Below are 69,100 nucleotides of genomic sequence, written 5' to 3' on the forward strand. Positions count from 1 at the left end.
GGTGGCTGTTTAGGGGTGGACCCCCAATCCTGGCTGGGCTGCTCCCAGCTTCTGGGGTGAAGGTTGCAGCTGTAGCCCCTCAACTTTAATATCTCCTACCCCCACCCTCTTCTGATGGCCCCGGTCATGGTTTGTGGAATGGCTCCTCCGCCCACCTGGTTGCCCAAACCAGACACCAAGCATCACACCTAATGTCTCTTGATCCCGCCTCTACCCTCTGTCGCCAGGTCTCTGGGGAGATGGAAAAGTAACGGGAATCCCAATAGAGTGTTAAGGCCAGTCTTCCTGCTTTGGCCCTTGCTCTGCAGTCTCTCCTAAACTCCTGGTATGTCCTCAAGTCAGATCATGCCAGCTCCCTGGTCCCCGGTCTCCTGTATCTTCCGGTCCTTCTCACAATAAAGCCAAGTCCTGATAAGGGGGCCCACGTGACCCAGCCTCCAGGGCCTCTGGGGCCTCACCCGCCTCTGGCCACCCTGGCCTCCCACCTCTCCTGGCACACCAGCCACGCTCCCAGCTCAGCCCTCTGCCCTTGCCCCATCCTCGGCCAGAGAGCCGTGTGGCTGGCTCCCCCGCCTCATTCAAGTCTTTCCTAAACATCTCTTCCTGATGCAACCTCCGCTGACCTCCCTTTGAAAATGTATCATCCCTCCTTCTTGTCATCCTCACTCCCCTTTTCTCTTATTTGTCTCCATGGCAACTACCATCTAACATACTATGTTTGGGACTGACTACATAATTTGCAGACTCAAGGACAAAGAAACACGAGGGCACCGTGTTAAAAAATTACTGAGATTTCTGATGGAGTTCCTTGGTGGCTCAGGGGGTTAAGGGTCTGGTGTTGTCACTGTTGTGGCTCAGGTCACTGCTCTGTCGTGGGTTTGATCGCTGGCTCAGGAACTTCTGTGTGCCATGGGTGTGGCCAAAAATTATTATTATTATTTTCTTTTTATGGCCCCACTTGTGGCATATGGAAGTTCTTGGGCTAGGGGTCGAATCAGAGCTGCAGCCGCTGGCCTATGCCACAGCCACAGCCATGTGGGATCTCAATCTACGCCATAGCTTATGGCAACGCCAGATCCTTAACCCACTGAGCGAGGCCAGGGATTGAACCTGCATCCTCATGGATACTAGTTTACTTCTTAGCCTGCTGAGCCACATTGGGAACTCCCCCAAATTATTGAGATTTCCAATATAGTGACAGCAGAGTGTTTAACCAAGCCTGGGGCCTTGGGTGACTGCTATGCAGTGGCCCCAACAATATTGTACCTATTTGTTTACTATCCTTTTCCCCCAAGTAGAGAGTAAACTCCATGAGGGGAGGGTCTTGGGCTTGCCTGCGGTGGTACTGCAGTGTCCAGGATGCAGTAGATGCTCAGTAGGTGTTTATTAAATGAATGAATGAAAAGTGTCATATTTGGGGTCAGCACAGGGCAGGGGCACCTCACCCCGCCTCCCTGAGAAGGCACCCTGGAGCTGGATCTGGAAAGGCCCGCGGGCAGGTGCCAGGTCACAAAGGGCCAGGCATTACCTTGTGTGGTTAGGGTTGGACGTGCCTCTGTTCCCATCTATCTCTTTGAAACTGGGCAGGTTGCTTAACCTCTCTGACCTCCAGTCTCCTCCTCCTCCTATTACAGGAATCAAATAGGGTAGAGTGTAGCAGAGAGATTACGGTATAGGGTGTGTATAGTAAAGGGTGCTTGGGAGTTCCCATTGTGGCTCAGTGGATTCAGAACCTGGCTCGTATGTTCGAGGATACAAGTTTGATCCCTGGCCTCGCTCAGTAGGTTGGGGATCTGGGGTTGCCCTGAGCTGCAGTGTAGATTGCAGACACGACTTGGATCTGGCAATGCTCCTTGCTGTGGCTGTGGCTGTGGCCGGCAGCTGCAGCTCAGATTTGACCCACAGCCTAGGAACTTCCACATGCTGAAGGCGCAGCTGTTAAAAAAAAAAAAAAAAAAGGTGTGTTTGGTGTCTGGGCTGGCAAGGGTATAGACGTCTGTGCAGGAGTGGTCTGGGGGGTGGGGAGCCAGTGGGTGGAGCAGGCTCAGTGCCAGTGTCACCAGCCTGGAGGGGCCCCTTCAGAGAGAGTGGCTCAGGGGCTGAAGGAACCCCGGTTTTTGAAACCTCTGCGGTTCTGGCCCTAACCAGTGTACCTCGAGGCTTGGGGAGCATGGTGGTTAGAGAGAGGCGTGTCCCCCCATCCTTCCCCCTCAGCACTCTGCTGCCCATCACAGCCCGCGTTAGGCCCGGCGGTCTGAAGATGCAGTAGGCTTTGGGCAGAGGACCGTGAGCTCTCCAGAGTGGCCTTCTCGTGGACGATGCTGGCCACGGAGGCAGGGAGCCTTGACCTGATCCTGTCTGTGGCAAAGCTGCAGCCCTGGGGGCCTTGGAAGTCACTGGGGCCGGGGGCAGGGGGACGGTGCACACAGGGCACATGGGAGGGCGGGCCCGTTTCCACCCTCAGCCTGGTCAGGCCTCTCAGCACAGTGCTTAGCGCTTGGTTTACACTCAAAAAAAGGGGTGTTAACACTATCTGTGCGGCCCGTGTGTTCTCAGGAGGACTCCGATGGGGACTGAGGCCCAGGGGAGGGAGGCTGAGCGGGTAATGATAAGGACAAGGACAGGAAGGGACTCTAGCAGCCAGAGAGGGGCCCTGCCTCCCTGCCTCCTCCACGGACTCTCCAGAGCTTGAGAGGGCCCACCTCCAGCTGGTCTCTGCGGGACCTCTCAGGTCCCTCCAGGCCCACAAGTCCAAGACCAATCCTTCAGCTGCCCTCTCAGACCTGTCCTCCCCCCCGAACCTGGCCATCGTCTGCCCTGGGCCAGAGATCCAGGAGCCCCGTTGCATTCTCCCTTCTCCATCACCAGGAGGATGGACCCGCGCTCCAGCCGTCCATCAGCCTCCCGCTCTGCTCTTCTTCCCTCCATGTGTGTGCCCACGCAGCCCCAGCCCTGCCCTTTCCTCTTCTCTCCTCCTGGCTCACCCCCTCCGACTCAGCCCCCGGGGCTCAAGAAGGTCCAGGAAGTGCGAATGGTTAGGGATCTCCGGGCACACAGGACTCCGCTTTCTGGCCTGGGGCCTGCCTGTCCCCAAATGGCCAGTGGGGGGCGCTCCTGCGCCACGGAACAGCTTCATTCCGGCTCCACGTGGGGGCGGGGAGCCCCTGGAGCCTTTGTCTGCGGCAGGGCTGCCCAGGCCGGTCTGGTTGGTTTGGGTGTGGACCGTGGGGGTGGAAGTGGGGGCAGGGACGAGGTGCGGGGGGGGGGGTGGGGTGGGTGCCTCCTGTGGTGGAGGGGCTGCTGGAGCTGGGTTTGCTTGGGGCTCAGAGTGTGTGTGTGTGTGTGTGTGTGTGTGTCCTGGGGGAGGGAGGGCGGTTTGCAGGACTGGGCATCGGTAGCCTCCTGTGTTGCTGTGGAGGTGCCCTGGCTGCTCCCCAGGCCCAGGGACCCTGATGTAGGGTTTCAGGGACTTAGGCCAAAGTCTGGCCTTGGCCCTGCCACCTCCAGGCCCTTCCCCAGGGGACGCCATCTCCCCACCCACTTGGGGCAGGTTCTCGGTTCTTTGGAGGGTGGGCCCTGAGGTCTAATTCCCAGTATGCCCCTGGGCACTTACCCTGTTGTAGCCTCAGTGTCCTGGTGACTAAAATGGGGACAATAACGCCAGTGTCACAAGACTGACTTGAGAATTCAAGCTCCAGGTGGGAAGCACGAACGCCCCCTCCCACTTCCCTCCAACACCCAGTGGCTTGAAGCCAGGTGGGGAGTGATAAGCCCAACAGGAAATCCCAGCCCCATCTCCTGTCTGCCACCCCGGGGGTCACCAGGGACAAGAGAGCTGTGGCCTCAGGAAGCTGGAGGTCAGGGGTGGCGAAGATCCACCGCAAGCTGCAGGATGGAGTTCCCGTTGTGGCTCGGCGACAATGAACCCGACTCATATCCATGAGGAATCGGGTTTGATCCCTGGCCTTGCTCAGTGGGTTAAGGACCTGGCGTTGCCATGAGCTGTGGTGTAGGTCACAGACGCGGCTTGGATCCAGTGTTTCTGTGGCTGTGGCGTAGGCCGGTAGCTACAGCTCCAATTGGACTCCTAGCCTGGGAACCTCCCTATGCCATGCGTAAGGCCCTCAAAAGACAACAAAACAAAACAAAACAATAATGACAACAAAAAACAGGAATAAAAACAAGGACAGGGGAGCTGGACAAGCCATCAGAGACAGAGCCCAGGGGCCTGGGCATCTTGGAAGGGGCTCCGCTTAGAGGACATGGGCACTGCTGCTGGGCTGGTGCTTGAGGGCCAGATTTGCTTCCATTCTGGAAGCGGGGCCCAGGTCAGGGGGCAGCTTCTCTGGAGAGATGCTCTGGCGTGGCCCGGGCAGGGGTGGGTGGAGAGAGGTGGGGGTCCAGTTGCAAGGCGGGGTGGGTTGGCCTTTTGTGGGAGTCCTCCCTGCGAGTGGCCATTCCTGCCCTGAGTTCCATAGGCAGCAGGGGAGCTTCGGGGAGACTCTGGGCAACCCGGACTCTTGGAACAGGGAGGGCTGGGTCCCTCTGCCCAGCCTGGAGGCTGGGGTGGAGGGACAGGGTCCAAGCCAGGGAGAGCAGCAGGAGAGTGATGGGGTGGGGACCAGGCTGGTGTCTGGAGGGATGGAGAGGAGGTGAGGCTCCTTCTCCCCTTGGATTGTGGGGATTCTGGGAATCAGTCTGGATAACCGCCAGAACTTCCAGGCCTTACCCGTCCCTGCATCCCCTGCATCTCCCTGGCTCCCAGGGCTTCTAGATGTCCCGTATGTTTATCCAGGCTTCTCAGGCCAGCCCTGGACTGGTTGAGGCCTTCAGTGGGACAAGGGAATTTTGTGTGTGTGTGTCTTTTTAGGGCTGCACCCGTGGCATATGGAGGTTCCCAGGCTAAGGGTTGAATCGGAGCTGCAGCTGCTGGCCTACACCATAGCCATAGCAATGCAGGATCCGAGCCATGTCTGCGTCCTACACCACAGCTCATGGCAACGCTGGAACCTTAACCCACTGGGAGGCCAGGGATCGAACTTGCATCCTTGTGGATCCTAGTCAGGTTCGTTCCTGCTGAGCCATGACGGGTATTCCGGGACAAAGGAACTTACGGCCTAACCCTACTGAGTAATATGTGATGAGTTCCGACCTATCAGGGTCTCCTTTGCTCACTATGGTGAGGGGTGTGGGGCCCCAGCTCCTGAGGGGCCCATCTAGGGCCGGGTCTTCTGAGAGGGAGCAGCAGACTGAGGAAAGGACCCATTTAATTTCGTCCTGCCTCTGTGGGTACAGAGCTGAGTGAGTGAGAGAAGCCTGTGTGGCAGTTTGGGGTGCTTGGGCCTGCCTGAGAGGGGTCCTGGGGAGCCTTGTGACAGAAACTGCAGCATGAAAGCCTCAGGCTAGAGCTGCAGCCGCAACCGCGGAGGCTGGGAGGACCGCAGAGGAGGAGGAGGGTGCTGAGCTGGCTTGTTCCCTTGCGTGGCAGGTCCTGGCTTGCTGGGAATGCAGCCGGGGCCTAGGGGAGGGAAGCGGGGGCTGACGCCAGCCAGGCAGCTCTGGGGCCTCTTCCCAGGCTGCAGAGGGAGGGCCTCACACTCAGCCTGCTGCTGGGGAGACCCGGGGGTAGGGGTGCTGGGAGGGGCAGCAGGGGAGATTGGCAGAGGTCCCAGGGGCCCGGGTTTGCCTCCTTCCTCTGAGGTACAGGTCTGGGGTAGAGGAGTGAGCTGGGGGCCTGTGCTGCTGTGGCTTCCTATGTTGGGTGGGCACAGTGGGCATCTGGACTGCTCTGGGCAGACCCCTACCCCTGCTGGGAAGACAGCCTGGGCAGGCCCAGTGTCTGGGTAACCTCCAGCCTCCATGCGAGTCCTGACATGGAGTCACTGGGTGCAGGGGCCCGTGATGCCAGCATGGTGCCTGCTGTTCTTACTGGGGGGGCATGTCCTGTCCCCAGCGTCTCGACTCCCAGCCTGGGCATGTGGGAGATGACCCACTACTCTGCTTGTTCCCCCCCTCCCCTTTATTCTTTTTTTTTTTTTTTGTCTTTTTGTCATTTCTTGGGCCACTCCCGCGGCATATGGAGGTTCCCAGGCTAGGGGTAGAATTGGAGCTTCAGCTGCCGGCCTAGGCAGAGCCACGGCAACGCCAGTTCTGAGCCGTATCTGTGACCTAGGCTGCAGCTTGTGGCAACGCCAGGTCCTTAGCCAAATGAGCAACTCTGGGGATCGAACCTGCATCCTCATGGATGCTAGTTGGGTTTGTAACCTGCTCAGGCACAACAGGAACTCCGGACCCACTACTCTGATAATCGGAGGCCTCTGATTACAGGACAGTGGACACACGGCAGGCACAATGGGGGCAGCTGGGGTAGAAGGGGGCTTGTGGGAAGCTTGGCACTTGGGGAGCTCAGAGCAGGGTTGGTGGCGAGAGCAAAGGCGGGGTATGGGGTGCTCATGGGATGTGGCATGGGGGTGAGGATTAGGGTTGGGCCTGGGAAGGCAGAGGTGGGAGGAAGTTTTTGGGTTTGGGGCAGGAGTTGTCCTGAAAGTGGAATTTTGGGCAAAAGTCTGAGAGCAGGTGCATGGCAGATCTGGGGGTTGGGAAGGGATGGCTTTAGGGCTGGGTTTTGAGGATGGGGTGAGGTTTGGGCTCAGGGAAGCACCCAGGTTTGGAGTGAAGTTGATTCAGGGTAGAGGCGGGCTAGGGTGCAGATTTGGGCCTGGGGTTGGGGTCAGCCCAGAGTTGGGGTCAGCCATGGCATCGGGGTGGGGGTGGGGCAGGGCCAGGTCAGCATCATGGGCAGTTTGGGGTTAGGTCGGGTCAGGGGTTGGGGGTTTCCATGTGAGGGTCACAGCCAGTTGAAGGTTTGGGGGACCTGGTTGTCTGCCCTGTGCTGTCCAGCTGGGCCTGACTCTCCCTTCTCATGGGCTGCTCTCAGCTAAGGCCTGGGTTAGAGACAAGTCCTCTGGGCCCTGGTGGTGGCAGGACCCCTCCACCCTCTGCACCCAGGCTGGGCCCAGGGAGGAGGTTTTCTGCAACTGATCTCCAGATGCTCCCAGGCCTGGGTATCAGCTGAAGCAGGGGCCCCAAGTCACCCGGGACTGGGCCTGGGCCTGGGGTGTGGGGCGTGGGTCTCCTCCAGGCTGTAGCGGCTGTCCCCCTCTCCCCCTGCTGGCTCCCTGCTCCTGCCTGGGCCCTTCCCTCACTCTGCACACTTGCCTGGGAACCTCCTAACCTTCTTTGTTTTTTAAATTTATTTTATTTTATTTTATTTTATTTTATTTTATTTTATTTTATTTTATTTTATTTTATTTTATTATTTTATTTTTGTCTTTTTGCCTTTTCTAGGGCTGCTTCTGCAGCATATAGAGGTTCCCAGGCTAGGGATCTAATCAGAGCTGTAGCTACAGGCCTACACCACAGCCATAGCAATGAGGGATCCAAGCCATGTCTGCAACCTACGCCACAGCTCACGGCAACACCGGATCCTTAGCCCACTGAGCGAGGCCAGGGATTGAATCTGCAACCTCGTGGTTCCTAGTCAGATTCATTAACCGCTGAGCCATGACAGGAACTCCCATAACCGCCTTCTTTGGGCCTCTGCTGGTCAGGCGATGGGGGGGGGGTCTCAGCTGGGTGAGCCCTGGCCCATCTGCCGACCACCCTGACTCCCAGGCTCAGGCAGGGTTACCACTGCTCCTCTGGCCTTAGCCAGAGCAGTAAGCAGAAGGCCTGGCTTTCTCATCTCGTCATAATTCCCCCACATTTCAGAGCCGGGCTTGGGTCCAGGGCTAGGGCTGTGTCCAGAGAATGTCGCCGGCCCAGACTGACCAGGGCCAAGGGCCCTCAGCGGGAGCCACTTCCCTCTCCTCCATGAGCCTCCCTTTTAGTCTCCCCACCCCCCAGAGTTGGCCTCCTGGGCCCCAAGCCTGTGGCTCTGCTGCCCCGGCTGGGTCGTCTAGGGGCCCAGAGGTGCGCTGGTGGTCCTGGTCTGAGTCAGAAAACTCTGAGCCTCCCTGGGCCCAGCTCCTGCCTCTTAGCCAGCTGCACCCAAGCACGCCCCTAACCCCAACCCTGACCTTCCTCCCTCCCTCGTTAGTGTGAGGGGGGCTGCAGACCCCTTGGGGTGGGTGGGACCGGCCTGAGAGGCTGGGGCACCTGGCTGGGTGTGTTTGTGGGTGACTCAGCCTGAATGCCGAGGCCCTGAGCTGGTGGCTTTGTTCTCCCACTGGCTGGGTAGGGTGCGTGCCACAGCTCTGAGTCACCAGGGTGTGGCCCAGCGGGCCTGTTGGCACACACACACACACACACACACACACACACACACACACAAACACAGCTGTGTGCAGACAGCACTGGGGTCAGGACATGGTGGGCTAGGGGCAGAGGAGCTGCCTGGCATGGGTCCTGTCCTCATTGGTGCCATGAGCCCCTCCCAAGGTGACCCCGGTAACCGGGGGCCCTGTGGCCCTGGAGCTCCCTCTGGTTAGGGCCTGGATGGGCCGGAATGGGGTTTGGCACCTACAGACACAGCTGGAGACCCTGCATCGCACGGACCCTCCCCAGCTGCCCAGTAAAGGCCATTTGCAGGCCATTATGTGCTCCTATCCAAAGTGTCAACCCGGGGGACCCTTAAAATACTCTGGGAGGAAGAGACTCTCACTCCCACTTTACAGAGAGGAAACCAGGACGGAGGTTAGGGAGGCTCAGAGTGGCCCAAAGCTGCACAGTGGCCACTCTGGCCTTAAGAGTGGCCAGCTAGCCTTAAGCCCTCATCAGGTGTTCACTGTGGCCTGTCCTGTGCCATGTGTGGGGTGTCAGGGATGGGGGCCTGGCCCTGAGCTCTGCTTTCATCTGGCACATCACTGGGACACCCTCGACAGCACCCCTTCCTTAAGAGTCAGGCAGGGGCCCCGCAGGGTCGGGGCGAGTGAGCAGTGCTGTTGCTTCTCCCTGCCACTGGGCCTGGGTCCTAGGCCCTTCCCCGCCTTCAAGGATGCAGCCAGACATGGCCCTGCTGGACTCCTGGGCAGGGCCCAGCCCGCTTTCTCTGCACCTGAGGGGCAGCTTCCTCCTTGAGGATCCAGGCTTCACTACCCGCAGGGAAGGACAGGACAGTTAACACCCAGCCTGCTCTGCCATAGCCAAGTCCCCCTGGCTGCCATGTGTATGTCTGCCTGTGAGTGGGAGGGGGCAGGAGAGCCAGACTGGCTGTCAATCAGGGATCAGGGGGCAATGGTGCAGGTTAAGGGCAGGTGGACCACCCTCTCCCACGGGGGCGGGGGCAGGGTGGGGATCCAGGGGTCCTGGTTCCCAGGCCGGGCTTGGGTCCTCTGCCATGCCTGCCTGTTGGTTGACTTGCTCTGACAGGCCAGGGGGCTGCCTTGGGCCCTGCTGCTCCCAGAGAGGGCCCCTCGGGTGCCCTTGGGTGGGTGAGCAGGGTGCAGCTCCAAGAGCAGGCCCCACCCCTCCCCCCCACTACCCCGCCCGGTTCTGTCAGAAGCTGTAGGAGAAGAGAAGGCACCTTATAAGGTAACAAGCGCCACCTGCCAGGTGGAGGAGGAGGGGCGGCCTTCCTGCCTCCAGGCCTCTCCGCCCTGCTCAGACACAAGCTGGCTTCTGTGGTGGCCTGGAGCCCAACAATGACCCCTAGCCCCAGGGAGCCCCTGACACCAGCCCCAGACCTGGGTAGGGGCACCTGGCGTGGGGGAGGCTGAAGAGGCAGCTGGTGCTCAGAGAGGCAGCCTGGCAGCGGCTGTGTGACCTTGGCTAAGTGACCGCCCCTTTCCTGGCCTCAGTTTCCTCTTCTGCACTTTTGAGGAGGGTAGACTAGGGGCCAGGAATTTCCCCAAGGATTTTTTTTTTTTTGTCTTTTTGGGGCCACACACACGGCACATGGAGGTTCCCAGGCTAGGGGTCCAATCAGAGCTGTTGCTGCCGGCCTACACCACAGCCACAGCAATGCCAGATCTGAGCCGCTTCTGCGACCCACACCACAGCTCACGGCAATGCCGGATCCTTAACCCACTGAGCAAGGCCAGGGATCAAACCCACAACCTCATGGTTCCTAGTCGGATTTGTTTCTGCTGTGCCAGGATGGGAACTCCCTTGCCAAGGATCTTAAGCCCCATGAAGGATCCTGTCACTTACAGACGCCTAACAGGCTCAGGTCACACCTGGCACAGCCCTGCCCCCCTTCCCCAGACCCGGGAACATTTTCTGGGCTCCTGGCGAGGGCTGCCCTCTCTGTTCCAAGGGAGCTGGGGTTCCACGCCAGTTTTTTTGGTCAGTTCTCCTGGCGGGGCAGCCTGGCTCAGCCGGAGGAAGCAGGTGCCCCCTCTCTAGACCTGTCTGTAACGCCTCCAGCTCTCAACTGCTTCCTCCTCAGAGAGGCTGAGCTTCGCTGGAAAAGCCTCCCCCTGGCCGTGCCCTCCGCAGACCCTGGCTGCAGTGTGTTTTGTAGCTGCCTCTGCCTGTCTCCTCTGTGTGCCCGAGGCACCGCCTTGAAGTTTCTTGCTCGAGGTGAAAGATGAAAGCCCGGACTCCACACCCCCAGGGCGGTTTTCAGGCATTATCTCATGGGCTCCTTGCAACAGCTCTTCTTCCAGGAGTAAACTTAATGGAGAGGTTTAACAGCATAGGGGGTGCAGAGCCGGGCTTGGAGGCAGCCCATGCTCTGGCCTTGAACCCCCTGCAGACACAGTGCAGGTCCTAGAACTATGGGAGCAGGGGGCATCCCTGGATATTAGCTAGTTCAGCCCCCCACCGTGGAGCTCAGGGAACTGAGGCCCAGAGCTGGGACTACAGCCCAGGACTCCCGACCCCAGCGCCCCTCCACTCCCATTTCCTGGGGGCAGGCTGTGTGCTCTCCCCGCTCCCCCTGCAACTGTCAGACTGGGCCTGGGACTGAGGGGTGCTGGGTTCTGCTTGGTGAGTGCCCTTGAGGGCTCAGCTGGGAGGGGACAGGGTGGGGGCCTGGTCCCAAGCTTGTGCTGGGAGTGGGCTGGTCTGTGCTCCTGCCCCAAAACAGAGGGCAGAGGGAGAGAGGCCCCGGGCAGGGCTTCTCCAGCAGTGCTGTACCGAGCTTTTCCAGGGAGCTGACGAAGCAGCTTCTGCTGTGTGAAGAAAACAGGGCCAAACATGTGAGAATGGCTGAGCTGTCACCTCCCATTCCCAGCTTCCCCAGCAGGGAGTGGTCCTGAGAGGCCTGCCCCAGCCCTCTCCCTTGATGCAGGAAGGACACTTTTTTTTTTTTTTTTTTTTAGGGCCACACCCGTGGCATATGGAAGTTCCCAGGCCAGGGGTCTAGGGGTTGAATTGGAGCTACAGCTGCCAGCCTACACCAAAGCCACAGCAATGCAGGATCTGAGCTGCATCTGCGACCTACAGCACAGCTCTCAGCAACGCCAGATCCTTAACCCAACAGCAAAGGCCAGGGATCGAACCTGAATCCTCATGGATTCTAGTCGGGTTTGTAACCCGCCGAGCCACAATGGGAACTCCAAGAAAGGACCCTTCTGAAGCTCGGGAGGTCAGGGAATCCCTCTGTCTCTTGCCAGTTTGTAATTTAGACAGTTCTGGCAGGAAGTTCTGCCTGGTGTCTGACTCTAGTTTCTCCTGCTGTGTGTTAAACCCCCTTCCCTCTTGCCTTGTTCATGGAGGATATCCCAGTGCCCAGGCTACACTAGGAGGTCAGGAGAAGAAGCTGCAGTGTCCCCTCTTCCCCTCCACCTGTGGGGTTTGGGGACCCTGAGGCACTGTTCTGAATTCCCATGGGGATGATGCCCTTCTTCTTGCTGCTCCCCAGCCGGCTGTCCACACCTTGCCCATGCAGGTTCTGTCCTCGCCTCTGCATCTGAGCTGGTTGCTAGCATCTTCTCTGTGTCCTGCAGTAGCCTGTGCTTCCGGTGCCTTGGGCTGTGCCTGACATCCATTGGTGCTCAATAAATGTTGGTCATGGGCTTGTTAAGGGCAGTTCTTCAAGTACATGCTGAGAGCCATGGTCAGCTGACTCTTTCTGACTTTCCAAATGGGAAACTCCACAGTAGATCCTGCAGGTCCAACCCACAGGGACCTTGGCTCAAGGTGCTGTAATGGGGGCATCTGAACTCGTGTGAACTTAGACTTTCTCTTCTGGCCTGTAGGCTGCTGCCCGGCCCTGGAGAGGGTTAGAGAGAGGAGGAGACGCTGGGCCCGTTCCCAGATCATCACCCCCTCCCGTCGCTGACCTGGAGGTCTCAGGAGGTTCTAGAAGCCAGGGAGGCCAGGGCATGGGAATCAGAGAGTTTGGTTCCTCCCAGGTCCTGGGCTCGAAGTGGGGCTGAGAGTGGGGTCACAATTGGTAAACAATGGCTCGTGCATTTAGTAAGCACTCATTGTATACAAAACCCCACACAGGCAGGTCTGACCTGGCCTTAGAAATGACCTCTTCCTGCAGCTCAGAAACCTGGGGCTGAGAGAGGGTCCTGTGCTTCCCTGGGTCACGCGGCAGTGCCTGATGCCTGGGACTAGAGCCTGAGTTCCTTCTTTAGCACCTGCGGCCCACAGAGCTGCCTGAGTACAGGGCACAGCGGCAGGGGAGGGGGCGCCAGCAGAGGGAAAGACAAGAGGTGCCTAGTGTTCTGAAGCACAGCTGCTAGTGGTGGCAGGGGGGACAGGAAATCCACAGAAGCCCAGACCTGGGAACGCAGAGTTACTGACAGGCACAGGTGTGTGTGTGTGTGTGTGTGTGTGTGTGTGTGTGTGTGTGTGTGAGAGACAGAGAGAGAGAGAGAGAGAGAGAGAGAGAGAGAGAGAGAGGCCCTGCAGAGTTTGTTCTGTACAGGTTTGTTAAAATGTACATTTATAAAGCAGGAAGAAGAGTGTTTGCCCAGAGTAATGGCTACATAAGCAGTTTACTGTTGATACTTTGAGGGGGTTGGAAAGTAGGCAGGCAAGAATTGGGTTCCCGGTGGGGAAGGCTGGGCTGGCTGGGTGGTGGGCAGGGGGAGAGGGGGCGTGGAGGGTAGCACATGATAGGTGGGCTTGGAGGGTGTGTGAGCAGCTGGGAGTCAGGGAGAGGAGGCTCCAGCTCTGCCCACCTCCTGGGCAAGTGGAGCTCAGGAACTGGAGGGCCCTGTGCCGCCTGGCTGCTGGGTGTGCAGAGGCTGTGGCTGGTGCCGTCTAGGGATTGCGGGATGTTGCCAGAGTGCCTGAGAGCCTTGGCAGGTCAGAGAGGGTAGAGGGCAAGGCCTCTCTAACAAGGCTCTGCCTTTGTCCCTCTGCAGGACCCTCAGCCCCAGGCACCTGCAGGCAGTGTTTGATGAGTGACTGATAGGGGTGGTGGGACCCCGGGAGGCGCCGCCTTCTCCCGGATCTGCATCCGCCCGCGGCGGCCGGCAGGGGGCGGTGCCCCACCGGCTTCGGGAGGCTTCTCCGCCCCTGCCCCGGGCGGGGCGCCCCGGAATGCGGCGGGGCTCAGATGTGGTGGCGCCGCCCGCGTCCCGTCCCGTCCGGTCCGGGCGGCCCCCGAGCGGCCTCCCTGCCCAGGCACGCCGACCCGCGGGCGGGCGGACACCAGGTGTCGGCGCTGCGGAAACAGAGGCTTCCGAGCCCCGCCCGGGGACCTGGCGCCACATCTGGCCCTGCCCCGGTCCGGGCGCCGTGGGGTTGGGCGCAGAAGGGCTGCGGGGGGGGGGGGGGGGGGACGACGGACAGAAGCCCCGAATTCCTGGGTTTGGGGCCCAGAGGACCCTCCACCGGCAGCCGCATGACACACCTGCCCTGGTGGTGGTGGTTGGAGCCCCAGGCCCCTAGCCCGCTCTCCAGGGACCTCCTCTCTGTCCTGCTGCAGGCAGCCGGAGCTGTGCTGGAGTCCCGGCTCTGGGCCTCGGTTTCCTCATCTGTAAGGCCGATGACCCTACCCCGCAGTCTATTGTGAGCACTGACCCAGAGAGAGGCTCGTAGACGGTGGCCCAGGACAATGCCAAAGACGTCCCGGCTCACCTCCCCTAGAAGACTGGCAGCTCCTCCAGGCAGGACTCCTCAGGAAAGGGTCTTATGGTCCCCCTGCCCCATCCCATCAAAGAGGGGGCAGGGAGGGACAAATCCCACTGCCATTTGGCAGATGAGTAGACTGAGGCTCAATTCCCCCAGGGAGTTACTGGCAGAAGCAGGACCCGAACCAGAGTCCTTAATTCCCAGTCCAGGGCTCTTTTTCCATTTTCTTACCTCCACAGTTTTGGGAGTAGGTTTACAACGGCAGAGCCATAGTGGTGGAGAGGGTGTGGTCTCAGGATATATTCAGGGTCCCCTTTTCCAAAGCCAGGCCTGTCTGTGGTCACATCAGGGACTCTCTCATTCTGGCCATGCTCTGAGCCCTGGAGTTCCAGAAGGGACTCTGGGCAGTGCCCCTGTCTCCGCACTGTTACTCCTGTCGGCTGTAAGGCTAGGTCCTGGCTAGAGGTCTCCTTGCAGCCTGCTCGCCTTCCAACAGAATATCAGCTGACTTGGGGCTTTGGTTCCCTGTTTTCTCTTTCTGCCCCTCCAATTAGTCCAGGACACCGAGCAGAGGTCCAAGTGGGAGGTTTGCTAGAGCTCCGGGCAACTCCAGAGAGAGCGGTGGGGGTCCTGGAGGCCCAGCTCCACTGGGGCTTAGAGCAAGGCCCTGTGTCTCTCTGGGCCTCAGTCTCTCCCTCTGTAAAATGAGGCAGTAGGCTTCACTCGTGGGGCTGGATGTCACCCCAGGTGCCTGTGTTACCCTCTGTACCTCCCCGCCCTGAGGTGTGAGGTGGCCCTGACCTATTTTGGAGGGACCTGGAAGGCAAAGGGCCTGGGTGGGCTGCATCAACTAGCTTTGGGCCAGTTTAGTTTCCAGAAAACAAAAGAAAGGGGCTCTCGCTGCCTGCAGTATGGCAGTATGTGTGTCACTGTCACTGTGGAGGTATGGCAGGTTCCTGCCAGGGGCTCCCTGCCCACCTGGGGAGAGGACTGGCAAGGCAGGAGTCCCAGTCAGGCCTTTGGGACCCGAGAGGTTGGAGGCTTGGTGACAGAAAGGCACGCTTTGAAGGGATGACCTGCCGCGTGGCCGTCCCCGATCCTGGGAAGGTCTTCAGAGGCAGCCTCTGAGCCCAGCTTGTTCTCTGCTCTGGACCCAGGACTAGGAGTTCCTCTCCCTACGAGCCCGGGGCCCTGGGGTGGCCCTGGGGGTGGCCTGGCAGGACAGGGCTTTGTGGGGGGACTTAGAGGGGAGAGGAACTCATGGGGACACCGGGCGGCTTGCTTTTTCCAGGAGGCCGTGGGGGGTGCGTGGGGGGCACCCCCCCTCCTTCCTGGAAGTATAGGCTCAGAAGCCTTGGGCTTGTGGGGAGCTCAAGTTGGGGAGGGGGTGTCAGGCAGGCTGGAGAGGGGGAGCTCAAGTTGGGGAGGGGGTGTCAGGCAGGCTGGAGAGCCCCAGGGAAGGCTTCCTGTGTCTCAGAGAGGCCCCTGCAGCACCCCAACTCACTGCAGACTATGGTGGCTTGGAGTGTGAGAGGCTCCCTAAGTCCTCCATTTTGTACCCCACATGTCTGTGGCCAGGAGGAGGAGGGAAGGCGGCAGGCATGCAGGCAGCCTGGCCAGGCCCTGTCCCAACAGGCTGGGGGGGAGGGCCAGGCTCCCGTGTGGGCCCACGTGCTCCTCAGCCTGGCTCGTAGCTAAGCAGCCCGCACAAACAGCAGGAACACACAGCAGCCCTGGTGCGTGGGCACGTGTGTGCCCGTGTGGGGGGCCTCCTTGTCCCAAACTCCAGCCAGGAACCCTTCTGATTATTTTCTAGTCACAGTCGTATGCAGGCCGAAGGATGGGGTCTGCCTGCTGCCACTGCTGAGCGCTTACTGTGTGCCAGCCTGATCCATTCATTAGTTCCTTTAATCCTTACAACCGGACAGGCACCCATTTTATAGACAGAGAAACTGAGGCTCTGAAAAGCTGCACATACGCAAGACCAAGAGTGAGACAAGAGCAAGAGAGTGGTAAGACCAAGGTCTGAACCAGGGCCTAGTTCGAACTGACTCTAGAGTCTTACCCCAGGCATGTGTAGACGTGTGCACATGAGTATCGACCGAGGGGCTGTGTGTGTGTGCATGTGTGTAGTTGCAGGCTTTGATGGCTGCCCTGTATTGGCCTGTGTCTGGCTAAGGATGCCAGCTTGTGGGTGTGGATACGTGTGCAAGCATGGAGGCACACATGCATGCAGTGCTCGCGTATGAGATCTGACTCCTGTCTGTACACACAGGCATATTTGTGCATGTGTGTTGGCATATGCACACACTCAAGAGCACGTGTGTGCAGAGCACACCTGTATTCGTGTGTGCACACGTGCACGTGCTATGTGCATGCATTCACGTTTGCACACAGCCGTGAGCTTGTGCCTATGAGGTCCTCTCCAAAGACTGACCTCGTCCTCCTGCTCACCTGCCTTGTGTCCATTTCTCACGCTCCTGACTCACTGCCAATGAGTCATGTGAGATGGGATGCAAGATGGCCTTGTTGATGTCACGGGCACGTCTGAGGATGTGGAAGGAAAGCCAGGGTTTTTTTGGCCTTTTTTGCCTCCATGGCATATGGAGGTTCCCAGGCCAGGGGTTGAATTGGAGCCCAAGTGCAGCAACGCGGTATCCTTAACCCACCGAGGAAGGCCAGGGATCGAACCTGCGTCCTCATGGATGCTAGTCAGATTTATTTCTGCTGAGCCACAATGGGAACCCCAGGAAAGCCATTTTGGGGAGGGATAAGATTGGCAGGGATGTGGGTTCAACAAGAGGAAGACACACGGGCGTCGGTGAGGTCTGTGCAGGGTCCCCATACGGTGTGTGCCAGGCTATTCCGCCTCAATCCAAGAGGGACTCCCCTGTGGTTCCTGGCTGTGGGAAAGAAGGGCTGAGGCCAAATCCCAGCCCCTCGGAACTGCCTATTGCACCGCCCCCTCGCGCTGAAGCCCTCGGGCTCCGGGGCCGTGGATGTGCAGGCGGAGCAGCGGTCGGCAGGGGGCGCTCGGGGCCCGCGGATGAAGATGCGCCACGGGCTGGCGAGGACGGGAACCGGCAGGCGGGGCTGAAAGACAGTTACAGACCCGCCTGGAGGAGGGGTGGAGGCGGGAGCGGGAGTAGATTGCACCTGGAGGGGTAGATTCCCAGAGGGACAGATACACCTCCTCCGTGGAGGGCCAGACTCCCACCAATGGACTCACAGACTATCAGAGCGATAAGCCCTGGGACACCCCGTTTTCCTCCAGAAACTTCTGGGCTGGTGTTTGAGGGCCCTGGGCAAGCCAGAGAGAGGCAGCAGAGACCCATTGGGCTGACAGGGCGTGCTGGGCCCCTGTGACAATGAGAAGGGGTGGGGGTCTTGGAGTCTGACAGGTGTGCCATCTGATTCCTGGTCCTCTTCGGGGTCAGCCTGGCAAGGCACTCGAGGTCTCCTGAAAAGGGGGCGATGTCTGCTAGGTGCCCAGCACGGGCCTTGACACATTCCTTGGCTGTTGAGCTTATTACAAATTGCTGGCACCTCTCTCACAGTAGGTCTGTGTATTTCTTCAACAGATATTTAATGAGCACCTGCTGAGTGCCAGGCCCTTGGTGAGGCCCTGTGGATACAGTGATGAGCATGTCACACAGGGTGGCACCTGCCTTAAGGAGCTTACACTCTAATGGGTGCACACGTCCTACGGCTTGTCCTTTGAGTCTCCTAAAAGGCAGTGATGGGTGAAGGAAGACTGGCAGAGAAGGCCCTTTCTCTCCTTTCTTTCTTTCTTTTTTTTTTTTTTGTCTTTTTGCCATTTCTAGGGCCGCACCCACGGCATGTGGAGGTTCCCAGGCTAGGGGTGTAATTGGGGCTGTAGCCGCCAAGCCTACGCTAGAGCCACAGCAATGCGGGATCCGAGCCGAGTCTGCGACCTACACCACAGGTCATGGCAACGCTGGATCCTTAACCCACTGAGCAAGGACAGGAATTGAACCCACATCCTCATGGATATTAGGTTCTTAACCTTCCGAGCCACAATGGGAACTCCTGTTCTCTGTCTATACGAGTTTGGTTTTCTTGGATTCCATATGTAAGTGGATTGTACAGTGTTTGTCTTTCTCTGTCTGATTTATTTCCCTCGCCATAATATCCTCAAGGTCATCCACATTGTTGCAAATGGCAGGATTTCCTTCTTTCTATGGCTGAGTAGTATATGTACCATAACTTCTTTATCCATGCATCCATAGATAGACACAAGTTTTTTCCATATCTTGACTACAATAAAGATGGGATTGCAGGAAGGAGTTCCCCTCATGGCACAGTGGTTAACAAATCTGACTAGGAACTGTGAGGTTGCGGGTTCGATCCCTGGCCTCGCTCAATGGGTTAAGGATCCGGTGTTGCCGTGAGTTGTGGTGTAGGTCGCAGACACGGCTCGGATCTGGTGTTGCTGTGGCTGTGGTGTAGGCTGGCAGCTACAGCTCCGATTAGACCCCTAGCCAGGGAACATCTATATGCAGCAGGAGAGGCCCTAGAAAAAGGCAAAAAGACACACACACACACAAAATGGGATTGCAAATATTGCTTTGAGATTGTGATTTTTCCTTCAGATAAATACTCCAGAAGTGGAATTGCTGGATTATATGGTAGTTCTATCTTTAATTTTTGGAGGAACTTCCATACTGTTTTCTGTGGCGGCTGCACCAATTTAGTACGGAACACAAGGGTTTCCTTTTTCCACATTCTCACCAGCACTTGTTATCTCTTGTCTTTCTGCTGATAGGCACTCAGACAGGTGTGAGATGATATCTCATTGCGGTTTTTCTTGACCACACCCATGGCATGCCAAAGTTCCCAGGCCAGGGATTGAACCTGAGCCATGGCAGTAGGCAGAGCCACGGCAGTGGTAACACCAGATCTTTAACCTGCTGAGCCACCAGGGAACTCCTCATCGTGGTCTTGGTTTGCATTTCCCTGAGATCAGTGATGTTGAGCCTTTTCAAGTGCCTCTTGGCCATCTGTATGTCTTTGGAAAAATGGCTGTTCAATCCTTCCGCTAATTTTTTTTGGATTATTATTACTTTTTTTTCTTCTTTTTAAGGCAGCAGGTGCAGCATATGGAAGTTCTCAGGCTAGGGGTCAAATTGCAGGTGCCGGCCGACACCACAGCCACAGCAACACGGGATCTGAGCCACGTCTGCAACCTACACCACAGCTCACGGCAATGTCAGATCCTTAACGCACTGAGCGATGCCAGGGATCGAACCTGCATCCTCATGGATACTAGTTGGGATTGTTACCACTGAGCCACAATGGGAACTCCCTATTAATATTTTTGCCCCTGAGTTGTATGAGTTTTTTTTTTTTTTTTGCTTTATAGGGCTGCACCCACTACATATGGAGGTTCCCAGGCTAAGGGTCCAATCGGAGTTACAGCTGCAGGCCGACACCACAGCTCACAGCAATGTGGGATCCTTAACCCACTGAGCAAGGCTGGGGATCGAACCTGCAACCTCATGGTTCCTAGTTGGATTTGTTTTTGCTGCACCACCATGGGAACTCCGTATGAGTTTTTCGTTTTTTTTTAAAATGTGGTCTGGCTATTAATCCCTTAGGATATTATTCGTAAATATTTTCTCCCATCCTGGAGGTTGCCATTTCCTTTTGTGGCTAAAATTTTCTAGTTTGATGGGTCTTGCTTGTTTATTTTGGAAAGATGTTTGTGTTTCTGAACGGAGAGTCCCAGCAGGGGGTTGGCAGGGGTTACACATTCGCTCCCTGGGGCATAGGTACAGTCACCTTCTGGCAGCCCACATGGGTCTTGGCCACCTCATCACCAGGTCTTTAAGAGCCAGCTGTTCCCAGCAGAAGGAAAACGTTTTCCCTGTCCATGCCCTGCCCCCATGTCCAAGAACTAGCCCCCTGGGGCCCTCACCTGAGCTCCTGGGTTTGGGTAAGACCACCCTTTCAGCCCTAGGGGTGGTGTTGCCTCTGTGTTTCCTCATCTCTGGAATACCTCAGCTTTGTTCTTTTTTCCTTTTTAGTGCAGCATATGGAGTTTTCCAGGCTAGGGGTAGAATCGGAGCTACAGCTGCTGCCTACGCCGCAGCCACAGCCACACCAGATCCGAGCCACATCGGTGAGCTACGTCACATCTCATGGCAACACCAGATACTTCACCCACTAAGCAAGGCCAGGGCTCGAACCTGCATCCTCATGGATACTAGTCGCCACTGAGTCACAACGGGAACTCCACCTGTTTTGTTCTTAGGTCTTCAGTGCCCACACCATCAGTTCCTTGCACTGAATCCTCTCTGAAATGTCTCGCCTGGTTTCTCTTTTCCTGACCAGATCCCGGCTGATAGGGAAGGGGGACAAGGACGAAGCAGGACAAAGCAGGTTGTGCTAAGGGCTGTGAGGAACACAAGACAGGGTAATGATGAGGGAGAAAGTAAAAAGTAGTGTGGAGGTGGGGGGTTGGTATTTTAGATGGGCAGCTCTCTCTGAGGAGGTGATGTTGGAGCTGACCAATGAGAAAGAGCCAGACCTAGAGGTGGGGATGGGGTGTGGGTGGGGGGTTGGTTAATATCCGCAGTGGGGTCAGGGTCTCTGCGGCAGCCTCTCAGGAAAGGGTGCTTGCTGAACCTGCTCCTGCAACGATGGGGGATGATCGGGGGGGGGGGGTGAGGGATGTGGGGGGTGTGGGGGGGGAGGAGATGGCTCGGCCTGTGGCCACAGCTCTGAGGGCTCAGGCCTGGGAGCCTCTGAGCGATTAGGGCCGAGGTTTGGGCTAAGCGTGCCGAGATGTGAGTGACGGATGTAGCGCTAGGAAACGCAGCCCGCCTCCCTTCCGTCCGCCCCACCCTCCCTAAGGAAGGGGAAGCCTCTGCCCGCTGAGGCTCCTAAGAAGTGCTAGTCTCGCCGCGGCCGGCAGAGGGCAGTGGTTGCCGCGATGTGCGCAGTCTTGGCGGGCGCAGACCTTTCCCTGGTGGACACGTGGGGGTCAGCTTCCGCAGGGAACGGGACGATCGGGCCACCTCCCTTACCTTCTCTAATCCTCAGCGGTCCCCAAACAGATCTCTGAGGCTTGGCCTCTCTTAAGGATTGGGGGGTGGGGAGAGATGCAAGTGAGGCTGGGGAGCTGCTGTGGAACCTGGTCTAACCGCTCCTGGCCAGATTCCAACTCCCCCGGATCTCGGGAAAGGTTTCACAGGGAGTGTATTGCATTTTGCAAGTGCGAGGCACTGATTCTTTTACCACACATCATCTCTTTAAAAGTTTACACCACGTCGACGAGGTGGGTACTCTATCTCCCAAAGGCTGCCCCATGGCAAAACCAAGATTTGCTCAACTCGCCATGTCTCAATTCCTCTGACCGCAGCCTTCCAGAGAGGGAGCTTTGCCCAGGGAATTAGGTGAGTAGGGAGGGGGTAAACAGGAGGGGGCCGTCAAGGTGTGGACCTGGAAGGGATCTGCAGGAGCACTCATCTGTTTTGCAGATGAAGAAACACTCCAGAGAGGGGATGTGCCTCGCCCGGGGTCCCGCAGAAATCACGTAGACACCTACAACAGAGGGGACTTGGGCACCACAGGGGACCGTGCATTGGATCCTGGCCGGAAGCCAGAAGCCCCTCGAGGACAAGGACCTCCTTGTACCCCACTCCTCCCCGTGGTGCCAACCACAGGGTGCAGCACATAGTAGGCGCTCAAAAATCCTCCACGATGAGCAAATCTTTCATCCTTCAGTAGCTGCAATCCCCTGCCATTTATTCATGTCTTCATTCATTTCTCCAGCAACTAGTGAGCGCTGACTGTGTGCGTGGCACCCTGCTGGATGCGGGAACACACAGTTGAATAAGACACCGTGCCTGCACCCCCTGCACCTGTTGACTTGTCTCCTGGTGGGGGTCTGAGGTTACCCCACATCACAACATGTGCCCCCATAGTTTTCCTCACTCCCAACTCAGGCTTCCTCTGCTCAGCCTGGTACTTGCAGCCAGCTTTCTGCCTAGGCCGGAGGCGGAGCAGTCCGCTCCATACCCTTCCCCAGGCCCTGTCCACGCCTTTCTTCTTTGCCAGTCCTAACACCCCCCATCCCCCTTCAAGAAGCTCTCTTTGACTACATGTCCCGCAGCTGCTCCGCAGGCCCCGGTGCTGAGGTCTTGAGCTCCGCCCCGGTATCTTTGATTTTGTCTGTCTGTCTTTCTGTTTCTGTGTGAAGACCCCCATCGGCCTCTGGAGCTTCCTGAATACAAGGATTGCCTCCCATCAGCTATTTTTTTTTTTTTTTTTCCTTTTTAGGGCCGCACCTGTGGCATATGGAAGTTCCCAGGCTAGGGGACCAGCAGCAGGTGCCAGCCTACACCACAGCCACAGTAACACCAGATACAAGCCACGTCTGCGACCTACACTGCAGCTCATGGCAACGCCCGATCCTTAATCCAATGAGGGAGGCCAGGGATTGAACCTGCACCCTCATGGATACAAGTTGGGTTCTTAACCCCCTGAGCCATGATGGGAACTCCATTGAGCTGTTTTTCTTCTGGTCTAAACAGATTGGAAAAGGCAGGAGGGGAGGTCATGTCGTCAACTCCCAGCACACAGGGCCTGCCTTGGACTTTAATCCTGGGATCCCCTTACAGGACGATTTCTCTGGAATGACCAGGGTGCTGACTTGCCAGTCCTGGCCCAAGACGCCTGTGCCCTGATCTTCCATGCTGAGCCTGGGGGCTCAGGCGGAGCATCAGCTCTTAGGTTCCTGCTGAACCCCAGTGCCCTTTGCGTGAAGGTGGGGGGCCCTCCATCTTCACTTCACCAGCTCCCAACTTGGTCACTTAACTGCCCCTATGGCAGGCAGCCTACGGGTGAAAAATCCTTCCAGGGAACCAACCTGCTTGCCCTTATCTGCCGGATGACCCAAGGTACAGTGCTTGGCCTCTCTGGGCCTCTACAAATGACACCTGTCCTGTCCATCTCACAGGTATTTGGGAGGACCAGAGTTCAAGGAGAAGAAAGAGCCAAACCCAGGTAGGGGCTCATTTTTGTCGTTATACTCAGAGCAGGGGCAGTGCCCTGGGCCAGGCGTTCACTGAATGGCTCTGGAGGCCAGGAGTGGGGAGGGAGGGAGTGGGTATGAGGAGGGGGAACCAGACTCCAGCCTTCCTGAGAATGAGCCAGGATCTGCCAGCAGGAAAGGGGCGGGAGGACTTTCCTGGTGGCTCAGTGGGTTAAGGATCCGGCTGTCACTACTGTGGCGAGGGTTTGATCCTTGGCCCAGAAAATTCTGCATGCCATGGGCATGGCAAAAAAAAAAAAAAAAATAGCCTCTGAGTTAAAGAATAAAATTATCTTCACTAAATGCTCATATGTACTATACACGAAGCAGTCAAAATAGTGCATAAAAGGAAATTTATGGTGTTTAAAGAACCTTATATTGAAAAAAGAAGATGGAAAAGTAAAGTATTCAAGAAGCTGGAAAATGATAAAAAATAGCAAATTCAAAGAAAATAAAAGAAAGGAAATAAATACGTTATATATATATATATTTTTTTGTCTTTTGTCTTTTGTTGTTGTTGTTGTTGTTGTTGTTGTTGCTATTTCTTGGGCTGCTCCCGCGGAATATGGAGGTTCCCAGGCTAGGGGTTGAATCGGAGCTGTAGCCACCGGCCTACGCCAGAGCCACAGCAATGCAGGATCCGAGCCACGTCTGCAACCTACACCACAGCTCACGGCAATGCCAGATCGTTAACCCACAGAGCAAGGGCAGGGGTCGAACCCGCAACCTCATGGTTCCTAGTCGGATTCGTTAACCACTGCGCCACGACGGGAACTCCATATTTTTATGTTACATATATTATGAAATTCAGATGCAGAAATTCAAGTTAGTATTCAGAAATTACTAGAATCAAAAACAAAGACAATATTAGTAGAGAGTGGGTTTTGGCTCCAAGCCCTTCCTGAATGGAAATGGGTTTTATCCAACATCTCTCCTGAATTTTTTTTTTTTTTTTTTGCTACCTTAGGGCTGAACCCAAGGCATATGGAGGGTCCCAGGCTAGGGGTCAAATTGGCGCTACAGCTGCCCACCTACACCACAGCCACAGCAACACCAGATCCGAGCTGCGTCTGCGACCTGCACCAGAGCTCATGGCAACGCCAGATCCTTAACCCACTGAACCAGGCCAGGGATCGAACCCACCTCCTTATGGATCCTAGTCGGTTTTGTTAACCACTGAGCCATGAAGGGAACTCCCTCTCCTGAATTTTGAGAGCAAAGCCCATCCCTGAGAGGCCCCAGGAGAATGGCTAAACCCTGAATGGAAGTCTCTGGTCTTCCAGCTCAGGGGCCTGGCTGTGCTGCTCCCCGAGAAAGCCAGCTCAGCCCTGTTTGCCTGATTTTGGTTTCCTGATTAGTGGGTTTTTGTTACTTCATAACCTCCTCTGTAATAATGATAATGACATCCCCAATAATCCTTTACTTTAGTTGAGCTGTTATTTAGTTCAGACTGCTGGAAGCAAGACGTGCTATTCTTTTTTTTTTTTTTTTCTTTTTATGGCACCTGCAGCATATGAAAGTTCCCAGGCTAGGGGTTAAATCAGAGCTGCAGCTGCTGGCCTACCCCACAGCCACAGCAAAGCCAGAGCTGAGCCGTGTCTGCAACCTACGCTGCAGCTCATGGCAACTCCAAATCCTTAACCCATTGAAAACAGCTGGGGACTGAACCTGCATCCTTACAGACATTATGTTGGGTTCTTAACCGCTGAGCCACCAGGGAATCTCTGTGCTATTCTTACTAGGAATGAACCTAGCTATCTTCATTTATTTATTTATTTTGCTTTTTAGGGCAGCACCCACAGCATATGGAGGTTCCCAGGCTAGCGGTCCAATTACAGCTACAGCTGCTGGCCACAGCCACACAGGATCTGAGCCGAGTCTTCGACCTACACCACAGCTCATGGCAACACCAGATCCTTAACCCACTGAACGAGGCCAGGGATTGAACCCACAAACTCATGGTTCCTAGTTGGATTGGTTTCTGCTGCGCCACAATGGGAACTCTGAACCCAGCTATCTTGTCAGATCCCCAAACACACTTTTAGGCAGGTAGGAAGCTAGGGGCTCCATTTTACAGATGAGCAAACTGAGTATCTGTTTGAGGTATCATTCCAGGGAGTGGGTGAGCCGGGACACGAATACTTCAAAGGTCCTCCCTCACCCCAAGATTCCTGTCCTTGGGGCACCTCTTTGTCCTCTTCTGATTCCCCACACCAGCCCCTCTCCCCTCTCCCTTCTCCCCTTGGCCAGGAAGTCCAAGATGGCTGTCTTAAACTGAAGCCTCCTGTCTTGACCTGACGGTGAGCTTCTCAAGGTGGAGGGGTGGGGAATGCTCGTAGGTGTTTTGGTGCAGGGCTGGGCTTGGCGAAGGCCCTCAATCCTTGTTTGTTGATTCAGAATTTGATTTGGCAGGATTAGGCCTGTACTTAACAGAATATATTCTGGGCTGTGCCAACCCCCACAGTTGGGCAGAAGTGCTTGAGAGGGAACATGCAGCCACGTGGGGAATCCTCCTGGGTCTGGGCTTGCTGGGGCGGCCACGTGGTGCCTGGGCATGTCTGGAGGTGCCGGCAACATAGATCAACACTGGTACAGCCTCCTTGTAGCCTGGCGGGGCAGGAGGACTTTTCGTGCCCAAAGTGCATTGGTTTGAAGGGACAACTAGGTCCCTGGACTCCTCTTCCCATAATTGGAGAATTCCCAAAGCTCCTGTGGTCAACCTGTTGGACCAGTGACTGTCCGATCCTGAGAGGGGAGGTACAAACAGACACACACCTTTATGCATGAACAAATCTCAGCACTTTATTCATCCCTGGGCAGGGAGAAGGGGGTGTTCCCCCGAGAGAGTCAGCCAGTCGGGTGGGGCGGCTGGGATATGTATTGTCTATCCAGAGAGTGTAATATGTAGCACTGATTAGCACTGATTATGCAGAAACAGGAAGGGAAGCAATAAGTTAAAAGCCACATAAGTTATGAAAAAATAATATATATACTTTTTATATCTTGTATCCCCACTGAGGACTTGCTCCCTTAGGAAACCAATAAATAGGCAAAGAAAAAGCAGCAATCAGCACCCTTTGGGGACTGGAGGGATGAGTACATGTCGGAGTTCCCTCCAGCCTGAGAGTCAGGAGCCCTTCAGCGCCCCCAACAGGCCTGGAGGACTTAAGGGCCTAAGAGTGGGCCCAGGCTTTGGGCCACCTTGTCCTGGAAAAGAAGATGAATGAATCAAAGGCTGGGGTAGAAGAGGAGGGGAGGCAAGGGGCAGGTAGGGAGAGGGAAGGAGAGAAGACGGCTTATGGAGTGGAAGGTGGGAGCTGCCAGGAGCCCCTGTTAGCCCTGGAAGGGGAGAGGCAAGAGGAGGAAAGAGGAGCCTTCCTTTCAGCCCCAAATCTTCTGGTTGGGTCGCTGCAGAATTTCTCTTCGGTTGTGGTTGGGGCTCCCCAGCCCGACCTCAAGGGCTCAGAAGCTCCCAGACCTGAGTGGACAGTGCCTTCTTCATGGCCCCGCTGGCGGGGGGGAGGAGGGGTGGAGAGGGAGGAAGGGAGGGGCTCTAACCTACAGGTGTAGGGCAGAGCAGGGGAGGGCCAGGCTGCTGGGCCATGGAGAGAACAGAGACCCTGAGGAGTAGAATTCATGGGAAATGGGCTGCGGTTTCATGGCAGGGGTGGGGCTAGATGGTCTTCAGGATCTGGTGCACCCAAACCAGGTGGTTTTTTTTTTTTTTTTTGTTTGTTTGTTTGTTTTTTTGGTCTTTTTAGGGCCACAACGTGCAGCATATGGAAGTTCCCAGGCTAGGGATCAAATCGGAGCTGCAGCTGTCAGCCTGCACCACAGCCACAGCAATGCCAGATCCAAGCCGCATCTGCGACCTACACCGCAGCTCATGGCAACGCCGGATCCTTAACCCACTGAGCGAGGCCAGGGATCAAACCTGAGATTTCATGGATACTAGTCGGGTTCGTTGCTGCTGAGCCACAACAGGAACTTCCCAAGCCAGGTTTGAGGCTGGGAAACCCCTGGGCAGGAGAGCTCAGATCCCAGGCAAGGTGTTGAACCCCAGGCAGCAAGGAGGAGAGAGGGGGACCTGGTTTGGTCTCTGGCTGTCATCTGACTCCCCAAGCCCCTAGGGAGTTGGTTATGGCAAGAACAGCTTCTAGAGAAGGTGCTGGGAGCTGGCTGGGCAGGCTGTCCAGTTCTGACTGTGACCTGCTGGGACGGACTCACAGGAGGAGGGAAGGGGCACAGGGGTCTGGGGTGAGCTCAGAGTTCTGAGCTCAGGTCCCAAACACCCAGGGCACCTCCTCCCCTCGCTCCCTAATACTGTCAGTTTCTGGGGAGCCCAGGTGGTGCAGGAAAGCCGGGGGTCCTCAGCACCCAGCCTCTCCAGGAACTCCAGATACAGAAGGGTGCCCACGCAGTCCCCATCAGCCCCTGGTCTGTGGCTGGCTGGGGCTGGGTCAACAAGGGCGCCTGCCTCCATTCCGAGGCAGATGCAAGCCAAGGCTTGAGATGTGCGTTTAGGGCAAGCGCTGGGCAAAGGGTCAAGGAACCCCGGTCGGAGCCCTCTGCTGGGGGAGGAACCTCAGAGGAGCCGGAAGGTGGAGGCAAATGGACCCCCTTTCCAGGTTACCCATTCAGGAAAACCTCTGGCCGGAGGGTGGAAGGACAGGGCGGTGAGATATTGATACGGAGCTGAGTGACTCTGAAGAGCTGGCGACAATCCTGTCCCATCCCTGGCAACCCGCAAAAAAGCAGTCACTGTTTTCAAGACTCCTCTTTTCAGTTCAGGATCGGGTTTGCCTCCCTTGCCAATCTAGAGGCTCCAAGCCGCTTTGCTGAGTCTAGCTTAAGTCCCTCCTGCTGCCGGGAGTGAGCTGGGGCTCCTGGGATCCAGGCAGCAGCTTTACTCGGAGACCTCTGACTCCTGTGAGAGGAATTTCTCTGACATTTCGGTGATTTTGATCACGGGGCCCTTTCTGTTCTTCCTTCTCCGGGAGGGGGCTCTGGAGAGGCCGGACTTGGTGGTGGCTACAGGGAACACAAGGGGTGGGGCAGGGAAGGGGCTGGAGGTTTGGGAGCCATTTAAATGATGCCTTTAGGGCCATGCTCCCCGCCCCCTGCCTCCCCCTCCCACTGTGGTCTGTTGGGGCAGGCAGGCTCACCGGTTCTGGATCTGGACTTCACAGCGCTGACCATGGTGGCTGGGGGCAAGTCCATCCTGGGGGAGGAGGAAATGGTGGGGCGTGAAGGGAGCCTGTGGCTTAAGCTCCCCTGAGACCGGGGACCCGGGGACTGGCAGGTGGAGGGCAACTTTTGGCTGTCATTTCCTGCCTTGCTGTGTGACCCTGGCTAGCCAGCTTGTCCTCTCTGGGTTCTGCCCTTCTCCCCTACATGAATGGCCATCATTTACGAGGCACTTATTTGTGACAGGCATTTGCATGCAGGATCAAGTCGCGCCACAGGTGGGCTATGCTAATGATCAGTCCATTTTCCAGACAGGAAAACTGAGAACTGAAGGAATTGGACGGAGGTCCCAGTCTCGTACGTGGCGGAGCGAGACAGGAGCCCAGCCTGCCAGGCTCACGGTGTCATGCCAGAGGGGGAGGGCTGTTTTCTATGGGGCTGGTCCTCCGGTCCTCCCTCTCCCCCAGCCCCACCCTGCCCACTCTGCCCCTCACCGGCTCTCCTCGCCCTCCACCAGCTTGCGGTAGGTGGCGATCTCCACGTCCAGGGCCAGCTTGACATTCATCAGCTCCTGGTACTCGCGCAGCTGCTGCGCCATGTCCTTCTTGGCCCGCTGCAGGGCGTCCTCCAGCTGGGCCAGCTTGGCCTTGGCGTCCTGGAAGGCCAGCTCTCCCTGCTCCTCCGCTGCCTTGATGTTTTCCTCCAGTTTCAGGCACTGCAGCCAGGAGGGGAGAGGAAAGGGGTCAGTGAGCCGACGTGGGCGGGGGAGGGCCGGCCAGGGCTTGGGGGTGGGGGTGGGGTGTGTGTGGGAGGGAGGGCTAAGCCAGGGCATTCCTGCGTGGGGTAATGAGTTGCACTGCAGCAAGAGGGAATTCAGTTAGACCTAAGGAGACCCTTTCCTAAGGCCTCCAAAGAGAGATGTCTGACAAGCCCCCAGAGGACCCTGTCCCAGCTGTCTGTACAGGGTGGCACTTCTCTGATGGCGCAGCCTGGCTGGAAGCTGGGACTTACTTAGGCCTCCCTTCCCTTCTCTCTATATAGTGGGAGCGGGACCTGGGGCGGGGGTTGGGGGGGAGGCAGTGGGCTCCGGGTGTATGTAGTGGAGCTCCCTAACAGTCCCAGCCACTTTCAAGTGCAAAGCTTATGTGATCCTCAGAGCCATCTTAGGGGGAAAGAAGAGGCAACTGAGGCACAGGGCTGCTCAGTGACCTGCCCAAGGGTCACTCAGCCAGGGCTTGCATGGATGCCTCAGGTGTGAGCACGCGTGCATGTGTGTGAGTGTGGCAGAGTGTGAGTGCCGCGCTCCTCCCTGCTCCACCCCCCGGGTGGGTCCTCCAGACACTCACGTGGCTCTTGATGGAGAGAATCTGGGATCGGAGCTTCTGGATGCGCACGTTGAGGTCAGCGATCTCTCTGCGGCTGCTCTGGAGGCTGTTCCCCAACTTGGCTGAGCAGGCGGCCCGCTCCTCCAGCTGGAGGGCATGGAGGAGGGAGTCGTGAGGGCCAGCTCCCTGTGTCCCCCCTAGCACCCCTGGCTTCTTGTCCTTCCGTTTTCCTCAAACCCCAGCCCTGCCTCCTCCTCTGGGGCCCACCACTCCCAGGCCACCAGCCCCCTCCTCCCCTCCTGCTCCCACCTCGTCTGTCTCTGGATGGCCTCTCTGGCTGCCCCTAGACTGAGCCCCACAGGCCATGCCCACACCTGGCCTGGTGCTACTGGGTGGCAGCATCCCTGTGAGCCTCTGAAGGGTGCAGACTGCGGGCTTTCCCCTGTACCGTCGCCCCAGGGGCCTGGTGCAGCGCTTTCTGCCTGGGAGCTCAGGGCTCGTCCTTTCTCTCGGTCTCCCCATCCCTGTCTCCCAGAATCTCAGCCGCCAGGGCTGCCGGCAGCCTCAGCTGGTGCAGCGCCCCCTGTGCTGGCTGTGTCTTCCCAGCCTGCCCGGCCAGCCCAGAACCTGGCTCCGGGAGTACGCCTCTGCTTCCTCCAGGCTGCGAGCCGCGATGGCATCATACTGGGCCTTCACCTCCTCCACGATGCCGCTCAGGTCGAGGTGGCAGCGGCTGTCCATGCCCACGGTCACCGACACATCCTTCACTTGGGCTGCCAGGTCCTTCAGCTCCTGGTAGGACACAGACTTGGGAGGCTCAGGGCTGGTGGGGGGTACCTCAGCTGCCATTGTCCCCGTAGTCCCTCCATCCCCCTGGTGACTCTCTGTTTCCTCTGATCCCTGAGCGAGGACAGGGATCGAACCCGCATCCTCATGGATACTTGTCGGATTCATTTCTGCTGCGCCACAAGGGGAACTCCTGAGTGCTGGTGTTTAACATGCTCCTCTGGCCCGTGTGTTTCCCCAAAAGTGGCAGTGGGCTCTGCATCAACTCAGATCCAGGCCTAATCAGATCCAGATTCTGTTTTTGGTTCCTGACCACTTTCCGATCTTGGTTCCCGACTTTGCACCCCCTTCCTGAGCTCCACCTGTCTTTACGCTCGGGCAGGTGCTGGCTGGACCTCTGGAGTCTGTACCTGCAGAGGCCACTACCTGTGCCCTGCAGCTTGTATCTCTGTGGCTGTAGACTGTGGGATGGGGCAGGTCAGCTAGAGCCACATGACCAGCTGCCGGGCCACTGAGGAGGGTCGCCACCCCCCCTAACCCCCCTCCGTCCCCCACCACCCTGCCCCATCTGTTCGCCCCTGTCTGAACCTGCTTCCTAAGCATCCCTGGTGATAAGAATCGCCTCCTGGAACAGGAAGCCTGGGCAGCAGCAGGCAAACCTGTCTCTACCCTGGAGCTGGGGGGACTCTGCTTGGTGGCCAGCAGCCCTTTAAGGGGTTTCCTGATAAAGGGTTTTAGTTGCTCTTCAAATGAACTTAGAGATCTTTGAGCAAAGACAGGGGGAGGCCCCAGCCTGTGCAAGGAGAAGGGTGATGGTGCCTACAGACTCAGGCTGCACCTCTGCTGGCCCTGGGGTCATCACTGGAGAGTGACATTTCCCAAATGGAACCAACATCCCAGCCAGGGCTTGGCTGCAGACAGTGTCAGAGCTTGCAGCTTGGGGCTTCCTTGATCACCATGTTGTGGGGGTTGGTGGGCTTGGGGTGCTTCAGATAAAGCTCTCCAGGGGGCACTTCTCACCCAGGCCTAGGGTGACATTTGTTATGGGCCAGGGGACAGCCAGGGCACTGTCAGAACACAGGGCACCCCTGAGGCAAAAGCGGGGACGAAACCTGGCTGATGGGGCAGCCTCAGGTCCTTTCTGGAAAGAGGCAGAGGAAGCATGAGCATGGTGAACAGAAGCATGAAACGGAGGGTTTAGAAAACCTGCACCTTCAGACACGCCGGGTCCCCGCCGGGCTGCAGAGGGCATGACAATGCTGGCTTGTGCACGTGGGAAATGCCACGTGGGATGGGCTCCTGGAGAGATGTGCACCTCCAGCTTGGCAAGAATTAAGCCGAGGTACAGGTTAGAGCTTCTCTTAGGAGCCAGAGTCTGAGGAGGCTGCCAGGTGTGTGACCACCCTCACTGTGGGACCCCGGGTCAGCGAAGATGCTGACGACTCTGAGAGTAAAATCTCTACTCAGTAAAATCTAGTGCTTAATGGCACTGGGCTCTGAATAATACCACCGCCTCTTACTAGCTGGGTAACCCTGGTCAAGTCGTTAACTGTAGCCAAGCCTCAGTTTTCCTATTGGTAAAATGGGTATAGTTATAGAACTGAAAACAACTAACACTTATTAAATACTTAACCATGTGCCAGACACTCTTGTCAGTGCTTTAGAATATGTGGGCAAGATAAGTGCTCCCAGCCGGCCAGTGAGCTCGGGCTGTTATTCTCCCCATTTCACAGACAGGGACATTGAGGCATAAAGAGCTAAAGGAACCTGCTTAAGTTCACATAATTACCGTGCCAAGATTCAAATCCAAGCTGCTCTAAAGTCCATGCTCTCTTAGTTATAATATCCCTACTTTAGAGGTTTATTGGGAAGATTAAGTGGGATTACATCTGGAAAGCACTCAGCCCAGAGCCTGGAAAATTGTACACAACAGCTAAGGAAGCTACTGTTGTGGCTGGTAAAGGCAATGGAGCCAGAATGAAGTGTCCAGGGCCAGAGCAGCCACTGGAGACACCACGAAGGCAGGCGCCAAAGCAGCTCAGACATGCCAGGTCCTCTTTGCAGGAATCAGCATCCTGGGAGTTATGCCTGGCTGCAGGGGGTTGTCAGTGGATTCTGTAGCTAATGTCCCTGGGAGCAGGGTTTATGTATGGGTGGAGCGGTGGCATTCTGGCTGGACGCAGCCCGGACCAAGTGCACTTGGGAGCTGGTCTGTATTTGGGAAGCTGAGGGGGAATGGGAGCCCCGGGGGCCACTTACCAGCCCGTGTCCCGGGAGCTGAGGAGCAAGGGGGTTGCCTGGGAGGCTACAGTGTGTAGATGAGGCCCTGAGCACCTCTGGCCATTGACTTCTTCTTCTTCTTCTTCTTTTTTTTTTTTTTTTTTTTGGTCTTTTGCCTTTTCTAGGGCTGTACCCGCAGCATATGGAGGTTCCCAGGCTAGGGGTGTAATCAGAGTTGTTGCTGCCAGCCGACGCCAGAGCCATAGCAATGCCAGATCCGAGCTGAGTCTGTGACCTATACCACAGCTCATGACAATGCTGGATTGTTAACCCACTGAGCAAAGCCAGGGATCGAACCCGCAACCTTACGGTTCCTAGTCAGATTCATTTCTGCTGTGCCATGACAGGAACTCCCTGGCCATTGACTTCTGAGAATGGCTTTCTATAACTTATCCTGGACCGTGCGTGTGCGTGTGCGTGTGCGTGTGCGTGTGTGTGTGTGTGTGTGTCTTGGGAGAGGGGAAGGCTGTTTCCTGGGACACTAGGGTGGGCCTATAGAGCAGTGCTTTTCTGGTATCTGCTCCAAATTGAAACCAGTGTCCAGCCGTCCTGGGGCTGCTCACCTTCCACCATGTTTTCATTCCACCTGAAGGGGCCGTGGCTGGACCTTCCTTTGCCTGGACCTGCTCTGTCTGATGTTGCAGCCACTATTCCTATGTGGTCGTGAATACTCGAAATGTGGCCAGTCAGAACTGAGATGAGCTGGAGGTGTGAAATACACACCAGATTTTGACGACTTGGAATGAGAAAAAGATGTGAAATAACCCATTCATTTTTTTATATTGATTACATACCCATATTTTGTCTCTTTTGGGCTAAGTGGGATATATTAAAATTATTTTTTCTGTTTCTTTGCTTTTTTTAAAAATGTGGCTGCTAGAAAACTTCCAATTACCTACGTGGCTTGAATTTTCCTTCCTTCCTCCCCTCCCTCCTTCATCTCTTCCCTCCTCCCTTCCTTCCCTCCTTTCTCTTTTTAGGGCCACACCTGCTGTATGTGGAAGTTTGCAGGCGAGGGGTTGAATCGGAGCTGCAGCTGCCGGCTTACACCACAGCCACAGCAATGCTGGATCTGAGCCGTGTCCTCGACCTACACCACAACCCATGACAATGCCGGATCCTTAACTCACGGAGCGATGCCAGGGATCGAACCTGCATCCTCATGGAAACTAGTCGGGTGTGTAACCCGCTGCGCCACAACAGGAACTCCCTGAATTATTTTTTTACTAGGCAGTGTTGGCTTAGAGACCCACTGGTGTGGGGAATCTTTTTAGCAAGGGATCAGCGTTGCCGTCTCAGCCTGTGGAGGTACATGGAGAGAGACCTGAACTTTATTGCCTGACACCACCTTGCCACCTCTCTGCCTCCCAAAACAATAATAACTATTATTATGTATAATATGTAATAATAATGCAATACATTATTACATAGAATGTATTTTAATGTATTAATATATTTTAATATGGCATATAACATATTATCATGTTATATACCATATTAAACATAGCGTATACATGTTTAATATGGTATATGTTATAGTATTAAACAGTATATATATGTTTAATATGGTATATAACATAATATGTATAATATATAATATATATATACACACATACTATATACATGCATATATAAATACATATCATAACATATTTTATATATTATGCATACTATACATGTATGTGTATATACTATAATACTTACGTATATGTGTATATACCATCATATATACATATAGTGTGTGTGTGTGTGTGTGTGTGTGTGTGTGTGTACAAAGTAAATGCACTGAGCACCTCCTGCATTCACTGTGGCCCCTTCTCCACAGCGGTCCCCCCACAGCACAAACGCACCTTCACCCTGCCTGCAGCAGCAGCCACCCCTCGTCCCTACCATGGGCTGCCCATCATGCTTAGAATAAGGGCCATGCTCCATCCAGGGCCCCAGGCCTTGCCCGGGCTGGTCCTTCACTCGCTTAGGCCTCCTCTGAGCCACCCCTCTGGCTGGGGGCTGACGCTTCCCCTCCCTCTGGCCCTAGGGCATCACCTGGTTTCTTTGCATGCCAGTGACGTTGCACTCTCCAAAGTGATCTTATCCAGATATGCGTCTACCAGCCTGTTACCTGCCCCTCTGAGCCGAGTTGTGCCCTCCTGAGAGCAGGGGCTTTGCTCGTTGCTGTGATATCAGTTTCAACACACTTATCAGTGAATGAATGGATTTCTCCCATCATAACCCGACGAGTCTGCTACTCTCACTCCCCTCATTTTACAGATGAGGAAAATAAGGTGCAAAGAGGAGAAATAACTTGTTCCAAGTCACAGAAATGTTGAAAAAAAAAAAAAAAAGGTAGAGTTGGGAAGGGGGCCCTCCGGCTGGTAAGTCTGGATGGAGTCCCCAGCCTGGCTGTTGGGACGGAGGTCCGGAAGTTTGGCGGGTGTGCCTCCAGCAACGCTCAGGTATATGGCTGGTTATGCCCCGTCTTCCTCAGCTACGTTTCCACACCTAGAGGGCCTCCACCTGGCCCTGGGCTCGCTGAGATGTGGGTGAGCAGGGTGGACTAGACGCTCTGAAACATGGGCCCTGCTGATGTCTGCCTCATCCGCTACCCCAGCCACTTAGTGGGCATGGTGGCCTGGTCAGCCCTGGCTTGGCCAGGCTGTGGGGAACTATGCCAGGGACAGGAAGCATTTTGGGTGGTCTGCCCACAAGGGCTGCCTCCCTGCCGTGGGCAAGGGTGGTGAGGCTTTCTCTGCTCTGCTGCCTCCCATGGCCTCAGACAAGTCTCAGCCCATGCAAGCCCCGGCTGAGAAAGCAGTGAGGCCCACGTGCCACCACGAGGCCCAATCTCCCTCGCCACGGGACAAGGCCATGAAGCTGGGGTCAGCAGCCCTTTCCGACTGCGGCAGTGCCTTTGATCCCTGCTCTGCCCTGGGCTGCATTGCCATAGCTTGGCACCAGCGGTTTGTAGCACCCAGGCTGCCAAGCCCTGTCATTCCCAACAATGGTCCTGCCTGCTCATAGCTGAATCAAAGCATCACCCCTATCAGGTCCTCAGCCTTAAACAGAGGATACAAAGTGGGGAACACATGCCCAAAGGATGCTCAGCAGGCAGAGTGGTAGGGCCCATCTACAGGGCCCATCTGCAGTGGGACAGGCCTTGCTGGGCCACTGACCGCCCCCAGGCTCAGCTGAAAACTTAGGGACAAATGAGAATGTGTCAGAGGCGCCTCTGTCTGCATTTACTGGGTCATTTTTGTGCAGCAGAAGCTAGTACGATCTTGGAACCACAGAATCTGACTACAGATCTTCCCTGCCAGGCCCCACATGGCAGAGGGTGCAGTGCAAGTCCCCCAGAGCTAGAACCGTGGGTGCCTGTGATTTAGGTTGCAAGGTTGAGAGAGAGAGAGAGATTAGTTCAGTAAGAATGGCCATTCAGGGCCCCTTGGTTTCCTGCTCTGAGGCCACCTCCTGACGCTTCCCTGGATGTCCTAGTCTCCTGCACGCTCTCAGGGCTCCAACACACATGAAGGCAGGGCTCTCCCTGAGACAGGCCTTGTGGGCATCTGCCACCTCCATGAAATGAGTGATGAGGGTCTGTGTCAAATTATTAGTATTATTGCTATTTTGCTTTTTAGGGCCGCACCTATGGCACATGGATGTTCCCAGGCTAGGGGCTGAGTCAGAGCTGCAGCTGCCCGCCTAATGCCACAGCTCCAGCAACGTCAGATTTGAGCGGAGCTCACCCCAACACCGGATCCTCTAGCCCCCTGAGCAAGGCCGGGGATTGAACCCATATCCTCGTGGATATTAGTCGGGTTCTTAACACGCTGAGCCACAATGGGAACTCCTATGTCAGATTACAGACAGCTGCACCAAGGCGTTCAGGAAAGCATTAACCTCTGTGGTGGGAAACAGTGAGTCCTGCCGAAGTTTCCACACCCCACCGGATGCCTTTGCCTCCCCTGCATCCTTGGCCCATGGACCAGTTTGTTCTTGGCTCCGTGGGACCCTGACCCCGAATTCTCACCTGCTCATAGATACTTTTCATCAGCTCCACAAAGCTCTGCAGGTCTTTTAACTTGGTCTCTAGTTCCGTCCTTCGAAGACACTCTGTATCCAGGTCCTGGGGGTGGGAGCAGCGGTGAATGATGGGAGAGGGAATGGAGGCGGTCCCGAAGCAGGGGTAGGGGGGTGGGGGGTGCTTTGCTTCCTGGGTGACATGGGGGTGATCCCCAGAGGAGACCTGGCTCAGAACCTGGGAGGAGAAGCAGGGTGGGGACAGGTACGTATCTCCCTGCCTATGGTCCTGGGGCTCAGCCTGGGGATCCCGAGAGAAAGAGGGCAGAAGGAGCCCCTGGGGCAGGCTGGGCAGCTACCTTCTTCAGCTGGACGAAGGTGAACTCCAGGTCTGTGCGCTTGGAGATCTCATCCTCATACCTGGGAGATGGGGAGAAGGGGAGAGACACACAGAGAGAGGCTGCTCAGCTGGATGTGGTGGGACTTGGCAAGGGGTCATAGAGCCCAGAGCCTCTGCAGTTGTATTTGTGCCTTGCGCCACTTAGGAAAAAAGGAGCCCCTTCATTTAGATGAACGCAGTCCTCTGTCTCTATGACACCACCCTTCTGCCTGTGACAGAGCCCCTGGCACTGGCTCTGGGGAAGCAGACATTCCACTCCCCCTGCTGCCTCCTTCCCGATGATCAGCCATTCCTCTCCCACTGGCATTTGCCTCTTTCCTGGCTCCACTCCACATTCACCTCCTCCAGGAAGCCTCTCCTGATTGTGCAGCCTTTTCACCCGGATATTGGTTCCTTCATCTTTCCCCGCCATCTCCTCCTCTGAGAGCCTCTGTTTCAAACAAGCTGTGCCTTTGGTTGCGTCTGTTCTGAGCATCTTGCTGACACGTCATCCTCTCCAAACCCCTCCCTTCCCCGCAGCCTTATCCTTCTTCCCTCTGCTTTGTTAGACAGTAGGACACCGTGTCCTCTTCCTTCGAGAGGGAGAACAGGAAGAGCATAGACGGTGCAGTTAGATGGGCCCCCGCTGTATTTGGTAACTCCACCCCCTCCCTTATCTAGCTGTGTGCTTGGGCGCTGGAAGTCCACCCCTGTTGCGATGACAGATGGGCACGGTTAGCACTCCACAAAGGTGGGTTCCCTCTCTTCTCAGATGTGCCTCCTTCTTACTCAAGTCCACCTCGTGTTGGGAACACAGACTGTTGGGTGGGGAGAGGGCATCTCTGGATCCCTGATCTTACCCTCTTGGCTCCCTCCGTAGGTGTCTGCCCGCTGCCCGCTCCCATCTGAAGCCTAGCCTGCGCCAGTGGATGTGGGATTCTGTGGCTTCCTGTTTGCTCCCCTCCTCTCCAGGGAATGCCTGAATCACCAGCAGCTCTAATTACAGCCGCCTGCCTGCCCCGGTTGATATCACAGATGGGGCAGCGTCTCCCATGGTCCACGTCAGCCAGCTGGACCTGCCACCCTCCTTTTCCACCAGCTTACCCAAGGGCTGAGGGGAGCAGACCCCAGGGCTGAGAGCCTGCAGGGCACCTGGGTCTCTGAAACTCAGTGTGCAGGGCACACACTCTCCCTGGCCACTGCCTCGGCTCCTGAGAGTCTGTGAGGGGCTCCGAGAATGCAGTGACCTGGGGGAGAGGCAGGGTGGCCAGGGAGACTGTTCTGCAATCTGGGGCCTCCAGGGCGAACAAAATGCCCAAGAAGCTTGCACTCTCTCCTGTGACTATCAGAGCCCCCAGCCAAGGATGTGCTGTGGATCCCATTTCACAGATGAGGAAATGGAGGCTCAGAGGAAGGCTTGGAAGCTAGTGTAGTGTCATCAGGCTTCAGAGCCAGATTATTTGGGCTTCATTCCTGGCTTTCTTGCTAGCTGTGTGACCTTGGATAGGCTACTGATGTGTGCCTCTGTCACGATGTCATGATAACAGTGATGCCCCCCCTTTGTCTTTTTAGGGCTGAATCTGTGGCATATGGAAGTTTCCAGGCTAGGGGTCAAATCAGAGCTGCAGCTACCAGCCTGAACCACAGCCACGGCAACGCAGGATCCGAGCCGCGTCTGTAGCCTACACCACAGCTCATGGCAACTCAGGATCGTTAACCCACTAAGTGAGGCCAGGAATAGAACCCGCATCCTCATGGATCCTAGTCGGGTTTGTTGTCCCTGAGCTACGATGGGAACTCCAATAGCAATGTCTCGAGGATTAAATAAGTTAATACATAGAGTGTTTACAACAGTGCTGGGCACCCATTAAAGCGCTTGCTATTATTATTATCTGAGCTCAGTTCTCTCCAACCCCAGGCCTTGGCCCTTAGCCCCTCTGTCTCAGCATTTCCAGAAAGAAACTGTGGGGGAAGCCTCATTGCAGAGTGAGCAGGCAGTTCTTGCACGACCTTCACAAATCCTCAGGGCTGGGCTGACTCGAACTGGCCTCCCTCTGGAATTTGGGGTCCTCTGAAAAATTCTCTGCCTTGGGGACAGGGGTCTGTGGAGCCCTGAGTTGAGAAGCTTCCACTTATGGCCACCCCACGCAAGCCCCATGCCCAACCTCTCCCCTTCTCCCCCTCCTCTGGCCAGCAGAGTTTCGCCTGCCTGGACGCAGGACCCTGGGGAGAGCTGTCTAGCGGGGGGGCCCTCTGAGGCACCAAACCTCCTCACTCCCACCGCCCTTCCCAGGCTTTTGTGCAGTCATCCCTTCTCCCTTCTCATCAACTCCCCTGCAATTCCATCCCAATTCCCCTCCTTAACCAGATGCCCTTGTGCAGTGAACAGCTTGCACAATTGTACTTGGCATTCTGCATTTGCTGTGTGGCCTCAGGCAAGTGGCTTCCCCTTGCTGGGCCTCTGCGTCATCCTTAGTCAATGGAAGGGTTAGCTAGCCAATCCTTAGGGTCCCTGCTGCATCAAGGCTTTTGGAGGTCTCCATTGATAGGCTTATGGGGTGCCATCTCCCCCCATTGCACCCCCAATCCCCTGCCATTCTGCCAGCCATTAGCTCCCAAACACGTTCTCAGCCCTTTTCAGCTTGTCACCCCCGTACCCCCGCACGGCGCCCCCCCCCCAACTTGTTTTTATTCAGGAGTGAAGCTGATCTCATTGGCCTTGTACAAGCGGGGCACATCCCTCCCTGCCAGGGCTTGGCCTGGCACCTTCTGGCTTCTAGGGGCCCCAGGCTTTGCACAGCCAGGCTACAGCTTCCCTGGCTTTAGCCTGCAGACCCAGAGACCCTCCAGCCTCACCTCCTCCAACACGGATGGGTCCCTAACCCAGAGAGAGAGGAAGAGAGGCCCTGAGATCCTATGGTAAAATCAGGCAGCAGATGGAAACCAGGCAGCAGGCCAAATGAGGGGGCTGAGCCAGATTAAAACAACAAGGAGTGTTTGTATAGCGCTTCCAGTTACAAAGTGCCTCCCTGGATGTGATCTGGCTGCTCTCACGGAAGCAGCCTTACACGGTAGCTGGCGAGGTTAGGGATGGGGCTCAGGACACACGGCTGTGTGACTGAGGACAAGCCTCTGCCCTCTCTGGGCCTCTCTTTCCTTCCATCGAAGGAGGACCCAAGTCCCCATCCAGCTCTGCCATTCTCTGAGCCTTTGCGGGCAAAGACCGTGGGCACCGGGGTCCTGGCATGATTTCTTTTGTTGCTGTCAGAAAGGGCAGGGTCCCTGAGTGTTTCTCTAGGACTGGGAGGGTAGGGCTGGGGCAGAGGTGGCCTCCAGGTCAGGGCGGGGCCCAGCCACGAGGACCAGCCCAGGCCAGGGCTGCCGATCATGCCAGTTGGCTGGGAAATTCTAGCCAGATCCATGCACAGATGAAGAAACTGAGGTCCCTGGAATGGGAGAGCGTCCGCCCCTCTGAATGTGGTCTGAGCAGGGGGCGCCTATGCGCAGAGGCAGTGAGCGAGCCACAGCCATAGCCCAGGTCCCTGGCCTCCTGATGGGCTGCCTGGAGACTCGAGCCTCCCCTCATATCACAGGGCTGGGGTGTGGCTCAAGCACCGCAGGAGGAGGATGGGGATTCCACCATACCCTGTCCTTCCCTCACCCTGGCTGGGGGCCCCTTACAGGGAAACTGGCCTCTCTGCTCCGCCCAGCCTCCCTGTCTTTGAAGCCCTGGCCAGTGTCTGGTCAGAGAGGGCCACCTCTCCTTTTAGCTACTGGTAACTGGTCTGCCTTCCTAGATTGGGCGGTTCAGGGAGTTCTCGTTGTGGCTCAGTGGTAATGAACCCGACTAGCATCCATGAGGACACAGGTTCGATCCTTGGCCTTGCTCAGTGGGTTAAGGATCTGGCGTTGCCGTGAGCTGTGGTGTAGGTGGCAGATGCAGCTCAGATCCTGCGTGGCTGTGGCGGGGATGTAGGCCGGCAGCTGTAGCTCCGATTCGACCCCTGGCCTGGGAACTTCCATATGTTGTGAGTGCAGCCCTAAAAAGACCAAAAAAAAAAAAAAAAGGCACATTTGTAGATTGGTCAGTTCAGCTCAGCAAACCTGAATCAAGGACCACTGTGTGCTGGGCACTCAGCCTTCCAGGGGACAAGGGAGTGGCCATTTATAATCGCCGGGCACCACACTGAAGTCTCACACCAGCCTTAGCTTGGTCACAGCCATCACGGTTCCCACTCCATATGGAAGGAAACTGAAGCTGGCGTGGGAAGCACCTTGCCTGAGGCCATGGAGCTAGTGAGGGGTGTGGGCGGGGCATAATCCCCTTGCACAGGGGCCAAGTCATGCCTGAGCCTGGGCCATCCTTCCTTCTAGCTGTTTATTCCCCATCTTCCTGTCCCATTAGGTTATGAAAGCATCCTGCACGCTGGAGCTGTGTTTTCCTCTTCTCTCTAGACCCCCCGAGTCCACCACGGAGGTCGTGCACACATTACCTAGAGGGATTGCTTCTTCTTTTTCTTTTTCCTTTTTAGGGCTGCACTTGTGGCATATGGAAGGTCCTGGGCTAGGGGTCGAATTGGAGCAGCAGCTGCTGGCCTGTGCTGATACCGGGTCTGAGCCTTGACCTATGCTGCAGCTTGTGGCTATGCCGGATCCTTAGCCCACTGAGTGAGGTCAGGGATCAAACCTGCATCCTCATGGATACTATGTCGGGTTCTCAAAGTGCTGAGCCACCACGGGAACTCTGGGGGATCGCTTCTTTATGCAAGTAAACCCCATCATTTCTGCCCCCTGCCTATACCCACCCCCTTCCCTTTCCAGCCCATGAGAGATCAAAATCCCATGATACATTCAAAGAAGTAGCTCATCTGTTGTCTGGCTAGTGACTAGTTTCCCATTGTCAGTGGGACCTGTGGGCCAGTACCGCTGGACCAGTGAGGGTCAGTGTGTTTATGGGCACAAGAGGAAGGGGTAGGGGACAGAGGCTGTGACGGTGCCCAGGGCCAGTAAGCAAGCGCGGGGCTTAGCTGTCAGCCACTACAAGACTGACTTCATTGTAAGGGTCACTATTTATTTGAGGGGATAGCTGCAGGTTCACTGCCTTGTTCTCCTAATATTTAGAGTTCTGTGGGCACATTGCAGGTCTTCAATTAGCGTGGAGTAAAAAGAATTGTTCTTTAAAGAAGTTTTGGAGTTCCCATTGTGGTGCAATGGAAACGAATCTGACTAGTAACCATGAGGTTGCAGGTTCGATCCCTGGCCTCGATCAGTGGGTTAAGGATCCTGTGTTGCCGTGAGTTGTGATGTAGGTCACAGATGTGGCTTGGATCCTGCGTTGCTGTGGCTGTGGTGTAGGCTGGCAGCTGTAGCTCCGATTCGACCCCTAGCCTGGGAACCCCCATATGCCGCAAGTGTGGCCCTAAAAACCAAAAAACAAAAAAAGAATTTTCCTCTTCTTCTGGCTTGGGCACCCAGACCTTGTGCCAGAATGCAGGATAGTCCCCACCCTCCTTACAGGCCCACAGCCCCCCCCTCCCCGGGGCGCCCCCTACCTGATCCGAAACTCCTCCACCTTCTCAAGCATCTGCAGCAGGTTGGCCTCCAGCTGGCTTCGTTCCTGGCTCACTTTTCGCAGTTCCTCCTGTAGCCGGCCCTGGTAGTCCTTGTAGAGGTGCCCAAGGTCAAAGGCGGCTGAGTCCTGGCTCTGCAGGAAGCACCAGCGGGTCTCCAGCAGCTGGTTGCGTTGCTCCAGGGCTTGCACCTAGGAGAGCGGGAGAGCTGGGGTTGAGAGGGCCAGGCGTGGCCCAGCCAGCATGGCCCCCCCCCCCCGGGGACTCCACGCAAGTGGCAGCTCATCTGCTCATCTGCTCAGAGCACACCCACTGGGGCCTCGCTCAGCGCCTTCAGATGGCATCTCCAATTACTGATTGTTCACACCGAAGATGGTGAGATAAGGAGGGAATCTGAGAGAGGTGGGGCCAGTTAGCCAAGGTTTCCTGGAGGAAGAGCGGGGCCAAATAGATGGCAGGAGAGGGACTAAGCCGGGAATGTGACATGGGACAGGCTCTCCAGGCCTTCCCCAGGGCTTGGGTGGGAGGTTCCAGGGCACATGGGTGCCAGAGGCCCATCTGCCGCCCACCTCACCAAGTCCGGTCTCATCTTGCCTTGGACACTCAGCAGGGCAGGGCCTGGTTGGTTCTTTAGTGCTAATCCTCCCAACAGCCCTGGACTTGTTGCCTCTCTGAGCCTCGGTTTCCCCAGCTAGAAGTCGGGGGTGATGTCACCCGCCCTGCCTAGCTGTGGAGAGAAGGACCCGGGGATGAGCTTTGGAGCAGTAAGCAGCAAAGACTGCTGCAGTGCGTGCCGGGCCTTCCTCTGTGGCTGGACGTCTTTAACCTGTTAAATCCCCAAACAGCCCGGCAGGGTGGGTATTCTTATCAGCTATACCCTATGGACACTGAAACCTGGCACAGGGAGGCTCAGTACCTTGCCCAAAGGTCACGTGATGAGCAAGTGGCAGGGCCAGGTGTGGAATCCAGGCAGTTTGGGTTTAGAATCTTTGAAACACGGCAACATAGGTCTCCAGGCAGTTTCAGGGTCTCTGTGGGCCCTGGGAACCCAGCCGCCCTTCCAGGACTGGCTTCCGCTTCTGGTTAGGGCCAGGCTTGCCCTGGGGACAAAGATGGGGAGGGCTCTGGGCCCTGTGCTCCTCTCAGATCCTGCGTCCTTCACACTCTCCTGCTCAGACTTCTGCAGGGGCTCCTGCGGTTCCTCCCCCCGACGCCCCTCCTCAGCCACCGGCAGGCTGGCAGGCTGGCAAGGTCCTTCTGGAGTCTTCTCCTTCCCTCCATCCAGTTCAGCCCAGCACAGCCTGCCCCCGCCCCCAGTCCTGTCCAGGCACAGCCCCTCACAGGCATTCACTCTCTTTCGCACCTCCCCTGGCTGGGAGCTCCCCACTTCCCTCTAGTATGTGGCCCTCAGCTTATCTGCTCCTCTTCTGTCCTGTGCTGCCCCCCTCCCTTGCAGACTGAGAGCCATCTGCTCGCCTCTTGGGGTCCCTGCCCCCTTGGTGCCCAGGACAGGGCTAGGCCACTGAGGCAGGAGGGGTGGCTGGGGCCAGGCTCCAAGACAGTGCAGCCTATTATTGTCCTGATGATGTTGGACAACCAGCCTGGTGACATTCCCTGTGACCACAGGCAAGTCGCTGGACCTCCTTCTGTCCACTGCTGGCACCAGCTCCCAGAATCACAGCCTGAAAGAGCCAGAACCACAGCCAGGAGCCACCCCCCTCTTTTTTCCTTCTCTTTCGGCCTCCCCGTGTCATATAGAGTTTCCGCGCCAGGGCTCAGATCTGAGTGGCCGTCAAGACCTAAACCACAGCTGCCATTATGCTGGATCCTTAACCCCCTGTGCCAGGCTGAGGATCAAACCCTTGCCCCAGCGCTCCCAAGATGCTGCGGCTGATCCCATTGGGCTGCAGTGGGAACTCCTAGGAACATTTTGGATCAGCCAGTCTGCATCCTTCATTTACAGAGGAGGAGACGGGGGCCGGGGATGGGGTCGGGGGGTGGGCACGGACTCAGGGAGGTCAGGTGTTTTGTCCAGGGTCACACAGCAACTTGGTCACCAAGCTTCCCAGACAGGCCCATCTGATGCCAGCTGCCGACTCTAGACCTCAAAGTCCTGTTCCTCCTGAATTTGGGTGCCAGTTGTCCCCCCCCCCTCAACTCTGCCCATGTCCACAGGTTTCCTGGGATACCGGTGCCCTGGGAAAGGCACCTTTGGCCCTTGCGGAATACGGGACCGTGGCATTTGTGGGCTATCGTTTCTCTCCTTAACTCCCATTCGTGCTGGTAAATTCTCCTTGAAGACGACTTTAAGCCTACAGTTTGCTGTCATTACAGCCAGACAGGTTCAGTAGGGATGTGGTCAAGAGGGTTTCCGTCCTGCTTGTGTGTGTGAGGGATCGCCGGTGGGGAGCTTGGTTTCTGCTCACTCCACCTGCCTGCGTCTTGATGGGCAGGAGCCCCGTGTTTACACTGAGGGCGGGGTCAGAGGAGAGCTGTGAGGTTCCTCTCTCCACCCACGAGCAACACAAACCCCTTTAGACCAGGAAGTCCTTCCCTCGGTCTAACCTTACGCCCCTAGGCTTTAGTACCTGCCTCCTGGGAGATGGGGCCCTTGGCCAGCCAGTCCAGCCAAGGGGTGCTTGGGGTTGTGGGGGATCCAGGGAAGCCCCTTCCCCCCTGCTGCCCTTGGGGGAGTTGCTTGTTTTTTCAGTGGGTGGGGATGGAAACTCATCCCCCACCCAGAACCTTCCCTGCAGAAAGGTTCCTCCCTCTGGGAACAAAGGCCTCCGGAAGGGGAGGGTGAGGGCGGGAAGTCCTGGCACCCTGTGAGGTGCTAGGTTAACTGCCTCCAACCTATCAAGGCTGCTGAGCACTCTTTCCCTTTCCTCCCCACCTGGCTGACCTCCTCTCCCCGCCCTCTGCTGCCCTGAGATCATTGGCTGACCCCCTGCCCTGAGATCATAGGCAGCGGCTATAGGAGGGCCTCAGAGAGCCAGCCCCTGGTCTACCTGCTTCCCATTTTACAGATGAGGAAACTGAGGCCCAGAAGCACAGAACTAACGGTGACCCAACTCCAGGGGCCTGCAGGATGGGGAGAGATGTACTTTTTGTGGAGGGGACTGAGCAGCCCGGGCTGGGCTGGGACCCCTTCTGAGGAGGGAGGCTGACCGCCTGGGAGACTTCAGGGACCAGCCTGACTGAGGAGTCACGTCCCTGGGGCTTGTGGATCCTATTCCTCAGGTGGGAGGAGGTGTCATCCCCTGCCTCCAGCCAGAACTGGGCTTTACCCAAGGAGCCTCAGGGTCCCTTCACCACCTGGGCTCTGCAGCCTCCTTGGGCGCCCCTGGCAGTCCCTTCTCTTGTCCTAGCTCCATCCCCTCTGGTGCCTGCATGTGAGGGTGACAGGGCCCAGTCAGTGGCCTCTGCTGGGTGTCAGCATGGCCCTCTGCCTGCCTCTCTCCGCCTCCTCTCTTGCTGCTGCGAATTCCCCCCTCCACTGGCATAAGCTCAGGGCTACCCTCAGAGTAGGAATCTGAAGCACAGAGAGGGTAAGTGGCTTTCTTGAGGAAACACAGCCTGCAAGTGGCAGGATCAACACTGCTCCAGCGCCCCCTTGGTGGACTCCTGGGGGGTCTCCCTGTTGCCACCTCCTCCTCAGTGCTCTCTGGTTTCTCTTGGTGCCTCAGAGGGCTTAGAAGAAGATGGGGAGCTGGAGGGCTGCCCGGCCTGTCTCTTCTCTGCCAGGACCCCACCCCCACCCTGGTGACAGCCTCTCATCCTGAGGCCCATGCCTCTCTTTCCAGCTCTGTGATGCACCCCTACCCATGAAGCTCCTCCACCCCTCCCTCCAGCCGGCCCCTCCCCTCTTCTTCGCAGGTGCCTGTGTGGCAGGGACTACCAGGGTTCAAGGGTTCCCTGGGCCAGGTCCATTTATGGGCTTTATAAATGCTTTTTTGAAAATGATGCCATTTGATTCTGACAAGCCCATTACACGGATATATACTGAGGCACGAAGTTAACTAATTTGTCTGAGATTACACAGCGGGTCAGAGGCTGAGACAGGATTCAAACCTCGTGACGCACCTGCAGATTTCATCTCCTTGACCCCTCCCACTTCCACTTGGGTCCTCACAGTCTTTACAAGGAGAGAGGGAGCGACGGTGAACTAACTAACCCATGTTCTCCATTGAGCTGGCAGATCAGCCGGGACTTCTTGGCCTTAAAGCTTCCTGGCATCCCATCCAGAAGAGCACCTGTCTCAAGGCCAAGGCTCGGATTTGAGGGTTGGGAAGTTCCAGTTCTGCTAAGGATCTCAGAGGGCATCGCCCTGGCTCTGGGAACAGGACCCAGACCCCTCCTCCTGTCCTCATGGCAGAGGCACAGGGTGATGTCAACCCTGGCGTTCGGGGAGAAAAGCCACCCGTCCGAGCCAAATGACATAGCTCACGAAGCATTCCTTTTAAGGGATTAAGCTGGGTTTGGAGAGGAGGTGGCTCTGCAGGGACCTGCCTCCCCAGGGCAGCGGGCTATTCTCCGAGGGTGGCCGCCCAGCAGTTCCGGCTCTGTGCAGCCGGCCGGGCCGGTGGTGGGGATGCTCCGCCTCAGAGGACTGTTGTCCTCCGGTTGTCACTTCCTCTCCACACCCCCCAGCCTGGGCATCCCAAGTGTGGGTGCAGGAATGTTGGTGTGGGCACAGGAATGGGGGTGGGGGAAGGGAGGAAGGACTCTCACCTCGGAGACTGCTGGCTTTGGGTCTCATAGACCCAAGTTCAAGTCCAGACTGTACCCTTGCTGGTTGTGTGACCCTGAGCAAGGCACTTCACCTCTGGGCTGCTCCATCTCCCAGCTAGCCACTGCGGGGTGCTGGGCAGTGTGGGCAGAGCCAGGCACAAGCAGATGCTCTGGCCATGTTACTTTCTTCCCTCTGCCCCTCTCTGTGGGTGCCCACCTAGTGGGGGGACACTAGCCACACACAGAGGGACACAGAGGCAGGGAGATCAAAGGGGCAGAGAAGGGGCAGAAGAATGGGGCTCGGGTTTACAGGGAAGGGGCAAGAAGGTTGAGTTTTCCACATCTGTAAAATGGGCATAAAGATGATTTCTTTCTGAAGGTTGAAGGAAATAGGGGTAAATACACAAAGCCCCCAGCACAATTCCTGGCACACGGTAAGCAGTTCGGGAACAGTAGCTGCTACTATCTGACTATTATTCTCCTGCAGGGCGGGGCCGGGTGGAGGGGGGGGAGCCGAGCCAGGAGGTTTCTTGGAGGAGGTGAGTGAGGAGCAGTTTTGGGAGGTGGACAGCACTTTCTCCGAGCTCTTGAAGACCTGTGCCCAGACCAGAGAGTTGGCCATGACAACGGGGTCCAGGAAGTAGGGTGCCGGGGACTTGAATCCTCTCCTGCGGTGGGTACAGGGAGGACTGGCTGGCCACCTGTTTCTGACTTGCAGCATCAGCCCCTCACGTTCCTATCACCTGACAGCCCCAGCGGCACCCTCACTCCGCAGCCTCCTTCTGGGCACCCTGCACGCCCCCTGTCCATTTACCTTGGGGTCTGACTGCAGCCCGGCCTCCTTCAGCTGTTCCTACTTGGGGGCATCCTCTTGGTCACACTCAGAGCCTCTCCCTAGTCCACCCCTGGGGCGGGGAGGCGACCCCAGGCCACGCAGCACACTATTATTCAGACACTCCTCAGGGACCACCCTGGGGTCCCTTTCTCGCCCACATCAGGATGGGGCAGGCACTTGCCGCCGCATCTCCCTGCTCGGAGTTAGCCCGCGGAATTAGCAGTGGCGGCTCCCCATTGGCTGCGGGCGGGGGTGGGGCATGATGCTTCCAGAAATACTGCGCTCAGTCGCCCGCCCAGACCTGCCGGGCCTTAGTTTTGGGGACCCCCCTCCCACTTCTGCTCACCTTGCCAATCAGGGAGGCGAATTTATCGTTGAGGGCTTTCATTTCCTCCTTCTCCTGGTGCTTCTGCTGCTGGATCGCTGGGTCCACCTTGAGGTCCAGGGGTTCCAGCAGGCTGGAGTTCACGGTCACCTTGGGGACGGTGCCAGCCGCCCAGCAGCCTGTGAGGCTGCTGGAGCTGAAGCTCGGCCCGGGGGCCCCGCAGCTGCCCCATCCTGAGGCCTCAGGCCGGGGGCCACCCGCCGGGGTCACCTCACAGCTGCTGCGGCTGCTGAAGCCGACGACACAGGAGCGGCAGGCCATTGCGGGCCCCGGGCCCCGGAGCGGGCAGGGCGCGGGGATGGGTGAGGGAGCCTTTGAGGGGTGGTGGCGGCTGACTCCGGTCGCAGGCAGGGCAGGCTGGGGACTGAGGAGCAGACACCTGTCGCACAGTGCTCATTAGCTCCACGAGGGCGGGACGCCTCCCAGCCCGACCAACCTGTTAGATGATGCGGCTCCCGCCCCTCCCCCGGCACCACGCACCCATCTCCTCCCTGGGCAGGGATCTACCTTGCTGAGGGGGCTGTCACAGGCTTCCCAGCCAAGCCGGGCCTGGCTCCAGGGGAGGGGGGCACAGCTGGGATGGCTGGCTGGGTTGGGGGTGGGAAGGTAGCCTGTGAAAGGGCGGATTCGAGGAGGAAAGAGAGAGAGGAGAGAGAGCGAGAGCTCTGCCTCTCACTGCGACCTCAGTGCATACCTGAAGGCTGACGTAGCTGGGCTTACATACTTCTGGAAAAGATGAGGCAAGCGCAGGCCCGGGGCTCCCGGGTGTAGGGCAGCCGTCCCGGGCGGCGTGCCAGCCTGGCATTGGAAAACAGCGCCTTGACTATTTATTTGCTACCTGCTTATCTTCTCTTCCTCCCGCTCTCCCTGCTTCCTGCCTTTGATCGCTCATTTATGGAGCACCTCCTGTGTGCATCCCACTGCCTCAGAGGCTGGAGAGGAAAGAGATGGTCAAGGCCAAGAGCCCTTGGCTTTGGACCAGTGAGACTTGGGCTCAAGGCTGCTCACCGCTGGTGTGGCCTCTGGCAGGGTCCTCAACTTCTGTCCTCATGTATAAAATGGGGATGAAGATAGCACCCCCACACGAGGTGGTGAATGCAGACGACTTAGGATAGCGCTGGGCACCAAGGCCTCCTTCTGGGAGCTGAGCCTAGAGGGGAGATGGCCACGGTCAAGGGCAGCTCTGCCTCAAGGGCTGTGAGAAGGTGCCCTTGCCTTCTTCCCATCCTTCCTGCCTCTCTTCTCCTTCTTCTGCCCCTATTTCATCTTATTTTTTTTTGGTCTTTTTTTTTTTTTTTTAAGGGCTGCACCCGCGGCATATGGAAGTTGCCAGGCTAGGAGATGAATCGGAGCTGCTGCTGCTGGCCTACACCACAGCCACAGCAAGGCCAGATCCGAGCTCCATCTCGGACCTACATCACAGCTCACGGCAATGCTGGATCCTTAACACACTGAGCAAGGCCAGGGAGTGAACCTGCATCCTCATGAATACTAGTCGGGTTCTTTAACCACTGAGCCACAAGGGGAACTCCCTCCTGGTTTCATCTTAAATATGAAGTGTAAATAGAAAAGACACCAATTTGCTCCCACAGAGCCTCTGATGGGGTGGTGGAGGGTTCAGCCAGCCCAGGCACTCCCACCTTCCTGAAGTTTCAGAGGCCCCACTAGTCCACTTCCAGGGAGTTGCCAGCTCTCCTGGGCCTGTCTCTTTCTTCCTCTCTGGTCTGATATCCCTGGATGCTCTCCCGCTGGCTGGACAGCTCTGTGTCCTGGACCTGGAGCATCCCTGGGTGGTGGGGCTACAGCAGAGAGGAGTGTGTCTGGGAGAGACTCTGGTGGCTGGGAGTGGAAGAGATCTCAGCCCCTGCTGGGACAGGAGGAGGAGACAAGCTGGAGACGGGAGCCCCTGCCTGGATCTCGTCACCCCTCCCAAGAATCCTGTCTCCAGGGCCAGACCTATGTCTTACACTGTGGGCATTCCTGGCTCCTTGGGGCATAGGACTCTGTACTGAGGCCACAAGCCTATCCTGAGGCTGGATCCCAGGCTCTGATGTCAAGGCTGGGCTCCTGAGACGCTTCCGGGTATCAGGGTCACTGCAGGGGTGTCTGCATCCCCACTCCTACGTGTGCTCCCCTCCCTCATTCAGCATCCACCTGCATGGCCCACCCAGCCTCCCTGACCTGGTATCTGATGGCACATGGTCAAACTCAGCACCCCGCCTACCCCTGACCCTGGCCACTCCTGTGCGCTCTGTGGGGAGACAAGGAGGCAGACAAAGGCGTGTGGGCGCTGCTGGTGCCAGAGCAGCAGCCACCATGTCAGGTTTGTCCCAAAAGCTGTACACAGATTAGCTCCCTTAATCCTCACGACAACCAGCCTTTGACATAGATGCTTTAATTCTCATCAGCCCCTATTTACAGAGGAGGAAACTGAGGCTTGGGAGGGTTAAGTGCCTGGTCTATTTATAGCAATTTGTAAGTAATGGATTTGAACCCAGACAATTGGAGTTATGAACCCTTCCTCTTTGCTTCTTAGCCTTGCAGCTCCTGGAAAGGGCAGTGGGACAGAAAAGGAAGCTGCCCTCTTGCCATCTGGGGCTTGATTCCACCTCCTAACTATGATTTTATGTTATGTTATGTCATGTCATGTTATTTTATTTTATTTCATTTTATTTTATTATTTTTGTTGTCTTTTTAGGGCTGCACCTGCAGCATATGGAAGTTCCCAGGCCAGGGGTCAAATCAGAGCTACAGCTGCCAGCCTGCACCATGGCCACAGCCACACCAGGTCTGTGATGCATCTGCGACCTACACTGCAGCTCATGGAAATGCCAGATCCTTAACCCACTGAGCGAGGCCAGGGATTGAACCCACATTCTCCTGGATACTAGCCGGGTTCTTAACCTGCTGAGCCACAACAGGGACTCCCTAACTGAATTTAAAGATACTCAATTCTCCAAAGTGTCTCTCTATAACCTAAATCTGTGATTTCTTGCTAACCTCTGCTAACCTCTGCTAACCTCTGTCAGCCCCCAAATTTTGACAAGTTACAGTTAATTTCCGAGTCCCTGGCTTTGCAGCTGGCCTTGCAGGACCATTTTCTGGGGCCCGAGCACTGGGTGGACTTCCTTGCGGGTGGCCTGGCTTCTTGGAGGGTGGAGGGCACACTAACTTCTGGGGGTGATGAGGCCAGGGCTGTGGTCCCATCTGCTTCCTTGCTGGCCCAGCTGTCTCCCTCGGGCACAGTCATAGAGGTGGCTTTGGCTGTCACAACTCTGGCTGCTGAACAGGAAGAGCAGCAAAAAAGCCCCAAACAGACATACCTCTGGGGAAGCATCTGCGCCCCCTCCTCCACCCTTCCTCCTTCCTTCCCCTCCCTTTGCCTAGACCTCCTGTCACCCCTGAATTGGCATCCTTGGGGGCCCACTGCACAGGCCCCAGCCTCTCCCCCTTCACTGAGGACCTGAAATGACTCTCTCCTGGCCTTGCTACGGAGTCTAAACTCCTCGGGGTTCAAGCCCCCGGAGAGCAGGAAGCCTGGCAGGTGTTGGGAGGGGGAAGATGGAAGGTGGGTGACATTTTCAATCTCTCTGGGGGGTTTTTGGGTACCTGGGCAGCCTTCCAGCCCCTCTTCAAGGGACCCACAGACAAACCTGCTGGGGGCTTCTGGCGGGGCATGAGCTTGGGTGACCTGAGCTGCAGATGGCATCTTGTGCCCCTTGGGGATTCTGGAGCCCTGTCCTGGTTGGTCCTTACACACCCCAATGACAGGAATCTCCATCTCCTTCTTTTCACCTGGAGCCCACGTCTTTGCCTCTAGTCCTCTGTAATTGATGAAGGGAGGCAATCGTGATTAATCAGAAGGCAGAGAAATCCAGGAGAGGGGCAAGGGCTGGATGGAGGTGAGAATGGGGAAGGCTTGGGTTGCTCAAAAATGTCCTCAAATGGAGTCCCTGTCATGGCTCAGTGGTTAATGCATCCGACTAGGAACAATGAGGTTGCAGGTTCGATCCCTGGCCTTGCTCAGTGGGTTAAGGATCTGGTGTTGCCGTGAGCTGTGGTGTAGGTTGTAGACGCAGCTCGGATCTGGTATTGCTGTGGCTGTGGTATAGGCCAGCAGCTACAGCTCCAATTGGACCCCTGGCCTAGGAACCTCCTTATGCTATGGGTGTGGCCCTAGAAAGACAAAAAAAAAAAAAAAAAGTCCTCAAAGAAGCAACGTGGTGTGTTTTCTCATTTCCTCTGCTTCCTCCATCCTTCTGTTTCTCTCTCTATGTCACTACTTCCCACCACCAATCTCTCTCCCACCCACCTCTTCTTTCTTGCCTCCCTGCCTACCTGGCCCAGGACTCCTCCATCTCTCAGTCCTGGGAGAGGTGAGGCATCTGGGTGGGCCGCTGTCGCCTGGCTGAATGGCCTTATAGGAATGGCATCCCTGTGTCACAGTTTCAGCGTGTCGTCTGTGCCCTTTCCCTATTTGGCCCAAGTCCTACCCTGTGGCACATGACAGCAATGCATAGCTGCTGGATGAATGTCCCAGGGAGGACACCCCAGCCTGGTTGGGGCTCTGGGGCGGGACACGGCTCTTGGGGAGACAGGCAGGGACTCTGGGCAGGGGAGACTCCAGGGCACAATGGGAAGGCGACTCCTCTGGGAAGCTTCCCAGATGAACCTGCTCAAGTTCCTGCTCCGTCTCTTCTCCTCTCTCCAAAATGCACATCCACACCTATGCCCTCACCTGGTCAGGGCCCTCTCCCTTTGAGCAGCCCGTGGCTGGGTGAAAAGAATTTCTTTTTCTTTTTTTCATTTTGGGCCACCTTGTGGTATATGGAGTTCTGGGGCCAGGGATCAGATCTGAGCTGCAATTTCGACCTACACCACAGCTGTTGCGATGCCCGATCCTTTAACCCCTGGTGTGAGGCTGGGATTGAATCTTTGTCCTTGGCGCTGTAGAGACGCCCCTGATCCCATTGCACCAGAGCGGGAACTTCATGAAAAGGATTTCTGAGGGCCCAGAGCTGGGGACTGGGGAGCTGAGAGTAGGCTTGGGAAGGGCCAGGGCCGAGAAAGGAAGACTAACCACAAGGATGGAGAAATGAAAACAGTGCCTTTGAAGCTTCCTCTGTGTAGCAGGCAGGCTGTGAAGCCACGGAGAGGCGCTGACCTGGGCAAAAGTGTCTGGGTGCCTTTCCAGAGGGGGTGGTGAGCAAAGGCTTAAAGGAAGAGGGAGAGTAGTCCGGGAAGGAAAGAGAAGGTTGTCCCAGGCTAAGATAGTCACAAGAGCTGTGGGGTGAGAAACTGTCCTTGTGGGATGGTGACAATGATGAGAGCCAGTGTGACTGGTGTCAGAGGTGCTATGGCACACAGAGGAGCAGTGGTGTCTTGGGAGGACCAGGAAGGCTGCAATCCAAGCATTTCATCCCTTTCCATAAAGTCCTTCAGCAGCTCTTGGTGGATTAAATTCTAGAAGATTCTTTGAAATGTCAAACAAAATCCTTTGCACCTGCTGCCGCTCTTCCTCTCTGTGTCTCATCTTCTCATACTCTCGTTCTGGCCATAGCCCCTGTCCGGGCCCACCCCCACCAGCCTGGCCCCATTTCCCTGAACCTGAGTGTGTCACGTGAGTGATGTCATGTATCCGTGTTGGGCAGCGCAGATACGGGCATTTCCATGCCCCAGTACAATTCTATTGGCCAGTGCTGATCTGCAAAAAAGGCCTCTGAGAGGGGCCAGGAGGTTGCAGATCCCTGGACACTGCAGATCCCTGGAGGCTGTGAACTTGTCTGGATAGACTAGGGGGTTGCGTGGGGTGGTGGCAGAGCCGATTTCTGGTCTGGGCTCTGCTACTCACCAGCTGTGTGGTTTGGAGCCAAATGCTTGGCTTCTCTGAGACTCAGTGGCTTATAAAATTAGGTTGTACTGGATGATTAAATTTTTTTTTGTCTTTTTGTCTTTTTAGGGCCACACCTGAGGCATATGGAGGTTCCCAGGCTAGGGGGTCTCATTGGAGCTGTAGCGGCCGGCCACAGCAATGAGGGATCTGAGCCGCGTCTGCGACCTACACCACAGCTCACGGCAATGCCGGATCTTTAACCCACTGAGCAAGGCCAGGGATCGAACCCACAACCTCATGGTTCCTAGTCAGATTTGTTTCTGCTGCACCATGAAGGGAACTCCTAAATTTTTTTATTAAAATTTTTTTTTCCACGAGTTCCCACTGTGGTTCAACAGGATTGGTGGTGTCTTAGGAGCTCTGGGATGCAGGTTCAATCCCTGGCCCCACACAGTGGGTTAAGGATCCGGCATTGCCGCAACTGTGGCTTAGGTCGCAACTGCAGCTCAGACCTGATCCCTGGCCTGGGAGCTCCATATGCTGCAGGGCAGCCAAAAAAGAAAAACAAAAGTCTTTTTCCAGTTTGGTTCAACATATGTTCCTCAGACTGTGGTCAATCTGCTCATTATGCCAGGTACCCGGTGGTTTCCACTGTGATCCAAGGTCCTTAGCCACGCAGCGTGCTGGGGAGGTCAGGCAGGTGTGGGCATCCGATAATGAGGGCAGGCCTCTGGGGCCCAGGGAGAGGTAAGCAGAGGCTAATTACACTTTCCTGTCTTCGCAGCACTTAGCCCAATTTGTAGCTATTTGCTGTTGGTTGTTTACTTGTGCCCGCCTCCCCTGCGAAACTCTGTGAGCATGGGGTGGTTTTGTTCCCCTGGTGTCCCAGGGCCTGGCCCCACGCCTGGCACATAGTGGGTGCTTGATGGTGATTTCCTTCTGGAGTGAGCAAAAGGCCACCCCCTTCCACGTGGGGCACTTGTTATAGGGTATTAGCAATGCGGGGTATAACACTGGGCACTTCGGATGGTGGAGAGGGACAGACCCCAGGTGGGCTGCCAAGTGAGTCAGGATGGGGATACACCCCCTCTTTGGAGGCGGCTCTGGGACCCCTCCCCTAAAAGACCCGGCTGCCTTCTTGCCAGGCTGAGCTGGGCTGACCGGGTTGGGCCTGGCCGTGGTTCAGGCTGTGTCCTCTGCCTGGGGTGTCTCGTTTCCCACCACACGTGGACTCCCAGAGACCTGGCATCTCTCCCCTTTGGTTCCTGCTTGGCACTGGGTGGGAACCCTGACGTCCTCTGGGCATAGTCAGATGCCTTAGGTGGGTGAGACTGAGGCAAAAGACAGAGACAGGAGGAAGCCTCCCTAAGCTGGCAGAAGCCCTACTGGATTTAGAGTTTGGTCAGGCATGCCTTGGGGGCAGGACAGGGGCCAAGCCATAAGCCCCCCAGGTCCTTGTCCCCCCATGCAGAACCCAAGGGAGGGGCACATGGGGTAGGTCCCCTGGTCCAGGTATAGGGAAGGCCCTGCTTAGCCCAGGAACCCCAGCCCGTAACCAGCTGTGTGGGCGCTGGGTTCATGCCAGTGGCATCTCGGCGGGGTTGCCAGGCCTGCTTCTGGGTGGAGAGGGGCAGGAAGGAGGATTGCACAAAGGGAAACTGGGGGGGAGCGCCCCACTTCCGCAGGCTGCTCGCCGCCTCGCAGGGAGGCCCAGCGGCAGCATAGACACGGGGCTTCTTCTTCCCTCCCCCACGCCCTTACCTCCTGGCTGCCTCTGAGCCTTCATGCTGGCCGCTCAGCCAGCCCGCCTGCTCCCTTCCTCCAGGAAGTCTTCCCAGATAGCTGCTTCCCCTGTCCTTTGAGGGAGAGAGCTCTCAAAAGCAGCTTCCATAGTGGCAGGACTTGGTTGTGTCCACTCTTCCATAACCACGGACACATAGTAGGTGCGCACAAAATAGTTGTTGAATCAACACATGATGTGTCCTCTATTAGTTGGCCCTGTGTCCTTCCTTCTTCCTTTCACCCTCCCTTCCTCTTCCTTCCTTCCTTCTTCTTCCTCTTCTTCGCCACGACATACAGCAGCTTGATGTGGCATCTCAGTTCCCTGGGATGAACCTGGGCCACAGCTGTGAAAGCCAAGTCCTAACCCCTCAACCAGCAGGGAGCTCCCTTGGCACCCGTTTCTATGGCTCTCTTAGGCAAGGGTCTCTTTCCTCCAGTGCCCTTCCCTATTAGACATGATCTGGGGACCCAGTTTCCCCTCCACTGAGTCCCTGCATGCTTGAGATCCTGGTCGGTGGGGAAACCGGCCCATCTTACCTGCCCCTGCCATTTGCACCTGCCTTCAGGAAGTGCTCTCCGCACCTCTCCTGGGCACCTGTTTGCGTGCCGAGCAGTGGGGGCACATCCAAAGATCAGTGAGGCAGGAGGGGGACCTGGGGATTGTCCCTGTGTTCCTGGGCCCTCTGCCTCCCAGTCCAGTGCTTTCTGAAGTCGGCACTCTCTGTCCATCCAGCCCCCGCCTCCAGGCCAGCTGCCCATCTGGTTCTGGCCTCCTCCCTCTTCCCTTCCTGACAGCGCCCACGGCTGGTTAGGAGGTGACCCTCTCCCTGGGGCTGCTTTCGGAGAGGAACAAAGAAAAACTGGAAGGCCGGGGTGGCTGACAAAGGCAGGCTGGGGGAGCGGTAGGGCATCTGGAGCTGCTTATTTGTAGAAGCCCAAACCACTCCCCGAGCTTCAGCTGCTGCTTTATCTGCCCTGATAATAGACCGAAACCATATCCTGCTGCCTGTGGCGCGATCAGTGCCCGGCCTCTGCAGGCCTGCCAGGGTGGCCGCAGCCCAGGGTGGCACCTGGCACCGCACCAGCTGACACAGGCCAGCCAGACCAGGGGAGATGCAGCCAGGTGGATGCATCCCACCCCCCATGCAAGGATGTCTCCCTCATCAGGGGTCCTCAGTGCCCATATTGGGCGCGCAGGAGGCTCTCAGGATGGACCTCGAGAGCTGCTGCTGGAGCGATGGTGGCTTATAGTCTTTCATCTTTGTGTGTGTGTGTGTCTTTCTTTTTAGGGCCACACCTGCAGCGTATGGAGATTCCCAGGCTAGGGATTGAATGGGAGCTGCAGCTGCTGGCCTATGTCACAGCCACAGCAACACCGCATCCGAGCTATGTCTGTGACCTACACCACAGCTCACAGCAACGCCCGATCCGTAACTCACCGAGTGGGGCCAGGGATAGAACTTGAAACCTTATGGCTACCCCTTGGGTTCTTAACCCCCTGAGCCACAATGGGAACTCTGATGGTCTTTCCTCTTTGTATCCATAGCATGGAGCATGGTGCCTGGCATACAGAAGGAGCTCTGGGGTTGAGCGATAAGCACTCAGCACCTATTTATCAGGACCATGTGCAGGCAGGTGTGTCCTCTCTCTCTCCATCTTTTTAAAAATTTTTAATTGAAGATCTAACGGGCTTTATTAGGTGATTCAAGAATTGGGCAGCATCCTGCCTCAGAACTAGAAGTGGCTCCCTCCCTCTCCATCCCTCCACCTCCTTCCTCCTGCTGGGGGATCTCCTGACGCCAATGCCATGACATGTGGGGAGTCCCCCAGGTGGCCAGCCCTGGCCACCGTGTCTCAGGGAGAAGAGGAAGTTATGTCCCCATAACTCAAATTAGTACCTAGGCTTACAAAAAGTGCTCAGTAGGTGACCTGAATTTGTCTCCCCAACACTGCTCGGCCGGCTGAGCATCTTTGCACCCTCACTGTGCAGAAGTGTGGGATCGGTACCTGGACCTTCTGCCTGTAAAAGCAGCGCCCTGGCCCAGGCTTCCTCATGCTACTGAGTTGAGCTCTGAGGTTCTTGGGGGGGAGGTTGGGAAGAGCTGGGGTGGGGACAGGCCAGGGAGGTTTGGGGGAGGGGAGGTGGGGTGAGGAGCAGAGGGAGCAGAGTGCAGGGCTGTGCCCTGACCCCAAACCCCCACCCCCATCACTGCTGTCAGGGCTGCTGGATGGAGCGGGACTGGCTAGTGGGAATCTGATGACCTCAGCTCCTCTCTGCGGTGCCCTGTTGCCTCCTGAGTGGGCAAACAGTGCCGGGCAAGCCTGGGGACTAATGAGTGTTTTCCAGCAGGCGATTCCTCTACGTGGGATTTATCTCCCAGGGTCATCGTTCGGCAAGTTGCACTTAGCAGGGTAATAGCAGCCTGGTCTGGGGCTCCTGGCTGCCCGCTGGCCCCGGGCCCCTACAAACAGATGGCAGCAGATGAGAGAGCGGAAGGCAGAAATAAGCAGGGAGCATGTCCCAGCCCTGCCCTGCTGCCCCATCCCAGGTCACTGCAAATGTGTGTGCCCATAGCCACAGGAAGCTGTCCCCTCCTGGCAGGGCCTCAGGCTGCCCAGATCTGGGGACCCTCAGAGACACCCACACCCCCTCCCAGCCCACAGAAGCCCCCTCCCTGCTAGCCTCTGAGCTTCCTCACCCAGCTTCTCCTGCAGACACAGCGCTTCTCATTCATGCCACTTTCTTTCTGTTTTCTTTCTTTCTTTTTTTGGTCTTTTTGTCTTTTTAGGACCATACCCGTGGCATTTGGAGGTTCCCAGGCTAGGGGTTGAAGTGGAGCTGTAGCCACCAGCCTATGCCAGGGGCACAGCCATGCTGGATCCAAGCTGCATATGCCACCTACACCGCAGCTCATGGCAATGCCAGATCCTTAACCTAGGCCAGGGATCGAACCTGCAACCTCATGGTTCCCATTCGGATTTGTTTCTGCTGCGTCATGATGGGAACTCCCATGCCATTGTCTAAATTCCCAGGACCACCCATGCGGTAGAAATTATATCTAGATTACAGTTGAAAATGCTGAGGCTCTGGGAAGTTAAATGACTTGTTCAGGGTCACCCGGTATGGTAGACATAATAAAGGGCCGCCCCCTGCCCTGACAAATGTCCCAACTCCCAGAGCCTGTGAATATGTTACCTTACATGGCAGTAGGCTTTGTCAACGAAAACAAGTTAAGGCTCTTTTTTTTTTTTTTTTTTTTTTTAGGGCTGCACCTGTGGCATATGGACATTCCCAGGCTAGGGGTCGAATCTTAGCCACAGCAACACAAGGGTCCCAGCCGTGTCTGCGACCTATATCACGGCAACGCTGGATCTTTAACCCACTGAGGGAGGCCAGGGATCGAACCTGTATCCTCATGGATACTCGTCGGGTTCTTAACCTGCTGAGCCACAACGGGAACTCCAAGGCTCTTGAGATGGAGGGATCATCAGGAATTATCTGGGTGGGCCCAATGTAATCATGAGGGTCCTTTAAAAGGGGAAGAGGGCGCCAGAGGAGTGCCTTCGTGAAGACTCCATTGGCTGTTGCTCTGAAGATGGTAGGGGACCGAGGAGGGTGGGCAGCCTCTAGAAGCTGGGAAACGATCTTCCTCCAGCACCTTCAGAAGTGGGGGCAGCCCTGCTGGCACCTTGCTGTAAGCCGTTGAGGCTCATTTTGGACGTCTAACCTCCCCACTGTAAGAATGAAATTATGTTGTTTTAAGACACCAAGTTCATGGTTACGGCAGTGGCAGGAAATGAATACACCCAGCAGGTTGTGCGCCTGGGATCTGAACGCAGCCTGCCTCCTGCCTCTGTCCTCCTTACCTGGCTGATGGCTGGGCTCTGCCCACCACCCTCCGGGACGGCCCCCCGCCTCTTTCTGAACTGAGATCCTGCCCCCCCAGCATGAGGCAGGAAAGCCAACTGGTGAGGAGGGTGGGAGGGAAGATTCAAAGGTGGGACAGAGGCTGAATTTCGGGCGCTTCTCTCCTCCTCTGATCCCAGCCTCCCCTTCCTGGCTCTCTCCTGCTGGGGGGCGGCGGAATGCTTAGACACCTACCCCCAGTAGCCGTTCCCTGGAGGTTCAAGGAGGGCGGGGCCTGTGCCAGGCTTTAGGGGTGCGGAGGGGGCTGCAGTGCTAAACTGACGTGGTCTCCCCCGCTTAGGGCCCGCATAGCCCACCTGCTTCTGCGCTCTGTGTGGTTTCTCTGTCCTGGGTGCCACCCCTTTGAAGCAGGGCGTGGGTGGGGATGGGACAGCGTGTCCGAAGTCTCTTTCCTCTGGGGCCCCCGGAGGTCTGTGTGTCCCTCTCAAGGCAGAGGTTGACACCTGTGTGTATGGGCACCTGGTTGTGGAGGGAGGCGGGGGCCACCCTCCTCTGATGTGCGTGTGTGCGTGTGCATGTGTGTGTATGTGTGTGTGTGTGTGTGCGCGCGCGCATTGGGGGGCATCCCAGATCCTGTGGGCCCCGCTGGGCGATGTGTCTCTTCAGCCCCTGTGCATGTGTGTGAACACAGGAGTGGGCGAGAATGTGAGTGTGCAGGTATATCTACTCACACTTCCGTTTGTGAGTGAATGAATGCCAGGGTGTGTGCATTGCCTGCTTTCTCTTTAGTGTGTGTGCACAGGTGAGTGTGCCAGTGCACGTGAGCTGGGTTGGGGGAGGGGTGGCTCCCCGCTCGCATCGCCAGCATTGCCTCACCCAGTGACACAGCCGCTAATGACTGTTTGCCATTGTCTGTGTGGCGGTGGCATCACCTGCCCTAATGACAGTCTCCCTTGCCTAATGACCTGGCTTCTGCCCCATCATTTAGGAGCCACAGGAGCCCTGGGCCCATGGCCAGAGAGATGTTGACGAGCTCAACACATTTCCCACTGGGGTGTCGGTGGGGGTGGGGAGAAGAAAAATCCCACCCTCCCCCGCAGCACTTTGGGTGTGCGGTGTGGGCTGGGAATTGCAGCAGGCCGATGGCATTTCTGGGCAGGAAGACCCGGCTCTGGGTCCTGCCTGCCATCGCTGGCCGCACGGGGCACCTGCTGCCTGGGCCAGACATTGGTGCCTGCTGCTCCGCCCCACAAGATGACCTTGACCTCTGGCAGCCAGACTTGCATTAGCTCCTGTAGACAGGAGTCTACTTTGCAAACCCCCCTCACCTCTATAAAGGAAGATAGCTCTTCTGAGGAAGGCTGTCTATGTCCAAGAAGCTTTGGTTTGGGGCTGACCCTGGGTGGGAGGGGGTCTAGGGAAGCCCAGGAATTTGAAGTATCCAGGGCAAGCCACCCCTTTCACTGACCCTACCAAAATGTCTTTTTATTTTATTTATTTATTTATTTTTTTAGGGCCGCACCTGCGGCATATGGAGGTTCCCAGGCTAGGGGTCTAATTGGAACTGTTGCCACAGGCCTATGCCAGAGCCACAGCAATGCCAGATCTGAGCCGCATCTGCAACCTACACCAGAGCTCACGGCAAAGCCAGATTCTTAATCCACTGAGCAAGGCCAGGGATCGAACCTTCAACCTCATGGTTCCTAGTAGGATTCGTTTCTGCTGTGCCATGATGGGAACTCCCCAAAATGTCTTTTATTATTGAAATAAAGTTAAAAGAGCTTTCTGGACTCAGAAGGAGATGCTGGGGAGGGGCTGTTGGCCCCTTAGTGTGAGCTCTGGGCATTTTGTTCACGTTCTCTTCTTACAGCTTTGAACTTGCTCCATCCTCTTGATGTTTCCCACTTAGAAGTCTGCCTCCTCCTACCATACGTTTATCTAGATCAGCAGATAAGCTTAGTCCTCTGCCTGGTTTCAGTAGGGACACACGGAAGGGTGTGATGAATGCAGCCCTGGACCTAGTTGTGTGACCTTGAAGTGATTTGCAGCATCCTCTGCAAAAGGGGGACCGGCTCCTTCAGCTTGATTTCCATAGTCAACTCCAGTTTTTACCACCCTCTTCAAGTGTTCTTACTGTTGTGCCCATTTTACAGATAGGGCAATCAAGGTCCAGAGCTGTAAAAAAAATCCACACGATTAGTGAGCGTGAGAGGTGAGAATAGGAGTTCCTGTTGTGGCTCAGTTAAGAACATGACACAGTGTCCCCGAGGATGCAAGTTTGATCCCTGGCCTCTCTCAGTGGGTTAAGGATCCGGCGTTGCTGTGAGCTGCATCACAGTTCACAGATGTGGCTCAGATCCCACATTGCCCTGGCTGTGGTGTAGGTTGGCAATTGCGGCTCCAATTCGATGCCTGGTCCCGGAAACTCTCCATGCTACAGGTGCAGCCTTAAAAGGGTGGGGGGGTGAGGGGAAAGAGCTGAGATTCAATCCCATGTCAATCCCTTCCCTGAAGGACCCTGCTTTAGCTCTCAGCCTGGTTCCAGAGGCCAGGAAGAAGGAAGGGTTTGCAGTGATCCCAAGAAAGAAGCTTCCCTTGAGGAAGAGCTGATCTCTTCCAGGTACTCCCCAGAGATTCCTGCTCCAAGACCCCCTCGGCAGGGCCTCCCTGGCAATGAAGGCAAAGAACTTGGCCGTGGGAAGACGCTGCCCATTTTTGGGAGTTTCATCGGTGAGACTGCTTGATTATTAAGAGGAGAAAAAATTGCAAGAAGAGAGATGTGACTTAGATTTCAGTCTTTCTTGTCACTCCTTAAGGGCAGGGACTAATCCTCTAGCAAAATGGGCTTAATTAACACCGGGACTCATAACTAGTGATGACCGTGACACTGACAACTTTATGAGAACATTTGCACAGCTCCATATAAACAAGCGCAACTGACTACAGGGAGAACTTGGGATCTCGGTGCCTAGGGGATGCGGAATAAGCGGTGGAAAGAGCTGGGTAGGGTTGTCTGGGAAGGCTTCCTGGAGGAGGTGGTGTGGAAGACAGCTAGAAGAGGGACGAAGCTTCCCTTGGGGTGGGGGCAGATAGGAGCAGCAGGCACCTAGCATCCCAGCCGCATCATTCTGGAGTCAGCCAGTCCCGAGGAGCCGTGCCCCAGAGTCCTGGTGCAGTGATCTGGTACCCTGGGAATTTGCCCTGCCTCCTGGGTGGGGATTATCCAGAGACACCGGCCCAGCCCACTTAGTGCCACTTGGAAATGACATGGAGAGGTGGTGTGGCCTTGGGCCAAGTCCTCCTCTCCAGGGAGTTCGGCTGAGTTTTGGCCTTGGGACAGTCCAGGGGTCTTTTCTTGGGCTGTCTGGGGAAAGAGATGAGGGAGGAGCATGGGCCTCTGGGAGGCTGAGGGAGATTCTGAGACATGGAGGAAGGATGCTCACAGGGCCTCCTGCCCATCCTTCTCAGGGGCTGGGCATCCACAGGGAGGACCGCAAGCCTGTCGTTAGCCAGTCTCCATGCTTGGCTGCTTCGGGTTGAGCCTGGGGCAGTGGAGAGATTCGAGAGCTTCTGAATGGGAGGGGCCCTAGTGTACCCCCTTCCTCTACAGAGAAGGACCTGGAGGGCCGGGAGCGGGGAGGGAGAGGCTAGATGGTGGGGGTGGGGATAGAACCAGGGTTTGAGGGAGAGGCACTGCCCTAGTTTTCGAGGTGTTCCCTGGAGGGTGACTGGCACATCCCAGGCCGCAGTCCAAGGCGGGGACATCAGACATGTGCTGGGCACCAGTGCTGGTCGGTGGTTGAGGAGGAAGAGGGGCAGAGCCCCTGCGGAGCTAGAAGGCTTAGGGCTGTCTGGGGCTCCCTGGCAGGGACAGGGAGGAGTGCAGGAGGAGCCTGGCTGAGGTGAGATGGAGCTGGGGAGCAGAAAGAGCCCCCCCAAGGATCAGAGCTGTCTGCCCAAGCAGAGGGCTTCACCTTTGAATCCAGAGGTGAGTGGGGCCTCTGATGGCCCAGCAGGTGATGCTTCACTCCCGGGCCTGCGGTTTCCACCAGGTGTCCCTGTGCTGACTCTAGGAGCTGCAGTCTGTCCCGCCCGGGCTCGGTGGAGGGGTCTCTCGACCCCAGAGGTGGATTTCTCGGTGGGTGGAGGGGAGCTCCTGGGGAGGGGCGTCTTGGGGGAGGAGTTGAGGATCAAGACACAGGGGTCACCACCTGGTCTCTCCTCACATCTAGGGACGCCTGGAAAGTAGGACGGAGGCATCTATTTGGGGACTCATCGTCCTTTTTCACTGGCAGTCAGATGCGTGCCTGCGGTAGCCTCAGCAGTGACAGTATTTGACGGTCAGTCTCTTGCCCAGCAAACTCTCCAGGCTTTGGAACAGTTCATCCAGTTCATGGCCAGCGATGTGGAGCAGAGAGAAGTGGAAAAAGATGCAAATGGAGAGTCTGACCCTTGGGGAGGGAGGAAGAAGGAGGCTCTCGACCCCTTGTCCATTGTCCATTGGGGAGGGGAGGGCAGCTGGAGGGGGCCTGGGAAGAGCCGAGATGGGGGTGTTGCTAGCCAAAGTTTGCACACGGAGGCTCCAGGAACCTCGGGTCTGAGCCCCTTGGGGACAGCTCTGTTGTTGGCCCTCTCTGTCTTCCCGCCTTCTTGTCCTTGGGCTCTGTGCCTAGTTCCTGCTGTCAGTCCCTGCTCCCTGAGCCAGCGCCTGGCACAAGCAGCCATGAGATCATGGGGCGGGGTAAGTTGGCAGGCCCCTAGGTCTTTGCTGGAGCCGGGGCAGGTGCATGGCAGAGTCCTGGGCCTGGCGCCTCCATAATCTCCCTCCTGGCCTCGTCCTCTTCCAGGGAGGTGGCTCTTCCAACCAACCAGGATAGCCTCATCCAGTTTGGTCCCCAGGCTCCAACAAAGGTGGGCACTGGTTCATACCATAGCATGAATGCTTGAGATTAGACTTCAGGGGGGACTTCCCGCTCAAGAGATAGGATGGTGGGATAATTAAGGACTCGTATGAATAAGTGGAGCTGTTCTCACTGAGGGTTTATGCTGTGTCCTGCTGTGCTAAGCACTCTGCAGGCAGTTCTCATACAATCTTTACCATGAGCTTGTAGAACGTGGAAACTCCGATTAAGGTTTCACAGCCAGTAAGCGGAGGAGAGGCACTGCCCTGGAATCTCCAGCTCCTTGATACATGGTAAGGGTCCAGTGAGGCGGACACCTGGGGACCATGCAGGCTCCCAAGGGCTTGCTCGTCCCCCCGTTTAGCGCTCAGTGGTGAATAAGACAGGGTTCTTGTGGGCGAGAGATGGACAGCGACGAGGTAGAAAGATAAGAGGTGAGTTCACGGTCCAGAGGGTGGAATCCAGCCACACAGAGGTGGGTGGGCCTGTTTCTGTTTGGCACTTCTTTTTTTTTTGTCTTTTTGCCTTTTTGCCTTTTCTAGGGCCCCACCGTGGCACACCGAGGTTCCCAGGCTAGGGGTCTAATTGGAGCTGTAGCCGCCAGCATCCTCCAGTGTCACAGCAACACCAGATCTGAGCCACGTCTGCAACCTACACCACAGCTCATGGCAACACCGGATCCTTAACCCACTGAGCAAGGCCAGGGATCGAACCCGAGACCTCGTGGTACCTAGTCGGATTCGTTAACCACTGAGTCACAAGGGGAACTCCGTGTTTGGCACCTCTTGAGTCAGAAAGAAGCAGGTGCATCAGCGAGAGGGCTCAAGGTGAGACAGCAAGACCGTCTGACGTGCGTGTCACTGGCACGTGAGGGGCGTGGACCCTGGGGAGGGAGTGCAGTTTGAAGGGCTTGGTCTGGAGATGGGGGGAAGGGCGACCTGACTTGGGGGTCTTTGTGCAGGGGTTTGGGTGTGCATGCACGCGTGTGCTCACATACGTGTGTCCTCAGTCTCTAGTGATGCATTTTCTGCCTGGCAGGTTCCAAACTCTCCAGAGTCTCTGTGTTATCGGACCACAGGCACCCAAGGGAGAAAGTCCCCTTTACAAATGATCTGGAATGTACTCTATGTTTGGGTGCAGCACTGTCTAGGTTGGGGACCATTCCTGTTCCCCAAATGTCCTCCAGTTGGGCGGGCCACTCACCATCACTCTCAGGATGTTTTCTCTGCTCCTTCTTCTGGGACCCCCATTCCTTTCCCTTCCCTGAGGAGGAGCTGGGGTCTGGCCTTTCAGTTCATGCCAGGCATGACCTGTACCTGGCCTGGGAGCCCGCATTCACCCCTGGGTTCTGCCTTCCCCAGAACTGGACCCCCTCTGGTGAGTCCACACGTACAGCACAGATGCGTGGAGAAGAGGGGTGCACGGTCCATCCCGCATGAAAGTGGGGCCAAGCTCGCGGTGCCCTGTCCGATGCCATGTGGGCTGCTGGCCCCTGTCTGCTCTTGGTATCCAAGCCTGTGTCCCATGTCAGTGAGTCTGGGGTCAGATCCTGTGTTTCAAGGCTCAGTGGCCACATACCTAGGAGACACCTAGGACGCAGGGCCAGGTGGGACCCCAGAGACCATCAGGGCTCATCTATCCTTCATTTATGGACCAGGTAACTCCCCAGAGAGGGAAGGGCCCTGCTCAGGGTCACACAGCAATTCGAACGACACTGCGGGCCTCCCCATGACATCGCCCTTTCTGCTATGTATCTCGCCTCCCTGATTCTGACCAGCCTCTCTGTCTGTCTCTTTTTTTTCTCTTGTCTGTGCGTTTCTTGGAATTTCCTCTCTCAAGTTCGCCCATCCAGATCCTATCTTTCCTGGAGGCCCAGCCTGACCCTCCTTCACTCTGGAACCAACCTGGTCCCTCTCCCCTACCTCCTTCTGCACCATTGGCAGCATGTCCTGCTGATTCCCTAATTGTCTGTAACACAAACGAACGCTTTATTGCTTGATGCTCTAATGACCCGCGTTCTAACCAGGCTCAATTACTTCCTGACGCTGTAACCTTGGGCTAGTTACTTAACATTCTTAATCCTCTGTTTTCTCATCTGTAAAATGGGACAGGCGTTTGAGCCTGAGTGAACCGCGGAAGTGAAGCTTAGAGGGCTGGACTTGGAAAACGGCAAGTCTGCCATCCGAGGTGTGGTGGGTGTGGGCTGGGTGGTGGCCAAGGGCAGGCAGGGGCCAGATTGGGAGGTGCCTCAGCGGGGAGAGATTATGCTATTGGCGGCGGCGGCGGGGAGCCTTTGGGGAGGGAAGTAACAAATCCCCATCTGCAAGTTTGGGGGTGGCCACGATGCAAGGTGGAAAGGTGATGGGCTTTGGAATTGGTGGATCTGGATTTGCATTGCAGTTCTTCCACTGTTCAGCTGTGTGATGGTGTACAGATTGCTAGATCTCTCTGAGCTTCTTCTTTCAGTCTGTAAAATAAGAATTATATCTACTTCATAGATGAAGGGGGAGGATTAACCGAGAAAACATCTATAAATTGCTCAGCTTGGAGTCTTGCCCTTAGTAAGTGCTTAATGGGGAGGAGCCATCATTGCTGCTGTTGTCATCACCCCCCACCCAGCACATGTCCACTGCATCCTGGCCTGGCTTTGTTCCTGGGTCCACCTAGTCCCCGGGTGACAGAATCACTTTTTTACTTTGCAGCTTGGAAGCTTCCCAAGGTCAGGGCCCACAAGCATCGTCTCCCTGCTCTAGCTGCTCCAGGAAGTGACGGAGCTGGGAAAGCTGCTGGGGAGAGGGATGTAGTTTGGAGCTTCTGGGTGGCTCTGCAGACGTCCCAGAGATCTGCAGGCAGGTGGAGGGGTGGGGGTGGTGCTGCTTCAGGCCTTCCTGGCCACATGTTGCCCTTGTAGAGAAGATTAAGGTGACAGGGAGCTTCGTGTTGATAAGATGTTGCACCCACTTTCCTCACTGGCCTGTTGAGTCAACTCTCCCAGGGTTGCAGTGTCTTGAGGGATGCCGTATCTTTAGGGATGCAGTGCCTTGAGGGATATAGCGTCTTGGGGCCCCAGACTGCAGTGAGTCTGCTGCCCCTTATGAGCACTGTGGAGAGGGGCAGGTGCAGTGCCCAGGGAGAGAGCATGGGATGGCGGGGGTGGAGGGGAAACTGTTAGCTATGCCAGCCCCGCCACCTCCCTGAGCATCTCCTTGGCCTGCACTCGTGGAGAGGGGTGGAGAGGGGAACCAGAGACACCCTCGTTGAAACACAGTCTGTGAGTTCTCTGGTGGCCTAAAGGGTTAAGTCTCCTGTGTATTATTTTTTTTTTTTTGGTCTTTTTAGGGCTCCGCCCAGGGCATATGGAGGTTCCCAGGCTAGGGGTCGAATCAGCCGCAGCTGCCAGCCTATGCCACAGCCACAGCAATGCCAGATCCTTAACCCATTGAGCAAGGCCAGGGATCAAACATGTGTCCTCATGGATACGAGTTGGGTTCTTCACCTGCTGAGCAACGATAGGAACTTGAAGGCGCCTGTGTTTTCACTGCTGTGGCTCTGGTTGCTGCTGTGGTGCAGGTTTGATTACTGTCCTAGGAACTTCTAGATTCTGCAGGTGTGAAAAAAAAAAATAAAAAAAGAAAAGGAGAGAATCTAAAATAAACACTGCAATTCTCATTTAATAATAACAACAAAAATGTTTAATCATGACCAGCCAATTATAAAACACCTACTAGAAGCCGAGTGGTGTGCCAGGTACTGAGGATAATCATTTCGCAGAGATTGGCTGGGTCCTGCCTGTGTAGAGGGGGATTCAGACAGGCGTCTGGGGGGAGCACGGGGGTGGGGGGCTACGGGAGCTCTGAGGGTGGCAGTTGACCCACGGCGAATGGTGTGAGGCTCCGTGGGGGTAAGACAGAGGTGACCCCAGAGGCTGAGCCAAGATCTGAAAGCAGCTGGGTGGTTAGAGAGCAAATGGGCGATGGGGTGGTGGGGGAGTAGGTGAAGATGAGATCAGAAACGTTTAAATCGTTTTTTAGGAATTCCTGTCGTGGCTCAGTGGTTAACAAATCTGACTAGGAACCATGAGGTTGTGGGTGCCATCCCTGGCCCTGCTCAGAGGGTTAAGGATCTGGTATTGCCATGAGTTGTGGTGTAGGTCGCAGACTCAGCTTGGATCCAGCATGGCTGTGGCTCT

The 69,100-nt window shown here is 56.4% G+C and overlaps 1 protein-coding gene and 1 long non-coding RNA gene across 3 annotated transcripts; one reads left to right on the forward strand and one right to left on the reverse strand.

Annotated features, from left to right (window-relative positions):
- Positions 1-26,953: 26,953 nt before the first annotated feature.
- KRT80 (keratin 80) lies at positions 26,954-49,188 on the reverse strand. 2 transcript variants are annotated; one of them, XM_047786681.1, is made up of 9 exons: positions 48,489-49,185; positions 42,559-42,767; positions 36,987-37,047; positions 36,638-36,733; positions 30,175-30,339; positions 29,569-29,694; positions 28,717-28,937; positions 28,201-28,256; positions 26,954-28,066 (listed from the first exon to the last, which is right to left on the reverse strand). In XM_047786681.1, the coding sequence occupies exons 1-9, from the start codon at positions 48,786-48,788 to the stop codon at positions 27,942-27,944; spliced, it is 1,359 nt and encodes a 452-aa protein (XP_047642637.1). In that variant the 5' UTR covers positions 48,789-49,185; the 3' UTR covers positions 26,954-27,941. The 2 variants fall into 2 exon arrangements, with proteins under 2 accessions (XP_047642637.1, XP_047642638.1); XM_047786682.1 differs by having other exon boundaries at positions 27,974-28,101; positions 48,489-49,188.
- A 14,593-nt stretch (positions 49,189-63,781) lies between these two features.
- Positions 63,782-64,492, forward strand: LOC125130839 (uncharacterized). The gene is made up of 2 exons (XR_007135812.1): positions 63,782-63,998; positions 64,243-64,492. It is a non-coding gene; the product is annotated as an uncharacterized LOC125130839 (long non-coding RNA).
- The last annotated feature ends 4,608 nt before the right edge of the window (positions 64,493-69,100 follow it).

This window comes from Phacochoerus africanus, chromosome 7 (assembly GCF_016906955.1).
Source record: "Phacochoerus africanus isolate WHEZ1 chromosome 7, ROS_Pafr_v1, whole genome shotgun sequence".
Classification (NCBI taxonomy): Eukaryota; Metazoa; Chordata; class Mammalia; order Artiodactyla; family Suidae; genus Phacochoerus; species Phacochoerus africanus.

Excerpts from the sequence above, each read along its gene's own strand:
- KRT80 (XM_047786681.1), bottom strand. The coding sequence starts at position 48,788 with ATGGCCTGCCGCTCCTGTGTCGTCGGCTTCAGCAGCCGCAGCAGCTGT. Across the intron at positions 36,734-36,986 it reads CCTTCGTCCAGCTGAAGAAG|GACCTGGATACAGAGTGTCT; the intron begins GTAGCTGCCCAG and ends TCCCACCCCCAG. Across the intron at positions 28,257-28,716 it reads GTGGAGGGCGAGGAGAGCCG|GATGGACTTGCCCCCAGCCA; the intron begins GTGAGGGGCAGA and ends CTCCTCCCCCAG.